Raw genomic sequence first — 71,860 nt, 5'->3', positions numbered from 1 at the left:
TGCAGATTCATGCTGGAATTGCATAGCTTTCCCAGAACATTCACAGCTATTTCAAAAGAGAAGACAAATCAAAACAGCTATTTCTCTAATTTACAAAAGTTAACTTACATACCTAATTTCCCAGAATGTTTCTATAGGTGCGTCAGGATTCCACAAGTCAATGCTGTCTAACTGGTGAAGAACTAGCAAGGCCTAAATTCAAAACAAAGTAGAGTTGCACTTTGGCAGAAATTTACAAAGTATATCAGCACAGGCACAGAAACAGACACAATCACCTATGAATTACACTGTTTTAAAACAAGAAGAGATATAAAAAGCATTTTATCTAAAAGTATTGTTAGTCCATGTCAGAAGTATTTCACTTAATCTTTGTTACATATTTATAAGCCAAACCTATAGGTTTTACCTTGTATTTCCATACAAAGCCATAGGAGACACACAGACACAATGTTTCTAAATTAAAGAGTTTGGCTTAAATATTTACTTAATGTCCAGCTGCAAAAAAAAATTATGCAACCAATTCTACAGATATAAACTTCTAGTGGCAACAATTTCTTTGCCAAGTCAGGACAGGCAAGTACTTTGCTCTTCGCAACCATTCCCTGGCACAAGCAAAAACTTAGCTAAGAGGAGGTTCTGACCACATCCAAGAGCATACTGGTGAACTATGACCAAAGCTTTAAACTCTGCTTTTGATTTAGTCAGATTAACTACAAACATTTCAAAAATCAACTCCTCAAATTAGCTGATAAAAAGGAAACTGGTCAAAGGCTACAAAGAAACACAAAACTATTGATTAGAAGTTGTTTATTCTTAATTATATCAACCAACTACAGCAAACAAAAATCTCTCCTCTGATGTCACCTATTACTTGGGGGTGTCTGATACACAGGCAGACAAATCTCCACTTGGTGAAAATACACACATTAAAGACAGAAATGTGAAAGCCTTAGCTACTTTTCTGACAAATTAAAAACTTTGGTGCAAAGGAATTGTTGGAATACTGTTAAAAATGACATCTGAAAAACAAACAACCCATAGTGTGGTCCAACAATATTTAAGTAGTTATTTCAAATTGCTTCCTAGCTTAAACAAATACTCCAGAGCTTATTTGCTAACCTACTAGTCAAAAACAGACACAAGAGGCCAATTCTCAGCTAGTTAAGCCAATAATTAGGTAGACTGGGGATCAAGACCAGTAAAGAATCAAGACTGAACAGTACACCAAAATTAAATAACATAATGGCCAAAACTTTCCAATCACTGAGTTCCCATAAATGACCATAAGGCTGTTACTACCCAACATAAACTTCCACAGAGACTTTCACACTGAAAAGGATTATTCTTATACAAGAAATATTCTTGAATTCGACCATTTAACAATCAAGAAATACATATTTCATATTGATAATTAGTAGTATATTAACACTATTTGCAGCAATTCTTGTTGAGGCAAGGTTTAACCAAAAAGCCTTATTTCACCTACTAAAAATCAAATATTTATTTAAAGCTTTAATCGTATATAAATTTTTTCAGTCTACCTATGAAAACCCAAAACATGAAAGCTGTCAATGAAGCACATATGCTACAATGCACTTTTCAGAAGGGGAATCTAAAGAAGGCAGGATAGTAACAGGCACCATGGACTGAAAAAACAAAACTCTTCCTGTTGCACTATGCACAAAGAGAAGCTGAAGCCTGCTTTCGCTGGATATGAAGTGCCTGGGAGACCCACCGCAGCAAAAAATGTTACAACTGAACTGGTGAAGTCACAAAATCAGCACCTTTGCATGGAAAGGCCAAAAATCAGAAGTAACTTGGTGATTTGTTAGCTGCTTCAAGTGAAAGCTGGCAGGAAGAAGGTTTCAGTAGCCTTAAATATCCTATCCATCCCTCCCAAACACACAACCTCCTCTGATTCACAACAGAACAGAAGACCAGCCACTGCCTTAGGCATTTTTCTCACAGTCATTTAGAAAACACACAAGAGAAAGGGCAAGCTTAATGGTGCTCTCAGCAGAGATGGAACAGAGGAACTGTCAAGCTGCATTTGATCACCACCAGGGATGAACAAACCATATAAAGGGACACAGGGCTGTCACAAGAGGCAGAATGAGTTGCTTTTTAAAATTTTCTTAGAGGCCTCTCCTGTAAAACCTGCAGTGCAGGAGGCATTTAGAAAAAGATCAATAGAGATCAAACTCTAAAACACAGAACTTCACGGCTAATACTTCAGAGCTTCTACAACACCCTTGATTTGTCTGTGTACTAATCATTTGGTATAGAGAACATTTACCCCTTACCTCCATGGCTTCTTGTGCTATATCTGGCATGCTGGACTGCGGAACAAGTTGTACAAGACCTGTAATTAATTCAGCCGTGCTACCTTGTGTCTCAGGACCTTGCTTTCTTGGGTTCTACACAGCAAAAAGAAAAACAAGTTTAAATTGCAAAACTTTTTAATGACTGACCATGTTACTGACCTCTACAGCAGATTCCCATAATTAAACTAAGTAGATTTCTGGATCTTTGAGTACATGCTTTTTTTTTTTTTTTTTTCCCCCACAACTATGATACCCTGTGCATATCACATCTTTGACAGAATTGAAATATTTTTAAATTAAACATTAAATAGACCTGAAAAAATGGAAGATCTAAGACCACATCTGTCTTTCTACTCACTGAAATGATGACTGATTTCTCCCCCAACACTTAATTTAGTTTTCTTCTTCTATTCCCCTCTCCTCCCTTCAGTGTTAGAGAGCTTTATGCTCCAATGCATTGTGTTGCCCTGGTTCTGTAAAATTTCTTAGTTTCTTTTTGGTTTTGTCTTTTCCTTTGAAAGCACAGAAGCATTATGACCAGAGAAAAGACTGAGTAGGGTAGTATCCTAGATGCCAGGTTTATGGGTTTGATTTTTATTCATTTAGTAGCTTCAGAACTAAATTTTACTATTAATGAATACTTTGATATACTTACACACAGCAAAAGCTTTGGATCAGCATGGATCAGTTTTACCAAAGATAACAGCAAGAACTTGTAGCTTCTGGTTTCCATATCAGTAGGTTTTTCTTTAAATTTAAGGCTTGTCATTTTCTCCTTAAATGTAAGACTCTGATGGAAGGAAAAATCACAGACATTGTCAGTAAGGTAGTCTACATAGCAGTTGTAATTAAACATCTAAGTGTATTGTTTTTATAATCTGTAATTCATGAAAAAGTTTAAAAGTATATAAAATTTACTCAAGTATAGTCACATAGCCTTCTACTTAAAAATCCCCTTTTATATACGCATATGCTATCACTTATTGTATCTTTAAAGTTTGCTTAAGAGTTGTTTTAGTGAGCTGCACGTGTACGTAAGAAGTTTTTGCATAAGAAACTGTGGCAAAAGAAAAATGGATAGAACTACCAAAAAGAATTTACAGGAATTTTTCTCCGGTCAGAGAAAGAAATAAATGTATCCAAGTAAGCTTGAATACATGAGAGGGTAGGGAACTTTTTTCCAAAGGGAAAAATAGTCTCTTTATTTTCTGCCATAATCACAGTCCAGATGATAGCATTTTCATCTTTAAGACCTCTGAAAAACAAACCTTTCAGTTTTCACAAGGAACACAGTCCATCGTTTAAATAAAAAAAAAAAACACTAGTTCCATCTGAAAAAAAAAAAATAAAAAATCAGTAAGCTACTTCTGTACCAGCCAACTTCCTTATATGAAATGGAGGACATTTTAAGGTATGCATTGACGGTTCACATAATGTGTTCTGGTTTGACTCCAATGTGAATTATATCATATTCTACCCCTGCTGTTCACACAACAGAATCCAGGTAGCAATATGACCAACACATTCAACAAACGCTTATATACAGTACTGGCTGCGAAACAAGTGTATATGGATACCACTAGTTGTAAGGATTTAAAAAATAGAGTTTATGCTTCAATGCTACAGCCCTTCAAAGTGAACACCTTGTTGTATGGCAATCAACAGCAGTTTCTTCATCTCAACAAAAGCAATCTGGATGCATGGTAAAGTCTACGAAAAATAATATAAATATATATACCTGCGTGTGTGTATATATATACACACATACGCATATATGGTGAACTCAAGTTAATTGGCCCCCACTATGTCCAAAGACAAAATATTTTCATCTTTCTCCAATAAGTTTACAGAATTTATATTTTCATTAATTTTAACCTTTTATCAGCAGGGATTAAATTAGTATTTTTGCTTACAGCTACCAAAATAGTTAAGAGACAGTAAGTTTGGACGAAAAACTGCCACTGTGATATTCAACACAAGACAGAATACAACGCTCTTTAGAAAGTCAGCTTTTTAAACTATTTTGTCTAGTTTATTATTTGCTGACATCTCAAAGAATAAAACAAATTTGTTTTTCATTTTCACTAAACTTTGAAGTTTTGAAAAAGAAAAAACCAGTTTGAAATCATCCTCAAGGTAACTGAAGAGATATGGTGTTGTATAATTAAGTTCTACAAGAAATTAGAACCTCATGCTATCTTGTTAAATAGTTATTGTGAAAATAAACAGAATAAAGTCTACCACATAAAAAGCATCCTATCAAGAAATTGATACCACACTGGTAGAGGTAACTAATTCTGTGCTAAACCTTTAGTTTGTTACAGTTAAGGCAACTGGGAGAAGAGGCACATGGCCAAAGAAGCTGATTTGTTTCTGTGAAGAGATTTATTTACTTCACACAATCGAAACTAAAGACTATCAAGAAACAAAGATGGGGACATGACTGCTCTCTGCAAGGGATATCAAGGGGATAAACACCAGTCTGAAGCTAACAGACAACACTGGCACAAGAACAAATGGGGATAAGTTAGACATAAATAAGTTTAGGCTGGAAATTAGAAAACATCAGAGTGGGAAGATTCTGGAAGAGCACCGTGATGGGAAAAGTAGGGGGCAGAAAGAAATTAATAAAACCGAAAAAAAGCCTTTCCTTCTAGGAAGGAGCTCAACTGGTTGTGAAAGGGTTTGCCTTGCAATTGCCAAAAGCAGAAGAGGTCTCCTCCAGCCCTACATTCTCATGTAAAACATGCTACCTTCTGTATCCCAGGTGAAGGGAGGTGACTGCAGTGGTAACTATGCACAGAAAAGTCAGAGCAAGGAAAGGCTTTTCTGCGGTAGTTACAATGGGTCATACTTACAGCAACAGAGGCCCACTGCCATGCAAAACAGTGACTGGTTGGCATCTGACCATGTCAGCGACAGCAGCCAGTAAGAACAGAAAATAAGAAGCAGAAGACAAAGCACCACCAATCAATGTCAGAGTTGCCATTACAATACCCCTGCTATTTTCTCAACAGATGAATATATACATGTAAAAAGCAAGTTCAACATGTCGTAGCTTTCAACTAAAGGTATTTTGATTATTTGCTTTCATTTGAGAAGCCAAATAGGAATATTTTCATGTATCATTTTAGGCCTTCTATAAACAACCAACCATGTTCACTTGACACGTCAGAAGTCCTAAATGGAAAGTTCAGAAGCAAGGCAACACAGCTACATGTGAACTTACTACAAAAATTTGGACGAACTATAAATTTGAATGTACTTAAGACTTTTTCCAAGACAACCAAGAATACTGACTTTATTTCATCATGCTTATAAAATCTTTTACTTTGTTGCTGTCACCAAGACCAAACAGTCAACTTGCTCAACAAAAAGCAAGCAAGACAAATGAAGAGAAGTGATATTCATGCCAATCATGGTAAAAGCATTGCCGTTTTCAGAAATTATCTTCACATACAGAATGCTTTGGGGTTTCAGATTAAACAAGAATGGACATATTACCTAGCTATTCACACAGCAAGAAAGCTTACAAGGAACAGTTAGCCACAGAGGACAGTTACAGAAGAAATACTTCTATGTTACCAGTTCAAAAGCAGCATGAAAACTGAGAAACATACATCGCTAACTGAGTAGAAACAGTTAGTCAATATACCGAAACCTGCAAGGTTTACAGAGCATGTATGGCGGCTCTCTGTTGCTTTTTGAATTGCAATGTTCTTCCCCCCTCTAGTTTCCAGTCTAAAGTTAATGACTAAAAAAGCTGGAATGGGATGGAGACACAGGAAAAACAACAGGTTTGTGTTTTAACAGCTTCTTTAGAAGTCTTACCGGAGTCATGCGAATTGCTGGATGTGCCCCACAGCCTTGAATAGCTTTGTGAAGCGTCTCACTGAACATGCTGCGGAGCTCCATGGAGTGGCAGTACACAGCATCAATCTTGGGCCACCAGTCCAACGCAGACTAAAACAAAAACACAGAAATGCTCAAATGTTAAACTGGTAATATCAGTTAAGACTATGATTGATGTTAGTCCTCTAAGAGTTACAAAAGCCACGGGATAACTAACCTTTACAGATTAGTATTTTACACAGTATTACACAGTATTTTGCATTCTTGTAATAAAACTCATAATATTTAAGAGAATTGTAATAAAAGCAATACTTTCAACTTAGCTGCTTACTGTATTACTCTTCTTTCTGCAACAGCACTAACTCTGAAACTATAAATGCAGGAAACCACAGTAGAATGCCAGTAAGTAATAATACAAAACAAAATGAAAAATTGGTATTTTAAGTGCTTGATAATATCTGAAAAGCTGTATTACTCCACCACATCTACAGCAGCATTTTCGCCCCCCCATATGTTAAAGTGCCAAATACTTTTTTTGGTTAGTTTTGTGGGTTTTTTTTTAAATATAGAGTTTTCATTGTGGTGTTGGGATAAGTGAAACAGAAAATGTTGTGTAAATTAAGTAAGGCTGGTTGCTCAAAGTCATATTTTAGTGACTTAAACAGTAACAAATTGAAGATGAACCACTGCACAAACTTCCCAAATATTTTTGGCACTCAGCGCTTACTACAATTTTACACTATTTGAATTCATACTGGATCAAATCCCTGAGCAAAACCATGAGGCCATCTTCCCCGAAGTTCCTATGTCAATATACTAGAAGCAGCAGAAGGTAGTGTAACTATGCGTGACCTAGAAGTGTTTTTCATGTATTAATAAAGCAGCACCTATTATAAAACCAGACAACCTAAGATTCATTTGTCATCTAATATAAGAGGCTATTAAAACATACATGTACTGAAGTTTTATACTGGAATACAAGCTCTCAAACTGGGAATCCAACTGCACAGCATGAATAAAATTTGTATGTCCCTCCTTACTAGCAAGCAACTCTTGCTGCATGGATACAGGCAACCAAACATGGTCTGCTATTCAAATTGTATTTAGTAAAACTGATCTGAATAGAAGCCACCACAGATTGCTGGGCTGATTAAATACTTTCAGAACTTACATTTGTGATTATTCGGTGGAGTGAATTTACCAGCACATAATGAAATGTTGATGGGGAATTCTGCGCCAAGCAGATCTAAAAAAAAAATACATAAAAGCCACTTAGGAACATCTTTGTCTTTGCCACCTTTGTTATCACACTGAATAATATACTGGAGCCTTTCTAAGAAATTGACAAAGCTGTCAAATCTAAACAAGAGAAAAACCTAATCAGCTAAGGAAAGGTTTCTGAAAACATGCAGGGACTTATTATTAAGGGATATGTATACAGTTGAACTTATTTATGAGCTCCCAGCTGCTGTCAGCGTAACTTCTATAACTGACAGGTCACACTTACCAGTAAGTAGTGTTCTCACCTTAAAGTGTTGGTTATTATGAGGGTTTATGCGGAAGCAGGAAACTAAGCAGTCAATCATAAGGTCTACATCTGCATTTTGATTGCCTCTTGAAAAAGGTTTGCTTGGATTAAACAGCAAATTCTATATATTTAAAAAAAAATAAATATATAAGTCAGACACCAAGATTATTCTTGTCTACTTTTAATACAAAACTTTCCACTGAAAAGTACTGCAGTATTCAATTAAGGAGAAATTAAAAGTTTATTTCAGTATTTTCAAACTTGGATTTCTTCAATGCAAATAGGAAGCAAATTCTTACCTTAAGATCTACTACCATGGACTGCACTAGTAGGAAAATGACAGAATTATCTTCCCAGTTGATGTAGGTAGATGCTTTGCACAGTTTAACACAAGCAATAGCAGCACTTTCAGTCAGCTGTCTGCTCCCACTGTGGCCTGCAAGTGCTTTCCTGAGATTGTCCAGAAACAGTTTCTGCAGAATTCAAACCAGGAATAGTTATAACCAGAGCTTTGGTAACCTGTGGTCAGGGGTTTTAGACCCTTAAATACTAAGAACAAACAACACTGCATTTTCTGATCAAAAATCACGGGTATTGGGATTGCAAAAAAACAACTTGATGCAGCATTTTGGAGAAACATTATGTTTATTAAAGATATTCATTTTGAATGATCTAGGGTAATCAGACCAGCAAAGATAGATGGTTGTTTATTCTCAACCAGAATGTTTGCAGCCACATCATCAAGTTCAACACCTGCTACAGGTACTGCAATTATGGAACACACAATACACACACTGCAGAAACCTAGAACAGCACAATCAGGCCAGCTATGCTAAGCTTGCTACTGGTGGAGGCAGGGGAAATAATTAACACTGGGAATCAAATCTCCAAGGAGATTTAAAAGTTTAGAAATACCATTGTTTGGGACATGCTATCTGTATGAATTATTGACAGCGAAAGAATGTATGTTAGGTGAGAATTTTAGAAGGGTGCATAAATTTACAGATGGAACTGTAATGTGCTTTTTAGGCAGGAAAGACAAAATAAAATACACCTGAAATACAGAATAAGCAAAACTAATAAGCATCCTCTAGAAATCAGAACCAGAATTCACATACTTTTCTTCTCTTACCTTGTTCATTTTAGTCTCCTCTACCACATCCTTTGCTATATCTTGGATTATCTCTGGACACAGGACCAGGAGTATGATTTGCAGTGGCCAAACTGCTGCTTTACGTTTTGTGCTTTCAGCAAAGCCATCCACTAAGTCAAACAACTTCTCTGCACAATCTGCATAAAATATAAACTGAAGTTCAGTATCAATTTTAATTATGAAAAGGTAAAGAACAGGTATAAAAGAGCAGAGGAATGGCTTCACCTACACAGAAGACAAGTTCTGTTTTGCAAATTACTGGCCCAGTACTGGGGATAAAATGATCTCAACCCAGTTAAAGATATGGTTTACCTGAAAATACACCTTTTCCTCTCTTTTTGACTAAAGACAAATATGTTCTCCAAGTTTTTTGCTTGTATCAAGTATATATTAAAGTATATATTAAAGTATAAATGAAGTATATATTAAAGAGTTTCCATCTTTTGGGTTTTATTTCTTTGTGTTGTGAACCACAAAATGAATCTCTTTAAAAGGAGTCAGTAGAGAAAAGCAAGTGATACACCCTTGCTTCCTTGATAAAGGTTGACAGAAATTTGTTTCTTATTTGCAGGCTGCAAAGATGCAAAGAGGGCACAAAATGCAAGTGACCGTGGGGTTGTCTGAGAAACCAACTTTTGAATACTATGTCATTTATTATGCCTTACCAGCCATATCAGTCTGCGGTGTTTGATACAGCTTTGTGAATTCATCAGGGTAGTTTTCCACCCAGTTCCAAAATGCCTGCAGATAATGCAAAACATCTTAACATTTCAGAGCTTACCATACTTTTTCCTGAACTATGTACTTAAATAAAGAGAGATTTTACCCTTCTATCACTCGATTTCTTGCAAAACATATGCGTCAAAGGGATGCACCAACTTGTATTTTATAGTAAATTGCTGAATTGCAACTATTCCTAAATTAGAGAAAGTCTTCAAATAAGCAATTAAACAGAAAATAAATATTAAAATACTTACCTTTTCAAGACTGTTGATAACAGCCAACTGAGCTACTTTCTTAAGGGCTTTAAACTTGAATACAGTCTCTGTAAAAGTAAAACATTTCTGCATTTAGAAAAGAAACAGTTCTGAAAAGTAACACAGATTATAAAAGACACTTGAAGTGCAAAGCAAATTAAAAATCAATGTCTTTATGCTACTTAAGTATTTCTAAATATTTTGGTAGATATATGACTTTGGAGTAAAACACAGAATTAGAGATATACATATCAATACTGTTGCGCCATCTCTAACTAGCTATATTCAGATAAAAACATTTCAAAACACAGGCTCAAACCATACCTTGCAAAAGTCGTTTTAGTTTTGAACAATCCACACTGATGTACTGTAAAAGTTCAATATCATGAACATCAGCATTATCTTCTGAACAAACAGTCAGTTCCTGTAATCTAAAAATACGCAAAGTAAAGTAACTTCTCCAGATTATGTCAGATAGGTATGAACACATACCTATGGTTCTATACATTTGAATAGCTGGGGAATATTATATGATCTCACATAATACAAATCTCCTCAAACAAACTCTTCCAGGTTTAGAGATGAAAGAAGGATCTTGCATGATTAGGAGTTTATACTACAGTCTTATTCCATCCTCACGCTGAACATGGATCTAGAAATAGCAGTGATGACTCTCACAAGATACCAATACCATCTGGTGATAGTCTGTTTATGCCCAACTTCTGCCTAAATTCTTCTGTTACCTACCATACTGTAGCAGTAATCTTGTCATCTCTTCAACTAAATGTTAAATTCATGGAATCATGACACCTTGAGACTACTGCTTCTTACAAATCTCACCCCAGCAAATTTCCAAAGAGGAAAGCAGTGACTGATAGTACTCAATACCACTGAAGGGAGCTACAACCACACTTTGTAAGCTAAAGAAGGTCCATGTTTTTCTGGCCTAAGCTAACAGGATGAAGTTTAATCACACCAGTTAAAACACAATGGTGTCTTTTTACATTTAAGATGTAATGTTAGATGTTAGATGATTTACCAAACATCTCATCAGATACTAAGCCACTAATAACTAAATCATATGTTCTCACAAACTAAAGATTGCCATGTCTCATTCCAAAGCTACAGATGCTTTTTAGATGTGGAATGCAATTTCTAGGACTACACACAAAAGCAGTTCTTCATTTCTTCAACACCAGGGATACTTAACAGCGCTCGATGGGAATGGGAAGGTCCCCACTGCTGTGCTTTTTGTGCCAAAAATCCCCCAGCTGCTGTACAAGGCCTAGAAATATGCCTAAACAGGAAGCACAGGTCAGAAGACCAGCAATGCTAACTGTCGGCAAGCTGACCCCTGTGGAGATCAGCAACAATTGGTCAAATATTTAACTATTTATGTACAAGCCATTTTGAAGTGAAAAACAGGTTAAGGAAAAAGCAGTATGTTCCAGCTCAAATGGATGGTAAGAAGGGCTTTGGAGCTTGAGAAGTAAACCATGCTACAGACATGCAAATAAGTATAGATGCATGGACTAGATTCAAAGACTGTCAAAAAACTTCAACTAAAAAATACTTCCTATAAAAGGAGCAAAAAAATTGTTTCCATTTCCATAAGCAACAAAACATAATCAACCTATTGAGTAAAACCACATCCTCCATGCTAGCTGCCAAGTCTATGTTCTTGAAACAGAAGTTATTAAACGGTCTGTAAAAGCTTTTAAAATACTCAAAATTTTGAATTATTAAACAATTTCAGACTGATTTCTAAAATGCAAATAGTTTCCAAACTGTTGGAATGGAACAGTTTTTACATTATAAGCAATACATAAATCTTTGTTTCAAATAAATTGGCATGCTCATTGCTATGCAACCACATAAGGCTGACCAAGCTACACTTGTAATAAATCAAGGATGGTGTTAGCTGGAAAAACGTGTGATAAGAAAGAGCTAAGGTACTTCACGAACTTTCAAAAAACATCAAAGTATTGCAGTAATAAAAAGCTTAATATACAACTCTAGTGGATTGGCAAATGCTGAAAAATCAGAAGGATCTGGAACAAGGCAAAAGGAGTAAAGAATAGATGGAAGCTTTGGGCCTGTCTCTCTTCTCACTTCAAACAGCAGAAAAGACAGTTATTTTTACAGTAAATGTGCTGTGAAACTCAAGTCAGTCAGAAGACAAACCCGTCTTTTCCAACAACTAACAAACAGTCCAGCTGTTTTGTCCCCTTCAGGCATAAGACAGATTTAACACAAAAGCCTTCAAGCAGGAAAAATTAGGAAAGAAAACAGCCTTGGAGCTCCAACAGAGCTGCTGACAATCAGAAATGTTGCATTCTGAATTCATAACTATATGGACACAACCCATTAACTTAGCATCCTTTTTTTTTTTTTCCCCAAAACACCTTGCACCCAGAACAACTCATTCAGCCAAGTTATCATTATTTTCACTCTACAACTGCATTTGCCTTGTACTTATGAAAGCAGACTAAAAAGACAATAAATGCAGCTCACAGAAAGCAAGCTGGCGGTAACCTGGAATGGATATGAAACAGGTTTTTTGTAACCTGAAACTCAAGTAAAATGTTGAAAGGTAGAGGGAGTTTCACTTCAGAACTACCTTGGTTAAGTATCATTTAAACACTAAACTTTGCTGAAATGCAAAAGACTACAACTCACGATAGGTGTTCTAGACACCAGTATGTAGTAGATTAGCTAATACACCAAGTCAGGCTACTGAAAAACACCTACCTGGTGGAAATGCGGCTGAACACAGCATTAAAGTTATTGCAGCTAAGAGAAAAAAGAACCCCAGAGGCAGAATTACGTAGTTCAGCTGCATGCTGGTTCCCTTCACGGTAAGTGTGGATGAAGTGGCAGATTTCTGGCAGCAACTGTTTTACCAGCATAGTCTCGTCTAGTCGCATGGTATCCTTTGGTTGCTAAAAATAAACATTCAGTATTTCATGAAATTGTTTTGTACATTTAGAGGCAAAAAAATGGAGATTCTGCCACTACTAGGCACAAGACCTGAATCTAAACTTCTAATTCTGCCTGCAGGCTATCACTGACCATAGTGTAAGTAGTCTACACAGAAAAAAGGCTTCCTTCCATTTGAACAATTAACCCGTATCATTCAAACCACCTTCAATTTTCATTTGTCTCCAAAATATGCAGGACACCAAGCTGATCAATGTCAGCAAGTATCAAGCAAAATACCAAACTAGTTTTTGAAGTAAAATACATTTCTGTTTTTACGAATGCACCCTGTTGATTTGTGTAAAGCATCAGCAGTAGAACATTAACTATGTCAGCTTTGAATGGAAGCTCAAAGGGCAAAGACCCACCCTTACTTCTCCTAGTTAGTATTCTAACCGCTGTATTTTGACAGCAAATATTTTATATTAAAAAATTAACCAAAAAAGTAGTGCTTCTCCCTTGCTCTTGCCTGGGGTTGCTCTATGTAAGTCCAAAATGGTTTAACTTTCCTGCAAAAGAAAAATCTAATTTTTGCCAGTTTGCACAGTATGAGACATAAGGAAACTATTTACAAAAGAATTCAAAGTGAAACTTTGCTCTACTAAGAGCAAGTTTTAACAGAAGGGTCAGCATTAAAGCTTTCTAAAATTCTACCAATGAATTTACCATAGGGAATTGAGAAGTTTCAGAGACTCCCACTTAGTTGACCTGAGTCCTGTTGCCATGAGAACTTGATGAAACATTGAGCAAGAACAGCGAGCAAGAAATACATCTGAAGATATCGCAGAACACAACACTCTTTGTATAGAACTTTGGCTCAGTCTTATTAAACATATACTGGCTCAACTTGCTCTCATTTGAATTGACAAAGCAAGAAGTATTCAGCACAATTTTAGGCTGCTCAAATATCATCTATCAGGAAAAACACATTAACATTTCAAGCAATACGCATATAAACAACATTTTAAAATAATTAATTTCTGACATTAAAACAGTTGTTTTGACTCACTGCATCAAAGACACAAAAAGTGCTGAAAAGAAGTGTTTACCTCAGCTTAAAAGCTGAAAATTTTTCTGGAAAATGTATTTACTTGGATCTTTTTTGATTTTAGAAGAATCCACAATTATTCGAGACTGTTTCAGTACTGTAATATAAGATACACTGCTTGACAAATCTAACCATAATAAAGTCATTACCTTATAAAGAAAGAACATTCAAAAGCTGTTGCAGGGAAACAACAAAGAGCTTAGATAATTTCACAACATTCATCCAGGAATATAGCTTTAAAAAAAAAATATTCCTTTCTTGTTGAAGGAATAAACTATTGCGAATTTTGCTCACAGTGAAGTTTGGCTTTGCAATTACACTGTTCAGCGCAGTAAGTTGAACAACCTTTTACATCCCAAAGGTAACAGCAAACTGCCTTGCAGCATAGCTCTGGTTGGAAACATCAGGACTGGACTCCCAGTGGAAGTTTGGACATGGTTAACTAATGTAATCTAGGAAACACCTGCAAAAGTAATCTTTAGAATGGTGATAGCAACGTTTCTGGTGTATATATAAGTACATGGAAAAATTGCTTCAATAAATGAAAGTTTTAAGAAATTTGAAGAAAAATCAACACTGGATGCAGGAAACCTGGTAGCATAAAACTGAAATACTTGTACTTAATTATCTGCTACTTTTAACATGATTTACTATCCCATTACTTCTTCTGTTTAAATTGTGGGATGAAAATGTTTTGATGCATCTATTCAAAAAATACTGAGCAGAACATACCACAGGCATTCAGAGTTTATAAAAATCTAGTGAAGCTTCATGACATCTAATTCTTCATTTGGGTTTGTGTCTGCCCTTACTCTACTTCACACACATCTCTGAGTTTATTTGTGCAGTTTTCTGCAATTCTTTTTAACAAGTTATTAGAAGAAGAATAACTTCATAAATTAGTTGAGTAGTGGGAAGGGCAAATTCAAATTTACTTGAATCTATTTAGCTGAAAAAAGATCACTAATTTTAGGCAAGAAAAAAGCACCACCAAATGCTTAATTTATCAATTATATCAACTACTTGCATTTATAGGAATTTTTAATAATTTTTAAATAGCATTAATCCTACTTTGTTCTAAATTAGATGAGTTTTAAGTTTAGCACCAGTAACAACAGCATACACAAGCATTTGATTCCAACTTAGCAATTGCTTATGCAAGCCTACTCACCCCTGCCAGACATTTTTCCAGTGTATCCAAGATAATCAGCTGAGATAGATATAAATTCTTTTCAGCAGTTTCTCCAAATATTCTCTAGAAGTAGAAAGGACATGGATTCATCTGAGACACAGAAATTTGACTTGTAATGCATTAACGCAGCAAAGTGGTACAATAGGTTATTGCTCCTTTACTGCTCTGGTTTTGAGCTTAGAAAGCAAGCCAGCAAAAATAGATTAAAATAGGAATGAAAACCTTATCACTGAAGAAATATCTTTGTCCAGTCTGCAATGTTAAATCTAATAAGGAACAAACAGTTACCGTAAAGTAAGACTGGAGGTACACTGCAGCCCCTTATCTTCATCAGGCCTGCGATTTATACAGAAATGAAGGTTATATCTTTTCAGAAACTATTTTGGTATCAATTACTGCTGACTTTTCCAATTATGTATTTCATTGCCAACATCTTAATAGAACTGATGTTACAACAAATCTGTATCGACAAGCTTATCAGAGTGCTGCAAAATTTAGCACAGACCACAGGAAGAAACACATGAGACCCTCCAAAAAGATGCCACACTTTAGACACAGGATGAAGGCAGAATTCCATCAGGTGTTTAAGCTAGCACCCAATTTTACTACCAACAATAGTTACTAATTCCAGCAATATTAAGACAGCAAAATAAAGCAGAAAAGATTTAGCCAAAAAAATATTGGTACTATTGCCTACACATGTAGAAGCCACCCAAAGGAAGCTGTATTTTAAACCACAGGAGAGGTTAGCTCAACTAAGTCTAAGTTTCAGCAGAGTGCAAACCCTCAAGACTTTCTTCTAAACTAAGACTATTATGGCAGTCTACCGGTCTGTTTTGTTTCAGCTGTAGAAGTCTTTCAAAAATATTGCGGATTCATACAATAGCTCAGTCCATCAAGCACAAAAAAAGTTGTCTTACTCCTCAGAGCAAAGCAAATGTTGCCTATTTTAATTGACACATAGCTAGGTCTCTCCTTTCAAAACCTACGTATCACATACAGAAATTTCTTTTGACTGTATAGGTCAATAATCTTACACATTAACACATTCCTTCATGCCTATGGAGTTTAATTAAAATAAATTATCTTTCAAAAGGGACTACAGGTAGCTTTAGGCAGCCTGAAATCCCTAGCAGTAGGGCAACCTATTTTCTGCCTTTATCAAACTACAAATTTGTAGTGTTTTAGAAGATGCATATCTCCATGCAAGTGACATCCAAAAGAGCTCACTGAAAACTATCCTACTAAAGCCATATAAAAAAAGTACTGCTAGAGTTTGGCCAGTTCTGTTGCCTGTTTGTGGAGATTCCACATGATCACAGCTTCAAAACTCAATGAACTAAACTTTTCTCATGAGAAATCCAAAACCAGACCTTTCATTAAAAAAATAAATCTCAAACTGCATCCTCCTCCTCATAAGGGATTCCTAAACTTTCCATTTACCCAACTTGATGGTAATAGTTATTCTTCTAGAGTTGACACTATGGACCATCCACACTCATTGCTTTTCTTTTCTAGGTTTCTCTTCTCTTTGGTTCCCCTGAGGTCTATTTTAAATGACAATTTTAGTGATGCTGATGAGTCAAGTATTTTGATGGATTTCAGTAATCATTTTATGGTTCCCTTGGAGGCAGAAAACCAGTATGCAGAAGGAAACCATCTACTGAGACACCTGGCTCTGAAGATTTCTCTTTGGGAATTCATATAAAAATCACCTTGAATCTCATCCCTTCACACCAGTCTACTGCCCGCAAGAATCAACATTAAGTGGTTTATTGAGAGGCTGTGATCCGTTAACAACAAACAGAAGAGATGTGTATCACACCCACACATTTTTCATTCATTTTTCTTACACACTAGTAAGGTATCCCTTTGGAGATAGGAGCCTACAGAGGCAGCATTAGGCAGGAGACTCTTCTCAAAGATTTTTCTTAAAAGGTTCTGACAGAAATTAATTTAGTTATTATATTTTTATATATATATAGACATACACAAATGCTAAAACATCCAAACAGCCTGGAAAATTCAGACAGCCTAAGTTTTTAATCCTTTTCCTTTCTTTTTCCTTTCTTCCTTTTCCAAAAGGATTCCTGGCAGGTCATGCTCTGGCAGGACAGATGGGAGCGGGGAGGCGGGGGGGCGGAGCGGAAACTTCCTAGTGCTGCTGCTCAGCAGCTCCTCTGCCCTGCTGCATACCCCCTCTGAAGACTTTGCTAGCACCTCTTCCCTAGATAACTGAAGCACCTTTCCACGCAATGGCAAGCATCCTCCACCACCACCCAATGAGCAGTGCATACTACTGGTCATGCTCAGAGCCCCAGTGCAGTATTATTAGGTACCTACACATACCCACGCCTTGTACGTGTTCCCAGTCACAGACCATTCCTGCGACCAACAGAAAATTCCCCTTCATCACCACCTTCCTTTAGATTTCTCTGACACAACTATCTCACTGCCTTTTATACATAACATAGCTCAGTGCTGGTGAACTTTAGCACATAAGGATGAAAAGAAAAAAATTAACTGTAAAAGGCAAGACTAAATTTCAAGTGACTCTCTGTGGATAACAAGCAACAACCATTTCAAAAAATCATGCAACAATCCAAAATTAAAAAAGCTTACCATGTTATTAACATTTTTTAAGATATTGGTGAGACCACTGATGACCAGGGAAAACTTGTACTTGGAAATGTTTATGAGACATTCCTTATTGTGCTCCGTACTGACTTTGGTGTGGGTATTCTGCTGGCCAGCCTTTATGGGAAGCTACAAGAAGAGGTAAGTATTACACACTGTTTTATACTGAAATTTACATCTTTACAGATGGGTTAAAAATTTCTGAGACACCAGAAACAACCCTGAAAAACATTCTACAAGAGACAACTACAAACACATTATTATTTCATTTTCTCTACATTCATCTTTCTATTAGCTATCTATAGAACAAAATACTGAAGTTCAACTATTTCTTTTTCTGAAACAAAACTAAACCTCTATTTTGTGATAAATTTTCTACAAACCAAGTGTCAAAGCAATCAAAAGAAGCAGAAAAACGTAAGAGAGAATTCTCAGAAGAAGAGTTTCTTAATTTCAAAAATTGGCTCGTTAAACACCAAAAATCTTCACAAGGCTAATACCTGCAAGAAAAAACCTGCCTCTTGAAACCCGAGAGGAGGTAATATCACAGCAGTTCACAAAACAGGTGAGTCGGAAGGCGATTAACAGTGGTTCGAGTGTCCTCTGCTCCTTCACAGGACAGAGCTGGCTAAGAGGTACAACTGAGTCCCAGGAGGAGCCACCACCACCAGCCTCCGCAGGGCCCACAGACTGGGATGAGCTGGGGTCCCCATACAAACACACCCCACTGCTAGGCAGGCAATGAAGTCTCAGCCTCAAACACACTTCAAGCACTGGCAAGCCGAACACAACTTGTGAGCCCCACATTACCCACCCTTGCCCAACACCCAGTGGTAAAAACTAGACTTGAAATGCATCTTTGCCAGGAAAGATAAGATTCAGAGTGACTGCACAAAACTGAGATGTTTCTCCTGCCATGTGAACACTAGGCACTTTGTTTCATGCTGTACCCAAATTCTTCAAGGGTCACAACCGAGTCACTTCCCAAGCACGCAGTCACTTCCCCTGCATGCTCCTCACAGGGCTGGCCCGTTACGAAAATGTAAGGAACGATTCTTCAGAAAAAAATCATTTTACTGAGGATTTCTGTTTTTAAAAAGCAAACAAGGGAACAAGAAAGGAATCAGTATTATCACTTCTTTTTGTAATCCACATGTGCCACTTGTATTTTAAAGCATGACATAGGAATTCACTAGCCAGAGAAACTTCAATTGCTACTACAAGTTTTAACCAATTTTGACTAGAATTATTAATAAGCGTGTATTCTGAAAGACGCTGACAGTTCAAAGTAAATGCCACAAAGTAGTATTTTTGCATTTGCTGGGCGGGGGGGGGCGGGGCAGGGAGTTTAAGATGGGTTAAAAGAAGGATTCCAAGGAAGTACACTCAGCTTTACAGATGCAAGATGCTTAAAGAGCCACCTTCCAGGCTGGGGGCCTCTGCAGACTTGGCAAGGGTACTTCACATACCGTCAGTAGTCACGAACATCTCTGTCAACCATTTAACATTACTAACTTTGCTGATAAAATTTAAAGGCCCATATTTAAATGCTATTAAATGCCCAATTTAAATATGCTAGATGAATTGTATTAAAGAACCCCAAACTTGGAACATTTTTTTTTTCCCATCAGTTTCAACTGCATCATTAAATGCAGTCTACTTAACATCTTCCATTTGTGGAGAAACGGACCTCTTCAATATAACCATCTCGTTTTCATGCCCAAGTGTAATTTCTTCTCCATATAAACTGCAGTTTGGCTTGGGGTTTAGTACAAAGTCTTTTGGTACTGCAGACTAGGATCAAACTGGCTGGGTTTTTTTCCTAAGAGAATGGTTGACTTAAAAAAAATGACTGAACTTCCGTCCTTGATCACAGAATCATTTAGGTTGGAAATGACCTTTGAGTCCATCAAGCCCAACCGCCAGCACTGCCAAGCCCATCACTAACCCACATCCCTAAGCATTGCACCTACGCATTTTTTACACCTGCCAGGATGCTGTTGGCCACCCTGGCACCCTGCTGGCTCACATTGCCCAGCACCCCCAGGCCCTTTTCCACCAGGCACTTTCCAGCTGCTCTTCCCCAACCCTGTAGTGCTGCATGGGGTTGGTGTGACCCACGGGCAGGACCCAGCACCGAGCCTTGTGGACCCTCACACAGCTGGCCTTGGCCCATTAGATCACACAAAAGACCCCACAGCAACAGAAAGGCCCAGGAGGAATGCCTGCTTGCCATTCAGACAGCGGCTCAGGGATCTCTGGCACCAAGCCTTGAACCCAGGGAACCACGCCAAGGGCCTACCCCTCCGTGGGAAGGGCTGATGCTTTTTGCCTGCACAATCTCCTATAGCAACAAGTTCCATAGGGCTATCAAGGTAATTGCCACTTCATTTTGTAATTCTCTTGCAAGTGTTCAGACTGTAATGCTTTAAAACAGTGTGATGCATTTCAATGTGCTCATTTTAAAACTGGAAAAAGCAGAACAAACAGCATTTATGACTCAAGCTTTGTTTTCATCATTGGATGTTATTTTTACAATACATTTTCAGAAGTCATTAGTGGAAGATACATACATTTAATTAAAAATTTCACCATTACTAGTACTTTTTATTTGAATTTTCAAGTCTCTGTGCTGGCAACAGCAGAAAAGCTGAATACAACTGAGTGATAAAACACTTCAGAAGTGCCTCTCAAAGAAACTGTGTCACAGATCTAGTTCTGTATGCTTCCATGCTATAGAAACATTGTATTATATACTTTTAGAGCTTCCTGCCACAACAGCCATTGCAACAAGGTCACCTAGAAGTAAAACTGCTTTCTATACTACCATTCAAAATAGGAAACTATATAAAAAAGGACGTATTAGCACTGATGCTTTGAGTTTTTTTATTTCTCTGCTATTTCCTTTGTGCACTCTGACATGCTGGAGTACTGTAAGTCCCCTAACAGAATGCAGTGCCAGCGCTGAGTGACCAAAAAGAAACTAACTTCTATACAAACATCCATCGATCTAAACATTACAAGAAAAATAGTAGAAAAAAGTTGACATTTTACTTTCATTGCCTTTGATTTTATTTTAGAAAAAAAGAAAGACTGACACAAATGGTTTCCTGTATAGCTTTTATTTGAATTGAAAACAGAAATCAAAGCACAAAGCTTAAATATAACTGGAGCTTCAAACTACGAACACATGCACCATTTTGAACTCATCCCAGCTTAGCAAAGGGATAGTCCACTACTTGAATTCAGCTGTTTTCACTAGTGAAATAGGAAGCAATAGCCAACAACCTTATAATGACACTGCACACATGCAACCCACTCTGAGGCATGCTGCCATACACCCTCTCTCCCTCTAATCTAGTTTGACTATGCCTCACACAAAGCTATCAAATAAGCTACAGAAGACAAGGAACAATGGCATTTTGGTCTACAATTTGCCTTATTTTATGCAGCAGACAAAGACAAAATAGGTAGATGAAATTGGAACCCTTCCAGTGATCAAATCTTAAATCTTCTAAGATCAATTTTAAAATGACACTGCTGCAAAAGACAACGAAAAGCCATTAAGTAGCTGAGCCTGACAGTTGCAATAATATATTACAAGACCCGGTGTAGCCTGAACTCAGGACACAAGTCATCTTGTGTATCAGGTATTGCTGAAACAACTAGAAAAGCAAATATATAAGATGAAGCATCAAAAGTATCTACGAGCTTACACCAGCCATGCAAGCTCCCTAGCTGTTAGAACACATCTTTCAACCACATAGACAGTTTAATCCAAACTTTGTTTCCAGAAGTGCATTTCTGACTGAAAAGTAGGAAGCCCTGCTTGGCCCATGTGCAGCTTCTCCCAAATCTGCTACTGCTACAATACCAAAACTGAGCCACTCTCACAAGGTTTACTAAATGCAAAGAGGTAACAAAGCACTACCTGTAGGAGAAAGAGCAACACAGAACATAAGAGATTATTTTCTTTACATTTCCAAAAGGCATATAGTAAGAAGTAAACCTTAGAAATAAGAGATCTGCACCACGTACCTACAAGACAAGACTGTTAAAATTAATCCAGTTGAACTAGTAGCTATTAAAATATTGATTTTTAAAAAGTATTTATTACCTCAAAGATGCAAAATCCCTTCAACTTGCCTAAGTAAAATTAAATTATTCCATCTTCATGGAAAACGCAAATTAAATCACTAATCACAAATACTGTTAAAAAACTATATCATTTAAGAAAAAAACATGATTAGGCCAACTCACAGATACACAGGATCATAGCACATGGTCAGCTGCTAGCATCTTAGAAAATAATACTAGAACAGCACTTCAAAAGCTTTTTCTACACACAAGCTTGGCATCTGAAAAATTACTGCCCCTAAGCATTAATACGGCATATGTTGTTAACCATTCTACAACAGTGTCTGGCAGCCACAAGTTGTCTGGTCAATTTGCTGTCTACAGTGATATCCAGGAGGCCTGTAATCCTGCTGAAGAAAGAAAAGGCAAAGGTTTTCCTATGCCTAATCACGCCTACCTATCTGTTTCTGGAGATAAAAATGTTTCAGTTTCTTCAGACTTGTGAGACAATAACTTTGCCAATTTAAAAAAAAAAGGGGGGAGGGGTGCAAGTAATTGGCTATTCAGAGGAAAAAAAGAAAAAATATTTAATGTACTTTCTTAACAAGTTCTTTGCAGTCGAATTTGGCTTTGAAACTTTAAAGTAAGTGCTAGTACAGAATTATAAAGCTGTTTGAATAAGTGGAAAGCATTGCAGTATCTGATAGCACACAAGACTCATCTCTTTGGAAGTGGCCTCAGTTTAGAGACCGATGTACTTTTATCCAGAAAGCCTTCTTTGATCATAGATGTTAGCAAGAAGAATGGGTGCTTTCCATGTCTGTAGAAGAGATCAGCACCTGTTTCAGGTATCCTCTAGTCTGATGCAGTAAGGTATGATCTTTTGCTAAATGTACATGGACAACACTAATAGGCTTGAATGTCTGTAAGCTATTCCACTCAGTCCTGACAAAGGCTAACATTAAATCACAGATTTTATTTTGTCACCTGTAATTAATGAACACAAAGTTTAATAATCTCTCTTTAGTAAAAAACAGTATTTAATCTTCTTTTCAGCAGTTATGGAGCAAACAAGCGCTTCATCACTTCAAAGTCACTATTTCAACTTTTTTGTGCAAGATATAACATTGCAGAACATTAAAAATTCAGAATCTGACAGATAAACCTAGTCTGCCATAGGATTCAGAATGACAGCTGTTGAAATCACTATCCTGACAAACCTCTTGATGCAGACAGAAGTCACCACCCAACCATGCACAGGTACCCTGCAATTCAGCACTTTCAAGATTCAGCTTCACAGTGGTGGCAGACTGCAGAACCCTCACTGCCTCCTCTACCTCATGAAAAGCACATTTGGAGAGGGGAAGGTGGAAGACAGATCCCCGGGGATACACCTCAGGGAAGGAAATTCTCCGTTTGTCTATAATGGGCTCATCATTTTCAGTAAGTGTCTTGAAATGTCGGAGTGCATCTGAGCCTTGTGCCTTTGATTCAGGTTCAGGAGAAAGTAACAAACGTAACATCTAGGAAAAAAAAATCCCTAGTGCCATCCCTAACAGCATAGAAATCTACCTCACTTTCCCCTTTCAAACAGTTTCTTGGAACTTCTTCAGCAGACTGCAACACAGAGACTGGTGAGACAGAAAATACACACAGCACTCCTCTATCCTCAGCACCAGTACTGTCAGAACCAGATACAAATCTCTTTTAAAAAGTCAACAGGCATCTTCCAACTATAAACATGCACTGCATCACCTTCTACAGAGGCATTATTTAGTAAAAGAATCTCGCAACTAGGCCTTCAGAAGAATATGGAACTCGGAAAATATTTTACACAGATTGCTCTAAAACAGTATTTTCAAAAGGTTAACTAAAAGTTGATGCTGTGAACAAATGAATATTTACCCATACTGTTAACACAAACTGTTGTGTTAAGTAAGGACAAAACATCTGACACTTTTCAGCAGCTCATTAATGGACTCAGGTAACATCTGTTGCATGTGGGCCATTCCTTCACCTGTTCTTTAGGACACCATCTGTGTGTAGTACAGCACTTCGTTTGGAAATACATTACGCACACAGTTTTAGAAAGATATGATCAAAGCTGCTTCAGGTTTACATTAGCAAAAGATGAAACAGCACACTTGTGCTTAAGAGCAGTGTTATAGCTTGTTTCGGATCTTAGCTCCTGTGGAGATCTGTTTCAGACAGAGCAGCTGTGGAAAAAAGTTACATCTTCTGCACAGACCAGCCTTACCTTACAGCAAGATATCATTTCACTTGGGGAGCACAGTCAGCAGAACTCATGGGAAATACTTTAAAACACATCTTATTACTACTACCGATTTCTTAACACGCGAAGATGAAAAACAGTTCTGAAGAACACAAAGCTGGTACTTGCAAGGCAGTGCTTTTTCACATCTCTGATTCTATACAGATTTTAAATGCTGCAGAGAGAATCACCAGGAGGAAGGAATATTCGCTTTAATATCTTTTAATGAAAGTAAGAATAGAACATCGCTACGGGCTTTCAGTTTTTACAAAAGCTTTCTTAACTGAAGGCAGTAATACCTCATAAACTACAAATGAGGAGCCTAAACCATAATCGACATAATAAAGGGCCTCTTTCCTTAAAGCATATCATAATCACTTAAGTTGCCACAAGTTTATACAGGACTAATACCTTTTACTATACCTGATAGTTTTAAAACAGTCTAGATTTAAATGGTTTAGGCCATAAGGCTTCTCAGAATGTGCTTAGAACTATTTCACTACTGTATCAGCCTTCCCATGATTTCAGCCTGTAACACATTTAAAAATACTGTAGAAGTACAGTACATAGAACTGTAAGTAAACATTTCCATAGGAAAAGAGATAATTTTATTTTATTGATGAATATTTATATTCATCAATAAAATGGGGGGGGTATATATATAAACAAATATAAAATGTGGTTTATATGAAACCACAGAGAACTTTACTAAAACACAGTCTAGCTTCTTTGTGCTACTGCAGCCTAACTCTATTCTGCTCACTGAAAGTTTTGAAAAATATAGTAACTAGTCCTACATACAAAATCAAAGAGATTTCATATGTGCTGTATGACAAATGTGATCTAGCCTCACATGTACCATCACCAGTTTCTTTCTGCACCAGCTGAAACCTTCAGGCACCCTTCAAGGGTAGCTCAAAGAAGAGTGCATTGCAGCAATTGTAATCTCAGAAGTGAGCGCAGCTGGGCAAGACCAGCAGTATATTTGAAAAATGTATTCAGTGAGCCAGTCAATGGTTAATTCATAAAACTATGCTTGCCAGTCATTTTAGGCCCACAGAATTGTACACACAAAAGCAGATTTTAGTTAAAGCAGCATTTATAACAATAAACAAGAGCAGACAAGAACAGACTGGTTTGCACTGATTTTTCTTGTTTTCAATACAGATTAGCATTCCCTTAGTTTGTTGTTTCATCTGTCTTAAAATGAATTCAACTGCTTAGCAAACGAATGAAAAGCATGTCTACATCTATAAATTTTCGTGAGATGATTACATTTTCCTCCTTTGTGAAGGAAGGAACGTTGAAAAATTGTCTTCTCCCACACAGAAAAAAAACAAAACTAAACAACCCACAACCAACAAGAGCTCGCCTTCCCTATTCAAACATACTGATGATACAGTGAGTGGTGGCTCCCTCAGTGCTGAATCAAAAGGTCCTGCACTTAGAAGGGCAGCCATAATACGCAAAAACTCAAAAATGCATTCTCACCATTAAAATAACATGCACATATTCAGTATATTTTTAATGAAGTATGAACCTGATGCTCAAATGAGCAGTCTAAAAAGTAACAAGTAGATAATTTAATAACCACATGACTAGCCAATAATGACACAGATGTAAGGAGTTAGAAGAAGCACGTAAACATCACCATTGACTGACAACATATTTAGTAGTATTGATAGCGTCACGATAACCTAGCATTTTGGTGTTCAGGTAAGAATAGTCACCACTCCACTGCGAAGATCACTGTCAGACTGGGCAAGGCAGAGGAAATGAAGTATCAAAAGCAAACAAAATTAAGAACCCTGAGCTGAAATTAACAAATGAGAAAACTTCTCACAAAAAAAGTAAGAGATTAACATCTCATCCTTAACTGCTTCACTCAATAATACAATATTTAAATTTTTTAAAAATTGCACTGGAAACCAATCAAAATCTTGTGAATAGCACCTATCACACAGGCCACACCATGACTACAACAGGCAATACTGCATTTGATGTACTCTATCCCTGCAACTCCAGTATTTTAGCATCTCAAAAATCAGAACAGCCTTCTTCCTATCAAGAGAGGATTCCTCCCATACACCTATCTGTAATTATCCCCAAAAAGGTATAGAAAAATAGTTCTGTTTAAGAAGCTGAGGTTCTTAACTCCTAGCAGATGTTGGCAAGCCCAGTTCCACAATATACATAACAAAGCAAACGACAAAGCCTAGGGCCTTTTAACACCAATAACAAAGAAGCATTTTCTTGCATTATTGGGAGCATAATCAGTACCATGCTTTTTAAGCTTATGGAAAAAATGATCTATGACTCAAGATAAGGGGGGAATAAGTTAACTATGCAAATATGCCTAAAATGTATTGGAAAAATCTGCATCATTTTCATGTCAAACGACAAAGTTTGATATTTTCCTTTTTTTAAAGAAACTTCACTTACAGCAGCTTTAATATAAATGTAAAAAGGAACAGCTTATTTCTATTCAACCAGGCCACAGTCTTTCTGCAGGTTGTTAAAAGCCAAGCATCACCAAGAGGGACATATGATTACAAGGCAGGTGAACAAAATTCCATCTACGGAACCAGCTTAGTGTTTCTGATAGCTGTTACACCAAACAGGGTCTCAGAGAGCTGTCTCTTGTGTGACACAAAGGCTGTACTCACAGTCTAGCAAAATGAGACAACACAGAAACTGATCATTCAGCCTAAATTGAGCTCACACGCGTCAGGAAAGCATCTTGGGAGTGAAAATGCAAAGCCTAAGCACTAAGCTTAGCCCCACTGAGAAAGTCATGCCACCTAATCCCTGTAAGCAGTTTCTGCATGCGGATCACAGAAATACAAAATCTAAGGCCAACAAATCCCTCTTCCTTCCATTCAGAAAATTTTTCTCCAAACTACTAGTGCTGACTTTTGTAAAGAGAAGTAAATATCTGTCACTGTACCAACACTGGCTGGAAAACCCTCTTCATCCCATGCAACTATGCTCCCAGCGATGGGGATGAAATCTCCCTCTGACACCCACAGTTAGGCTATGGGGAACAAGGTAGAATCGCCCCATCAGTTCCACGCAGTCCTCCTTAACCCCACTCGTGAGGCTTTACCTCCCTTCTGGCGAGCAAGACGGTGCAAAGCGAGGAAGTAAATTCCACAGGAATGTCTACAAAAAGGAAACACACTTTTGGAAGAGGTGGGAAAGCAGCGGCGAGGCAGAACCGGGCATCTCACCGCCCCGCTCGCTGCACCGAGCCGAGGACTCCGCCACTGCCCCGGCGCAGGCTGGCACCGGGGAGGCCTCCCCCCAGCGCGGCGGGACCCCGCTGCAGAGCGCCGGGAAGCAGCAGGTTGGCCGGCGGGGGATACCAGGCCGGCGGCAGCGCCCGGCCCCACCCAGCCACCCCGCCCGGCACAAAGGACGCAGCCAGCCGCCGCCCCCCGGCCGGGGCCGAGCGGGGACCCGCCGCCGAGCCGGGCGCTGAGGGGAACCCGGCGCCCTCGTTTTCCCCCCCCGGCCCGACAGGGAAGCCGGCGGCGGGGGGAAGGCGGGAGGCAGCGTTCCCCCCACCCCCCGCCGCCCCGGGAAGCGGGGCAGCCTCCCTCGCCGCTCACCCCCTCCCCGCCCGCGCCTCAGCCCCCGGCCCGCCTCAGCCCCTCACCCCGGCGGCAGCCCGCACCGGCCCTCCCTTGCCGCTCCGCCGGCCGCGGCCCAGCGCGGCGGGGGCAGCCGCGCCGCCGCCCCTCCTCACGGCCGCCCCCGCTACCTGCTCATCGAAGCGGTTCACCACGGCCTGCACCCACTCCACCGGTTTGTGGGCCGCCATCTCCCCCCCGCCTGCCCGGCCAGGGAGGGGGGCGGATCCCCGCAGGGAGGGCGGCAGGCGAGGCGCCGGGCGAGGGGAGGGTCTCCGTATCCCTGCCGCGCTCCGGGCCCTCAGCCGCCCGCAGCCATCAGCGCCCAGGGCCCGCCATGACACCACACCGGAAGCGGGAGCGCAAGGCCGCCCCCTCCCGCCGAGCAGCAGCGCCGCCGCGGCCGCCGCACCAGGGGCAGCGCCACACACAGGCGGCGGCGGCGGCGGCCGGGCCGCGCTGCGCATGTGCGACCGGCCCCGCCCCTCACGCCTGCGCCCTCAGGGCCGCCGGGCCCCCCCGGTGGTCTACCCTGCTCCGCCGGGGCCGGCGGCGGGGCTGGCGGTTCTTCCGGGTAGCCAGGCCTTGGCCGGGGCGCGGTGGGCTCTTGACAGACATCATCTACAGTCTTGATACTGTACACACACCGGAATGTATAGCTGTATTTGACCTTTCAAATAAATTAAAAAAAAAATTTTATAAATCTGTTTCAGTTGAATGGCTTCTGTTACGCCTCAAGGCCTCGCTGCGGAAGCCTGGCCACAACTAAAAATACATAAGGTAGCGCACACAAATTCGCCCCCTCCTAGTCACGCAGTACCCGGCAGATTGTTTACTCTTTTGTGACTCAGAAAAGTAGGATATGCGGATAACAAGACAAATAAACATCCACTTCCAGTTTCCTTCTTGGGAATGCTAGTTTGTTTTCCTTCTGGGTAGATGCAAGCACAAATTAATGTGTTTTCATGCTGAAGTCAAGTTAAAATTCAGGCAATATAAATAAAGGCACAATGTGAGGTAAGACCTCTAGAACATAGGATTTAAAGTTGTCAAATGCACGGTGAAGAACTGGAGAATAAAATGGACTTTCTTTCTGTTACTCAGCTCAGCAGGGACCTTGATTTGACTTGGAGACTTGCCATAATCGTAGTGCATACTAATTATTACAAGCAATATCAACATGAAACGTATTTTGGGGTAACTTTCCCTGTAAATAACGAACAATGAAATTCCTGTAACTCAGATTTACAGTATGAACAGTTCCATTGCCTTCTAGCAACAAATTCAGGAACTTGGTTTGTAGCGAATACTCGAGGAGGCAGATGTTTTATGAAAAGATGAAAATCGATTGCAAATATTTTACCTAAGGAAAAAAAAACAATTAATTGGTTGAAGAATAAATAGTAGGTTTCTGTCTGTACAACTTGTGGCACTATCTTTCAGGAAATGCAAAAAGCATTCTGATTTATACAAATGGTGAAGTCTAATATTGGACTGTTAAGTGCACTGAATTTTGTATTATTCATTTGCTCTGTACAATAAATTAGCTCTGGTGTAAAGGCTATTGATTCCTTTGCATTAGAGTGCATTATAATGGTCAGCATTAATACATTTCAAAAAAAAATTTTAAAACATGTTGTCTAACATTCTAGAAAACACTTCTCATGCACTGGTTATATATACTCTTTTTGAAATCCGAATCCAAATCCACCACATGATGTGTGTATACATTTGCTTAATTATCAAAATCTTCACCAAATTGGGTGGCAAATGAAGCTGGTCCCTGGAACCTTTTCTAATCATATTTGTATGTCTGAGCACAAAGAAAGGCTCCACCACCAATAAGCACATCAGCAAAAGAGCAGGCTGCATCTCCGCACCACTTCGTAAACATTTATTACTTTTCCCCAGCATGCCCCCTGAACAGACTTTGAACTCTGGAAATTAGGATGAGACTAGGGGTCTGTTCTCCAAAACTTCCAGCTCCTACAGGTTTTCTTTCCCGTACAGGGTGTCTGGGAGCAGGACCAACACGGAGTCCCCTGAGATCACAGTCTGGGTTGCTCTACTACGCACCCAGAAACTGGACTGAGAGGAAAGGCTTTGTCACAGAGAGTATAAAAGCAGAAACGAACACAAAACACCCAATGGATTCAGTGGAGCAAAGATTTTACCTCAAATTGTTTATTAACTTATGATTAAAAAAACCTGTGAAGGCTAGGTCTCATCCCTTCTCATATGCAGTAACTCCTCCAAGCAGTCCCTTGGCTGGTGGGAAGCAAGTGGAGCAGCATTTGGCAGAGGGGCAGTGACAAACAGTTGGAAATTACAACACCTGAGGCCAGCTCAGCTCTGTCTGGAAGGGCTCTGGCTGTTTGAAACGTCGGCCTTAAAACCAGTCTGAGCTGTACGGAGTGAGGCCTTGCTCAGGCCACAGAGGTACGCTCTCTGCCAGCGGGTCTGGGCAGCAGGTGGGATCACTGCCCACCCACCCCCACCCCCTGTCACACCTGCCATGGGGAGGGACTGCTTCAACACCCCCTCCTCCCCGTGCAGGCAAAGTCAACCAGCTTCGTGTCACCCTCACCTTCCTCACGGGCTTGAACTAAGTTGGCTCGTTTTGCCCATGGGAGATAGGGCATGCCTCGGAACAGTTACCCATTTCCCCCAGCAAGCCTATAGCTGTGCTTACAGCCTCTGCAGCGCAGCAGGGCAAGCAGAGCACTCCCTCCACCGACGTGCCTTTCCAGTTCCCAGCAGACAGCAGTTCTGGGATTGCTGGAGGCAGAACCGCTTCTACTGGGCCCTTCCTCCATGAATTTGCCAAATCTCCCCTTTCAACTGTTTATATATTTGACCCCTCGGTATCCTATAGCACTCAGGCAGGAAAAATATCCACTTAAGGCAATACAGCCATGGTCTTCATAGGGATCTCTACATTCTGCCTAGATCTAAGCAATAATAATTCACGTAGGAGCAGGAATGGGCTTCAGCTTACTGATATGCTTATGAAAAACATGCCTCAACAAGCCAGAAAGAAATCGGGGGTGGTAAGATTAGCTGAGAGAGAACCCTCTTGGGAACTCCTGACTTAGGTAGAAAGAGACAGGCTATTTCTTCCCTTCAGAATTTACTAAACAAAACAGTGCTTCTTCCTGTTTCTCATGGTGTTTTTCCCAAAGCAAATCTGTTCCCTAAAGGCAAACACGAGTTGCTATAGTATTCCTACATTTTAGACAGGGGGGAAGCTTTAGAGGTTGAATGGTGATGTTGGAAATTCTCTTAATGTTTCCTCCAAACTCTCTGGGAAATTCCAGCCGGTATTTGGTCAAGATTGTTCTTTCCCAGCATTCTCTGCTTCCTTTTAATTGTCTCCTTCCTAGGTTCAGTACGAGGTGCCCTGAGACCCACTATCCTAGAAGTGATCTGCTGTCCTAGAAAAACCCACAGTATCTCTAATTTCTGTCCTAGACCATGTCTGTTGGATTCATGAAAACACACATAATTTTGTCCTCCAACAGGCAGACACATGATGGTTTATAACTGCTAGTTAGATACTTTTTGAAGATAAATCATTCCAAATTCCCTAGCTCCAGATAACTTCTGAGTTGTGGTACAATTTCTTTAGCAGCACTTGACAATCTTGTTCTTCTTGGTCATTTTGGTGGAATTTTTAAAGACACTTTAGCAAGAGCTTCTTAGTACACTTCCCTAAGCTTACATGTAAACTAAAGTAAGAAATTACAGCCTAAGGCATTCAGAAAGTCTTGTCAGGCTTTAGCATGAATGCCAATGGTTTTTCATCACTAAAAATTTCCTATTGTGGCTGTCAGAAGTGGTACTAGTGGTGGGAGTCACACATAAGAGGGAAGTCCCTACTGTGTCTCTACTCCCTCTTAGCATAGGTTTAGAACTACTAAAAAGCGAACAGCCAAGCCACTAGAAGTATGCGTTGGAAATATATCTTTGTGGGAACAATTCCCCTCATGAAATTTCCAGACACTGATGTTTCAAATCATGCCAAAAAATGCCACTTCAATCTCTTGGAGGTATTCTGGCACTTCTGCTTTTTGCCTGAATAAGAGGATGGGGAACCAGAGGAGCAAGTTGAGGCACAAGGAGAAAATGACCTGGCCAGATCTGTAGTAAAATCCCCACTAATTCTCAACTTACTTGCTTTGTCCTGTACTCCAGAGTAAAGGTGTTGATCGTGTGTCATCAGATAGCATTGTTTAACTTCCAGAAAAATTCTCTTTAAAGCTAGAAGCCCTTAAGCATTTCCTTTCTTTCTGCTGTGTTTTACCCTTTAAGATTCAGTTAATTCCTAGGTATCACCCACAATTTAATCCAGAGGCCTGGACTTCTTTTTATTATGCCTGAAGTAGCTCTTAGAGGTGACACTTCTCTTGGCCTTTTGCCAGAGAATATGGATTTTTTTTCACCTCCCACATCTTTAGCTTCTGCTTTTCTCTACTTTGTATTTTCAACTCAAGTTATTTATTCATTAACCTATCCTTTTTTCCCCTCCTACTCACTGAAGCCTCTGTTTCATACTTTAATTTCTTCTCCTCATTCCTCCTGTCCCACTTTCTCATTTTCACCAGCATCTGTCAAACACTCCAGCAGTGGCTCAAATACGGTAAGTGATACTTCTTAATTTTTATTTATCAGCTTTGGTCCAGAAACCTACCATCACTTATGGAGGCATTCCTCTGTAAGGCACATGTTTGATTTCAACTCCTGATGGATAGGGTATCATTCTAGAGGAACTGTGCCAAAACTGGAATCAGTGTCAAAAATATTTTCCTACCATTCTTAAATGAAGCTAGACAAACAAACTTAAGTGAATGAGGAAGGAAGAGAGGAAGGAAAGGATCTGCCAAGTGTTTGGTAAGAGGTGACTTAATATTTCTAAGCTACAAACTCCTAAAACATGGGTTTTAATCTAAGAGCTGGCAGGCTCCCAATGAAAGCTGTGCAGCCTCACTGGCAGGGCTACAGCTCTTTCTCCATTGCGATGCTCGATTGTTTCACCCCTTTTATACGGCCTCCAAGAGGACATTGCTCCGACAGATTTGTCCATTAGAGGGCATTAGAAGCCACTAAAATCCCTGAAGTTTGACCTAACGAGCGCAGAGGAAAATAGTCCGAATTTCTTTTTGTTTCATAAACGAGTGATGGTTTCGCATTCTTTCCATGGCATGTATCTTAATGACTTATCTGACATGTCCTGGGTAGGTTTCAAAATGCGAAGAAACTTTTTCTGAAAGATTAAGTCATGGATTTTCTTTTGTATTCTGTTTCCCAATTCCTCCCTGACTGCAACAGAGTCTGTTAAATATGAGCAGAGCAAGCAAATGATCTGACTAGATTAATAGTAATCACAGAATGATGGATTATGCTTTATGGAAATTAGAGATTCTATACAAAATATTCACACTGGAACTTTTATCCCGGAAAGTCTAATCAACAAAGGTTAATTAAAATTGTAGCACATCATTTCACACAATCAGTTTCTAAATGCAAATATTTCTGTTCCAGTAGGAATTTAATTTGGATACAAAACACCAGGAGTTTAATCCCTGATACCTGTTCTGATACAAAGAAATACTTCATTATCAAGATGTCATAAGAGCTGAGGTATTCTAAAGAAACTTAATGGAACAGAATATGTTCTGAAACTGAGGCTTATGCCACTGGAAATGGATAAGGACATATTAAGTTAGTGCCTGCCATTTTGCCTTGGAGGTATAAACAAACTTTTTGCCAAATCCTAATTGAAGTTTGTTTTATCACAGTCACTCCCAGTTATGTGTTTATGTTCTAAAAACTTCACACAAATGAGATCATTTTGTGTCTACTTCTTTTCTTCCCCTAGCAAGCAATGCCTTTCCCAGATATTAGTCATTTAACAGAGGTTAATATTACTTAAATATTATAAAGCAATATTTTAATTGTTCTGGGTGACTAATCAGCTCAGCCTAGATTATCACATTGCCTCAAAGGATAATTCAAGGTTATAATTTCCTCTCCCTGAAATTCTGTTCCCTTACTCATTAATCATGCAACAGGGGTCAAAAAGAGGAGAGAATTCACAGGAGAGGAAGACCAGATAGACCTTGTGACTTTAGTACTGACTGATATTTTCTGGCTTCTTTTCTGGGTCATCTCATAGAAAGGGCAGGAGTTTTAGTCACAGAAAGAAAGCTGAAGGTCTGGAGTGTCATCGGAATGAGACCAAGAGAGACAAAAACGAGTTAAGAGCAGCAGGGCAGTCATGAACCTCCTGTGCTCTCTCACTGTAAGGTGTTTTCATTAGATTCAGTCTTCCAGGTGAAGTGATTGTACTTTACTTCCTAAGGGCACTGAAACACTTCAGTATTGTTTTTCTCCTTTATTACAAATCAAGAATATCGCAGCTGTGGGCAGATTAACTCCCCATTAACTCCCTATAGTGGATGCTACTATAAATAACACAGACTTTTACCTCCTTCTCTTGGTTGTGCTGTGATTGTTTTTTATGCTTTTAATCTTTATCTGTACCTCATATTGCTGTGTGCTACTGCAATGTGGGACAGCTGCCTCTAGCCAAAGCTTTGGGTGGCTATAGCATATGGTCATCTGTGTGTAATGCCCAAGGATATTTGTTATCTTTCTTGTTACTGTATCTATGGCCTGGGACCTTTTAGCTGCTTAGGCGAACTACTCCCCAGGGAAAGCAGCCTTGGTTTTCCAGTCTGTGAATTTCTGTTTGGGGCCCTGACTCTGTTTCATTAGGAAACATTAAATGATACGTGTTCCTTCTTACCGGTTTTGTTTTTTTCCAGCAGTCTTTTGCCTTTGCTGTTGATCGCTCCCCTGTTGTTCATGAGTATCTCTAAGGACATCTTACGCTCCCTTCCCATTTAGAGCTGAATTCTTTGAATTCTGCAGCAATGCACTAGGTCTTATTACCCGAATGCAGATTGTAAGATATGGTAGGCCTCACATAAGGCGTTTTTCTGACCATTGCTCTTGCCAGAGCATGCAGCACCCTTCCAGCCCTTCCAGAAACTGGATATTCCTTCATGTGTAGTAAATTCACTCACTGACTCATGCAAGGCATGTTCCTATTCTCATGCATTATGTGTGTATCCATGTAAGATCATCCCTCTTAAATCTGTCAGCATTATTGTCTGATTGCTTTTAAGCAAAATCTGTTACACTTGCACGCCTCGCTCACTTGGTTGCAAAGCCAGCTAACCTGCTAAGGGTACATCCTGCCGCAGCACGGCCCACCTGGGAACATGTAAGCTCTTCCTCCCTGTTTTGTGCTGGACGATACACGTTCACTCTCTTTTCAACTTGCTTACAGTCTCCATCAACTCTGCATTCTGCAGGGAGTAAACTGCACAGAGTTTCTGCTGTAAGCAATGCTCCTTCTGGGTAGTGCTTTATCCTTATTTTACCAGGCAAGATTCTTTGTGAAATAATACTATATTTGCTGGAGTGCTTGCCTTCATAAAGCTTGCTAATGCCTCAAGATCAGCTGTGTCAAAGGCCACTCACACCCAAACAAACCTACCCAACAAGTCACAGACAAGTCACAACAAGCCCACCACTCAGATGAACTGTGAAATTAAAACCACCCTCAACTTCCATAACAAAAGATAAAAGTCTGGGCCCAATACTTTTTTTCTCCTGACACTATATAAAATCCTGTGTAATTCCCACTAACTTCAGTGAAATTACTCCTCAGTTAGATCAGCTCATTTTAGATTATAATCACATAGTCTCAGAGCCAGGATTTCGATTCAATAACATCAGCACATTGATAAAGTATGTCTTTTGTTGCAATGTCCAACGTCTAAGCTCTGCTGACACAATAACATTCATACCGCACTCCTGCTCAATTCATTAATGACAAAATGGCTGGTATCAGAAAAATATAATTTACTTCCACAGATATGAGTCAAAGGTTTAGCAAAGATCTACATAAATTCTCAGTTAATGTATCTGTACTGTTATTTTAACTTATTCTAAACCAGATACTTGTGCAGCATGCAGAAACGCCCCTGGACCAGCCCATTCACCAAAGATTGCCTTTTTTTCCTCCTCTCTCTTCTGAAATAATCAGGTATATTAGAGGGACTGAAAGAGGGAAAGATAAGTGCCTCATAGAAAGATAAGTCTTCAAGAACTGGGAGAATCTCAAGACTGGAATTTCTTAAGCATCCTTTTTGCAAGCCTTATGTTAGCCTGTATGAATTTATGAGTATGTTCTTTGTTACTGAACAATTTTTACCAACTGCTGCTCTATTTCCTTCCAATGAGTCACGCTATTAGTTTATGCTGCCCTACTTAATTTCAACTGCTACTTAAGCCCACACAAGCTTTTCTAAAACAAAATTTTAACAAAGCTTATTTGAGATAGGCATTGATGGGTTTGAACGGATGGTACATGGCACCGCCCTCCGGATACAATACATGCTGGTTTGCTGGGCTTCCAAATAATGCTGAACAGCATGGAGTCCTCAGTTGCTGTGTTTTAGAACTGCTGTTAAATAGAGCTGAAAATTGAGAATGAAGCTTACTTACCTAGGACAGAAAAGTAACTACTACTATTTGAAAATCTGTAAGAAGAAATGTAGGAAGGTAAATTTTAACCCCACGGAAATTAATTAGACTTGAAGGTCATCCTTCACCTGAGTGATTGATAGATTAGATAGATAGATAGATAGATAGATAGATAGATAGATAGATAGATAGATAGATAGATAGATAGATAAATGAGTATTTGCTAAATTAAAAGATACTTGCTAAGCAACCAGGGTTCTATTTTTGCTACTGTCTCTGAAGCATTGCTATACTTGGCACTGCACAATGCTTTTATCAATGGCAAATTGTGACCTGACTGGCACTAATGTCAAGACCTCAGTCTAAAGTAATAATCAGCTGCGTGCCTGCTACCTCATAGTAAAGTTTTACATAAGCTCTAGGAAGTAACACAGATGCCTACGGTATCACCTTCTACCATCTTTCCTTTGCTATAGAAAAAGCCACAAAGAAAAAGAGTACTAGGAAGGATCTGTTGGACATGTCAAGGAGTGTTTCTTGTTTCTGAGAACAGTAAGCACTGAATTATTTTTAATCCTTAAAGCAACAGCATACCCAGTGCTGTGCTGCCTCTTGTCAGGTGAACGTGTCATGTGTCATGATTACATTTGCACTTTCCTGGTGAACTTTCAGCTGAAATCCAAACATAGGTCCAGTCTTTTTTTTAATTATTATTATCTGTGCACATGGGCAGTGAAAATGTTGGATAATCAAACTTCTAGCCACTAGTAGCTATTGTTGCCCTAAACTTGAACCTGACCCTTTAAGGATCTGGGCACTCATTAACCCATTTTGCATTTTTGTAATCTTTTTTTCATTATCAGTGTAATCTTGCAGAACTGCAGGTCCACATACTTCCTCCATATCATCATGTGTCTTAATAGCAGCAGTGTAACAAAGACATCACCTCTGCCTTACTTGCTGTCCTAACAGGGATTAAGAAACAGGAAGAAAGCATTCCAAAGCTGCAAAGGGCAGGGAAAAATGCCAAGCTCTTTTGAGAGTATGTAGTATGACAGGAAAAGCCAGCTCCAAAAGAAAGGAGAGAGAAGGCAAGAGGGAAAAATACTTCCTAGCTCAGTAAGAAAGAAGAAAAAGAAAAGGTTACACCTGTGCAGCACATGAGCTTCCCCCAGCTTAATCCTATAATGGAGTTGCACTTAAAATACTTTGCTATGTTAGACTGGCAGAATTGAAGTGGTCAATTCATCTTCTCCTTCCATATACAGAAATAGTTACACTGCTATAAAAGTCTGTTTATATTCTGAAAAGCAAAAATGTTATGCAGTCCTGTGCACTTTTACAGCTGTGTAGCTGTAGCTTTATCAGAACTTTCACTGGCACATTGATCTAAGTTCAAAAAAAATATTACACCCTTTCTTGACGCAGTCATGGTAGTACAACCTTCAAATATAGACCAAAAGGGCACTGATTGAGCTGTCTTGTGAGATAGAAGGTTTTATCACACTAGCATGGAAGAGATTCTAATTGCAGTTTAAAGATTAGAAGCTGCACAGACATAAATTGAGCATGAGTAAGTTGGCCCAGCCTCCACGTGGTGGCTTTATCACCCTTACACTGAAGTTGTGTAACACAGCTTGGTACTTACTATACAGCATGCTGTTTGCATTGCAGTAGCTTGTAAGGACTCCCACTGAAACCTAGATCCCTTTATATTAGGTGCTGTACAAATACAGATTAAAAAGAAATCCCTTCCTTGCAACCTTAAAAGATGAAACAGGCAAAAGTCAAGAGGGCAAAGAGAAGCACAGAAAGCTGGTATGAGTGACTTGGTAGTCATGCAGCAAGTCAGTAACACAGTCATGAGTACGTCAGACTCCAGGCTCCCAGATCAGTGCCTTTCCTGCTGGAAAACTCTCCCTTCACCAGGTCCTCAGAGAACATCTGGATTGTCTCTAGAAGAATGTAGGCTTGAAGCTTAGCAGCATAAGGATAAACACTGAGTAGTAGCTTCTGATTTGGACACTATAGCAACAAAAAGTGAGTTTAGCCATTTTTTTATTTACTACTGTAGCAATGGAAGGTACTATATCAATAAGATCTACCCTCATATTGTCATATTACTTGACAACACTGCCTCGTGTACTCCTACAAACTCTGTTATCAGCCTTCTAATTGCACTATAAACCATGTTTGGTGTCACAGGATGTTTATATATATGATGTTGCATCGATGCCTGACAAGACACTATCACATGATGCCATCGCATTATGTTCTGCATCAATTCTGTCACACCAGCTGCGGGACAAACTGATCACCTGAAGCCCTGGTTTCTGTTTCCAGTGAAGCAGCAGCATATGACCCTTGTCCTCTCCTCTTGCACCTCTGCAAGGGCAGTGAACTGATTGGTTTTCTTTAAAATTCCCATATATTTACATCAGGGGAGAGACAGGACAGCCTTGTGATTAAAACACTGGTTCTTAGTAGGATGGAGCTGGTGCTTTGTCATTTCTTGAGTGACGCCGGGCACATCACATAACACAGGTTTTGCCTGACTAACCAGGTACCCATGCAGTCAACAGAAAAGTCTCTGCTGAGAAAGGAAGACCTGGGGAGATGATGGTTGCTGCCCTGACAGGCCACCTCCCAGAAGAGCCACCGCCAATCCTCCCTGTCCCCACCAAGCAGGAGGGCCAGGAGCCAACCTAGCTTTCAGAAACTTGGGCATTAGCAAAGAAGAGAGAGGAAACAGAGTTCCTTTCCATCTACATTACCCTGATCAACAATATGAAGCACTGATGCTTACAGCTGCTGCCACGAAGGGCTTTTTTGCAGGAACATTACTGATGTTTGCTGCCTTCATGGGAGAGTCACAGTCTCACAAGTGCTTTTTGCTATAGCAGCATGCCTTGCAAGCAGATTCTGGCCTAAAGTGAAGCATCCACTAAGGAGATCTACTGAGAGTATCCAGAACGCATATAACATAGCACCCTGCGTGCGAAGCTCCTGCCATCAGCCTCAATAAGGATAAAAGGACAGTCCCTAGGTTGAAGTACTGGATTCTGGCTCTGGAGGAGTTTTAGTTCATCTATAGACTATTCCATACGAACTTGGGTGGATCCTTGATCTTCAGTCTGAATTTATTTATTCATCTATAAAACAAAGCTAATAATAACCAGTAGTCAAAACCACTGTGAGCCTTAAATCTTTAATGTAATAATTTTCTGTTTGCAGGAGTACAAAGCGTTATTACCGTCATAGCACAGGATGTCTGACTGAAAAGCAGAATTTATAGCCAAATTCTTCAATGCATATTTTTAATGTACAGTGTGTTACTGAGTTAGGATATGTACTTCCTGTTCATGTGTGGATATAGGTTTGAATTTCAGGCCTTACAAGCATACTCTTTCTTTCCTGTGTCTTTATTTAACAGCAGCTTTTTCCTGTTCAAAACTTCAGTGACCAAACCATTCACAGAGCCAAAGAGGCAGCATGCAGCTGCTGTGAGACAAAATGTTCAGCCGCAATTACGTTTGCTCTGCAGCCGATCAATCTGTCTGAAGGTCTGAGCACGTACATCTCATTCCCCCTGTTTATGGTCATCAAAATGACATCTGACAAAAGGTAAATTATACTCCCCCAGAATCCTTCTTTGCTTTAGTGGGGAACCTATTGCTGTTATCAAGGTTTATTTATTACACATTTTCTGTGCAATCTGTGCCTTCAAGAGAGATATGATGAGTGTATAGCTGAAAATCTCATCAGTCTTTTTTAGGGAAACATATAAACAGTACAAAATAGACCCTAGTTAAACTTGAAGTCGTATCTGTGTACACACTGCCCACTACACTGCTTGCGCAAGATAGTTATTATGTACCAACTTGCGTATTTTCAGTACTAATGGCAACATTCAGCTTTTACTTTTCACGCTACAGAGGCTTCTGGAATAATGGAGCACATAATTACATCCAGCCACTCTTCAGTACTCAAATTACAAAAGCGGATTTCTGTGCCAGGCCTTCAGGAAGTAAGACATGGAAAGAATCTCACAAATAATTACATTAATGCAGAGGGCAGGTCCTTCCCTTAAAAGCTATCAGATTCATTGGAGTGACCCTGTCTGGCTGATCACAGAGCCAGACATGACGCTTCAGTGGAGGAAAAAGTACTGCAGGAGGCAAACTACAACGTCATAGTTTTGGTGCTTCTTTATCCAGGTCTGTTTAGAAATAGATACAATGAAACAAAGCCTGCAGTGTGGAGGCAGTGACACAGGATAAAGGTGTCTGCATTGCTTATACCTTTAATTTAGAGGAATGGGCTGCGCTCACACGAGGTACTTTTACATGACTACAGCCCTGCCTGTGAGTCTGCACTGTTTTAGCTATGTCTGCTTCCCAGATTGTTTTACTTACAATCACGGAAAGCTGTCTGCAGACTAGCACTCAGATTTGCACAGGCCTAGCTAAGCTGTCAAACGGCATTGCTCAACTGCCATATTACAGAAATTCGGACAAAGCAAACAGAGATCTTGTAGGGAAGCCAGAACTGAAGATGACATTGCTGAAAGGTGCAACATGGCTAGCTTTTCTTAAAACTATATTACTGTGTGTCTCTAGATGTGGTTGTTACCACATATTGACCTTTTTCTAGCTCTTTAGGTAGCCTGCAGAGTGCAATGTTTGAAAGACAGGATAAAACATACAGTGAGAAGGAAGCTTTGCTAACCCATTCCTATGAAAGGAACTAGATAAACCTTTCCTAAACGTTTTCTAAACACTATTTCTAGCTCTGGTTACTAATGGATCTTTGCTCATTTGCTTGAAATCTTTGCTGCTTATGTCTCCTTCCTTCCTTTTTGTCATCAGCTGTTCCATTTCTCCAGCTTTTAAATGTTACCCCAGTTCTTTAGTGTACCTTCCCTTACGGTTTTCTCTTCAGACTGCAAAGACACTGAGAGATTGTGCTGCTGGACATTCCTGCTACTGTGAGAATGAGTAAAAATCTCTTGCAAAAAAGTTACAATGAGATACCAGGGTCATGTTTGGTAATAAACTCTCCCAAATCATTGCCAGTTTTTAACTTGGTTTTCTAATCTTGCCCAATTCCTACTCCCCTAACCTGTTTTTTCTTCTTCTCCTGACATGCTTTGGCTCAGGATTATAAATGTCTACAAGAAATGTGAGTTCTGACTCAGTAATACAACCGAGAATACTCACTTTTACTCCAACGTCACTAGTTACTTTTACTAACTCCACCTGTATTTTATTCTGAATATGCCTGCCTGGAGAAATTCTGCCTTCTGAGCTTCATTTGTGTTTATGGGGATTTTCCTAAAAGCAATGAGAGGTATACATGTTTCCTAATAAAGAAATTTGGTCTTAGGGCATTACTTTTGTTTGCCTTAAGATCTGACTTTACACTATTATTTATTCACGTTCATATTCTAATATTGACATTAAAACTTCTTTACACCAGTCTTACTCTGTATACACTGGGCAAACATAGGCACACATTCCCAGTGTAACATAAAAAGGCTGCATTATGAATAAGCGAGTTCCCATTTTCTCCCCTCCCTCTTACACCTATTTCCAACATTTTTACAACCCATCAAAAATGGGTGCTAGAAGAGATCTTAAGAAATTATCTCGTCCAACCTCCAGCTTCAAAGAACCTCCATTTCTCTCAAATTCTTCACCTTCTCTGTAGCCCTCTGCATATGTTCCCTGTAGCAACAGGCGTGGATGCAAGCCACCTAAATATTTTCAGGCTCAGTTCCACATCAGCTCATGCCCATCTCTGATCTGTAAGCAAATACTCTTTATCTATAAGCAACCTGCTCTTTCCCAACTTGGCCACAGCAGGAATGCAGCCCCGTCTGTTTCCAGGCAGAAGCTGTCAGATACAACCGTGTAATTACCCAACATGCTAACTTTTTCTGTTCTTGTTATTTTATTGATCTGCTTTACAGAATGTAGGTAGTCTATCCCTTTAATTTTTGCTATTAAACTCAGCTTGCTTTTCTATCAATTGAATTTACAGACAATTTATTGAAATTTACAATGACACCCTTCATGCAATTGATTTTCCCTGTTTGCATATTCCTGCTAGTCCAATGTCAAAACACAGATTTCATTACAAGCAAAAAATACTCTTCATCCTGTAAACTCGTTGAGCTGTTTATTACTAACTGCATCCTAGGTTAACATAAATAACTATGTTTCTGCCTTGGGTTAGATAATTTTTTTAAAAAAAGTTATTTCATATTTACACAAAAGTGTATGGGTCTGGAACGATTCAGCATATTCTCTGCTATCCTGCTGTCTGTTACACTCAGAGCTGGCCAGGACATAGCCCTTGTTCTGACTTGTTATGTGACTGCTTCGACATTCCTCTGGTCTCACATCTGCTTCCCAATCCCAGCCCTTTTTGACTAAGGGGTGGTCACACTGGGCAGAAAAGAGTACACATCTCCTTAGCACTTGCAGAGGCAGCACTTTTGCTTTGAAAGGTGCAGCTTGTTACCTGCTGGGATGTTCAGCTCTTCTAGCTTGTCTGTACCAAATACTCTGGGGTGCTTTCCCTTCAGGATAGTGCATGCTGCTGAGCACCCAGGACAAGAACAGGCTCTGCCTCATAGTCGACCCCAAGCGCAAGCAAGTGCTGAAGTGAGGGTTGCAGAGACATACTCTGCTTCCTCATCACCTTGCCTTGCCTGCCTGCCCAGGGCCTCTTCCCCAGTTTCTCCTCTTCGGCAGGCTCTGGGTGAAATATGTAACTGCACTGTACTTATCAGGAACAGGGAACAAAAAGCAGGACAGAAGAATAAGCTGTCCAAGAAAGCTGTTCTAAATCAGGCAGACAGGGCTGGTTGTAGACCAGAACATCAGCTGGATAGATCCTCTTCCTCGGTATCAAAGTGAAATGAGTCTTCTCACAAGGTGGATCTGTCTCATCTGACAGCACTGCAGTGCTGAGAGCTGTTTGATCAGCCCTGCCAGTCAGACCTTGGTGTCCTGAAGATGAAAGTCAAATTAGGAATCTGGCATCTTGGGGAAGGAAGGGGAGCAAGTTTGCAAAACGAACAAAAACCAGAGGGGACTGAAGTATAGCTCTTGGCAGCCAAAAAATGCCTAAGCCACATCTGCCTGGGAGTCTGCAGCTGTGCTGGCAAAGGGCACAAGAGGCATCATCTCTCAAACAGCTTTTGGGCTGCCTGCCTGTGCTGCTTTGTGGTGGGAGGAAGATGGCAGGAGAGAAGAGGCCTATGCTGAAGCTTTGAATTTCTTTTATGTGCTTTCAACAGGAAGGAGGCCAGCACTGGACCTGTGCTCAAACCCTACCAAGCACTGGCAGGAATTTGCGTTGAGGAGTGTCTCTGCATTGAGTCAAATGGCACATACTGACTGCTGAAGGACATTGTCCCTGTCCTCACCCTGCATGAATACCAGTATGTCACCAGGCCTGATTTTCTATTGTTTAACACCTCTGCCTCAGTTTATATCATTCCCTCATGTTACATTTTCCTTGGATGTAGGAGGCTTCTGCATCTACAGGGTAGAAAAGAAACTGATCCACAAAATGATTCAGTATTCAATTGCAGTATTTTGTAGTTCTCACAAGACTTAGCATCTCTGGCTCAGAGAACAATATTACCATTTCTGAAATGAGTTAATTGTATTTAGGTTTGGTTTAAAACTGGGCTTAATGACTTATCCAAATTCACGTAGGAAGCAGGTAGCAAAGTCAGGAAGAGAAGCTAGTGCTTCTGATTCTGCATCCCATGCTTTGGCCACGAGGCCACCTTATGCTCTCTGATTTTAATGACCTGATGAGAACTTCCTTAACCCTGGTTATAATGAGAGACTTGATGTTTTGCACTGTTGTAAATAATCAGATATAATTATAGACCAGAGTGAGGTAACTGAAGCCAAAAGAATACAAAACAGCTCAGTAACATTTTTCACTGCACAGTGGGAAAGTGTCATTTCAAATCACATGGAAACACTGCAGACTGAGGGTCTGTGCCCGCTAGGCATCATGCTCCTCCTGCAAGGAGCCTGAACGCCTTCAAACAAATTGAAGTTTTTGGCAGCTGAGTTCAGAGAAAACAGGCTGAAGAGAAACACATAAAACTAGCATGTTTTAGAAAGGATTTTAAAAAGAAGAAATTGAATAGGTGTGTGGTAGCAGTCGGTGACATTTGAGATTATGCATTAGGGTGTGGGTAATGTGAACTCAAGCAAGGGTAACTTGCTTTTTCTGTAATACAGGGACCCTTTTCTACTATCCTTGTTTAGAGCAGTTCAAGTTCAAAACTCAGCATGACCTTCAGCCATCTGAGATAACAGCTCTTGTAGCTTCAGCAGGTAAATTTAGCACAGCTCTTTCTGAAAGCAGCTCCCTTACAAGGCACCCATGGCTAACTTACAAAGAAGGAATGGTTTTGAACCTAAAAGGAATAAACCCAAGCCTCTGTCTCCCTTATTCCAGTGCAGCTACTCACCATGACAGCGCTGAATTCACCACACACACTAAGCCATGTGCTCTATTTATTATACCCAAAGATGTGGTCCAAGAAGTTATAAAATCCCAAAGAGACCAAAAGAATGCAGAGGAAAAGTTACTGTAGTCTCTCTCCGATAGTCCATCTGGGCAACTTTTCCACAGCATACTCTTTGAGCAGACCTTTACAGATTAATCCCTTAGGTACCAGACATGCATCAGTTTATGACCATCTACAGAAAACTAATTCTAATTTTTCACAATAAACAATGGTGAATAAGCTACAGAGCAATGGGGGAGAAGGGGACAGAGAAATGACAGCTCAGAATTCCAATAAGGGAGGCAGTCTCATCTAGTGCATGAGGTGCCTGTGGGAAAATCAGATGACTGTGCTCCTGGCTGCTCCATGATGACCCTGAGAAAGTGGCCTCATCTCCCTGCTTCCCCTCGCAATCATTGCTTGTCTTGTCTATTTAGACTGTAAATTCTTGAGGGCCATAAGTCCCACACTAAGCAGCTAAACTGTGCCAATATTACTCTAGTCACCAGGCAAATAACATGCACATGAAATGAAGTAACAGCTGAAACTGTCCCAGTCACAGCAGCATTTCACAGCAAGGAATACGCTGTAACGAGAGTGTCAGGGAGAGACTGAGAGGGGCAAACACTGCTTACGGTTTTAACAAAAATATTTACAATATATGAAACTGCAAAGCCTGTACACAAGGTCTCACACACTCTTAAGAGTTTCTTGCAGGGCTGGGTTGTTGCTTTATTTGTATGTCAAGTTTTTTAATCCTTCAACTTGTGGGGCTGTCACTTGGACCACCTCCATCTCTGTTGAACTTTAGTGCTATTTGATCACTGCTTGGAAAGTCCATTAACCCACTATTTTGGCCTAAAGATTTTCAAAGAGAAAAAGGATTTTTTTGCCCAATTCCCATAGTAATTCAGTAAGCACTGAGCACACAACTCTCAGTGCTTTTGAAAATATCTTTTTGTTGGAGTCCGACCTTTGTACTTTTGTTACATTCTCTCACAAGTCAATAATCCATCGTTCTTTACATTTTTTCCTCTTAAGGACAATTACCACTGAGGCCTGCACATGCTGAGCACAAGGCACCTTACTCTCACAGCCATGTAAGAGCACATTAGAGTCCTGGCTCCGGTACTCTGCCAAGGACAGAGATGAGACCCGGCAGTGACAATCACTGCAAGAAAGGTGAAACGGAAAGTCATGTGGAATAGACAGCAATTCCCTCAGTGTAGGTCTGTACCTATAGGGTAACCCTTCTGTCAAGATAGCAGCTGGCAGATGCAGTTCCCAGCAACATCTGTCAGGGCTACACCTACCCAGCTTCTCAAGGGAAAAGGTTCAGGCTTTTACTGCTTCCCCAGGCCCCTGGAATCACTAGTCAGTTGATGCTGAGTTTTCCAGTGTGCACTGTGGCAATAACGGCAGCTAATCTGTTTCGGGACTCTGAGAGCACTTTCTTCTCTAACTTCTCTGCTGGTCATAATTCTTTTCACTGCAATCCCCTTTTCAACCTTCTTTGCCCTCTTTCTTTCTTTCATTCTGCTTTTCCATTTCACCTTCTCTTTTGCTTCCACAAACTCATGCTGAACTTTCTCCATCCCAAGGATGCTGCTCAAAACAAACAGGAGCTTGTGAATTATTAAGTATAGACTATAAATAGTGTAATTTTTAATGAAAGCCAGACCAGCAAGAAGCATGCGCTGTTGCACAGTTCAGCTGCCTTGGTCTTAGTGTGACTGCCCTTAACTGTCCTCTTACCTATCATTTGTCAGGAATGCTTTATAGAACGACACCTGTGAAGAGGGGGAATGTAATTTGTGGGCCTGAAAAAGTAATTGGGCTTTTCTGGTACTTTGCTATGTAGTTTACACTTACTGTGCTGATATAACTTCCAGAAGTCTGCCTGTACAACCCAAACAACCACAACTAACAGAAACCAATAGCTTTGGTAGTTTCTGAAAAGAATAAGCTTGTTGGGGTGTCTTCCACAAGGTGAATGGGAATTTGCACAATAAGCAGAACTTGGATAGAAACTGTGGTCTAAATTCACTGCTGATCTGTACTAGCATTCATAAACCAGAATGAAGAGCCTTTCAGTGGTGGAAGCCTTCCAGCAGGAAGCCATAGCAATGGAAATGAAGCGCAGCAAGCACACTGCTGAGAGTCTTGCAAATAGCTAGAAGACAGGAAATGCATGACACAAACACCTAGGCTCATTTTACAAACCCCAGATAATATTACAAAAGGATACAAAGAGAAAACAGCACCAAACCCAATTTCTATAAAAGCAGCATAGTCCCACATTTGGGATATGCACTAATTTCAGATTGCTTTCCTAGTCCAGTCTAAAGACTGACTGAGTCAAAAAGTTTTCAACAAAGCTGATTAAGAAACATACAATCACAGATCAGTTTAGAAAAATCAGAGAATAAAAAAGAAATTTAATGGGTATAATTAGATTCACCATGTTAGAATACAAGAATGTGAAATAAGCAGATCCTGGTGCTTCAGCAGCCTGGGGAAAAGCTCTGTAACCTGGATCTTGGAAAGCATTTCCAAGACAGGCAGACAACAAAAGTCCTTTCATTTTTAAAAGCTTATTGCAGTGTGTAAAGTCTTGATGCAGAAAGATGGCACTGAGTTTATTAGCTTCCCAGCTGAACAGCACTGTGCAGACTTGGCAGCTGCATCCAGAAAGGAATATAATGGAAAACACATAAATCAGCCTTGAGTCATTTCTGCAGCCTTGCAGGCCCTTGCAGTGTGTGACTGTGTGGGGTATGCAGCCTGGTGCCACCCTTGACTCCACAGCTATGCCTCACCAGTGAAGAACAGTAAAAATAATCTGAAAAATCATTCAGCCTGGTTTGCTTACAAGGAAAATAAACATGACAAGGGTGCTGAGAAAGGGAAGTGTGGATTCTTTATATCCTCAAGTTTTAACTGAATCTTAGAAAGATACATTTTACCAACCAGAATGGTTGAGCTGGTAGCTTGCAGACAGAGCCCAGCATTCCACCTCTGCTACTCTGGCTTCAGATGCAAAACAACAGCCCTTCCAGCCAGGCACAAAAAGAGAAGGTGCTAGTAATGTCTCCAGGGCAGCCTGTGACACCAAGCAATTTCTAATAAGCTTGCAAACATGGACTGGGAAGCTCAAAGATTGGCATTTGGATTCCAGTTTGGTAAAGGCTGAACAACAGTGTAACTGCTGGAAATCCTCGCTGTTTGAAGGTGAGTTAAAATAAATTGAATTACAGTCCTCTGTTATACAAAGACCAGACTAAAGGAGACATCATCTCTTCTGGCCCTCAGATCTATTTCACTAATGGGCAGAAAGCATGGTGAGGAAGAAACTTTGACCAACTAATGGAGCCATACTTACAAAAATACAGAGACCTAGAGAAATAATAAATTGCCAAATACTTTGCTTCTTAAGAAAAAAAAAAAAAAACACACACCAAAAAAAAAACCACTAGCAAGAAAGCCAGCAGCGTGGTAACACTCCTGCAAAGCTGTGTAACTTGACTGCTATCTTTCCCTGGCTGTAACAGCCTCCCTTCCAAGGTAAGCAAACAACCCAACCTTATTCTGGCTGTATGTGAGGCTCAAACCCTCAGGAGAAATCTTACAAAGTGAGTCATCTCAGCTATGAGATGGCCAGGTTCAAACATTCACAACTTGTGAGTTACTCCAATGCAGCATTGCACAATGCTCACTGGCTACAAATCTGCCTTGTTTTAAGAAATTGTTGAGGGATTAAGTGAAGATAGATGTTTAGGGCTTTTCCATCTGTAAGCAGCAGAGGACTGATAGAGCAGGAACAGGATTATGTTGCTAAAAAGTACCGTGTCAAATTAGTGATATGGTGTGCTATGAGAGTTTATACAAACCAGTGTTAATCCACGCTAGTGTTTGGACCACCAAAAATATTCAAAACTTCTTCCTGCTCCTTTCTTTGACATTGTCTCACTACGTGACTTAAAAAATGCTTTGCTGGCCTTGCTTACATAAGGGTAATTTCTAGATGTTGCTACAGCTGAATAGCTAATCCATACAGCTATTTCAGCGTATCTAACAGCTAGGCCACTACTTTGGAATGAAATTGTAGTTATTATCTGCAGTTAATTATCCTGCTATGTGCTTTTTTGAAGTCCAAAGAGACAGCAAAGAAGAGTCACTTCTTCTAGAAGAGGGTCCAGAACTTAGATACGCAAAAAGAGAAAGAAAGAGGAAAAGGAAGGGAAGGAGATAGGGAAATACACAGACATTAACACAAAACCACACAGAGAATGAGGTGGCCTCAGGGTCTCTTTCTCCAAGTTGTTTATAGAGAACTCCGTTAACTTCAACAGTAAATTCAAAACTTTATCACAAACCAGATCTTGCCGGATTTAGATGCTGAACTACAAATGTTTAGAAAGAAATGTCAAAGAGTAGGAAACTCCCAAGAGTTTTTCAGCCCCTGGTTAGGGACAATGAAATCAAGTGCACACATCACTATCCTACACACATTCCACAGTGAGGTCATATAAGCTTTCACATATTTTTTGGTTTACGTGATGCCTTGTAGTCCCATGGTCAAACAGACATAAAGGATGTCACAACCTGGCTTAGACAATAATGGAGACAACCTCTAACTCACTGCGGCAGGCATGTTAACTGCTGCTGTTTGGGCATTTAAGCAACACAGGAACATTCCTTATCCCATTTGGGGACTCCAGTGTTTATCAACACAACCTCATCAGCACATCCCCACAACAGCAGCTACAAAACATCTTTTGATTGCAATATTGGGGGTGCCAGTATGGTTCTTCTCTGTACTGTGAACCCCCATGTTTAGAGGGAGCCAGGTCACTACAGTTAGTCCCTAGTAGTTAGGGTTGGACTCATCTGTTAGCATAGCTGGGCCTGGAAGGTGTTGCTAAAGCGGGCAGCAGCTGCAGACCCTGCCGGGACGGCACCGCAGCCCCGGGCTCGCTACCGCGCTGCCCTGCACCGTTTTCCCCAGAAACAGAAGGAATGGGTTGTATTTCAGGCATGTCCCGGAGGTTTTATTTTACGGCGAAGTCTGGCTTCTTATCAGACCGCGTGTTTTGGCCATGTCTAGGATCATAACGCTGGATACAGGGCGGACGGGGCCAAGCTCCACGGGGCGGGCAGAGCCAAGGCGCTGCGGGCAGCCGGGAGATGCCCGGCAAAGGGCGAGGCGCGGCCGAGCGCCAGAGCGCGGCAGCCCGGCGAGGAGCCGCCCGAGCCCCACAGGGGACGCGCCGGCAGCGCGGCCGAGATACAGAGACGAGCGGGGGCGCGGGGGCGCGGGGGCGCGGCGGGGCGGGGCGCGGCGGGGGGGCGGCGCGGGCTGGGCCGGGGCGGAGCGAGGGAGGGCGCGTCCCCGCCCGCCCCGCGCGCTACACCCCGCGCCGCTGCCGCCATTTTGTCCCAGTCCCTGCGCCTCCGGTGAGCGGCGGTGTCTCTCGCTCCCCTGCAGTCCCGAGCCGGTCCGAAGGGCGGCCCCGTAGATGGCCAGCTTTCCTCCGAGTGTTAACGAGAAGCGCATCGGTGAGCGGCGGGCGCGGCCGGGGGAGCGGGGCTGGCTCGGGACGGGCGAGGGCGCGGGTGGGGTTAACGCCCCCCTTTCGGCCTGGCGGGAGCCCCCCGCCCGGCCCGGCTCGGCCCGGTGGGCGGCAGCGGCCGGGGCCGCACGGCGGCAGCGCTGAGCTCAGCGGACGCCAGCGCCTTCCCCTCGCCCTCCCGCTCGCCGGTCTGAAGGGGCGCAGCGGCCGCCGCGCCTCGGCCTCGCTGGGTGTGAGCGGGGTGCTGCCGGGTACGCGGCCCGTATTACAGTAACCCACATGCCCCGTTCAAAGAGGCTTCCTTTGGCGGCAGCCGCCGCCTCCCGCTGACGGGCAGAACCCCGTTAAATAGCGTGTGGTGACTTTGTTGCGCTGGTGGAAGCGCAGGGCCTGCCTGCAGGGCGGCCCCGCTCCCCTCCGCGCCGCTAGCGCAGGGGCGGTGCATGGCGCCGGTGAGCTCGGCCCGCCGCCCGCCTGGCAGCGAGCAAGCGGCGTGCGTGGAACGCGGGGGGAACGGCCACTGACCCGATCCCGCAGTGCTGGCTCATTTCCTGTTTCCTATGGCTGTTGCTTGATTTATTTTTTCTGAAGGAAGGCAAGATACTACAGTGTGCAAGTCTACTCGCGTTTTTCTTTAAAGGTTAAAAAAAAAATCATTAGTGAGCGTCTTATTTGCTAAACACTGAAGTATTAAGTTGGAGTGTAGTTCTCCAGCCCTTACAGCTATAGTTACAACTGAAGTAATAGCTGGATTCAGTAAATATTTACTTTCAGTTCTGCTTCTGATCTTAATATGCGGAACTACTTACATGATGACCAAGACATTTCAAAACCTGGCCCTTTCCCTTTAGTGATTTTTTGCAGCTGAGGCTTAGTCTTTTGGTTGTACGGTGACAGTAAGACCCCTTCCCCAATTACTTTAAATGTCATGAAATAAAACAAAATAATTAATGTATTGTCTGGTTCCCATGTGACCTTTTAAAATATACTAGCTTTCTTTTTAAAACAGAATTTCCTCTTTGTTTTCTTTTTAGCACGATCACGCACTGTAGGAGAACTCTTAGCCCCGACTTCTCCTTTTGACAAGAAGTGTGGACGTGAGAACTGGACTGTTGCATTTGCTCCCGATGGATCTTACTTTGCTTGGTCACAAGGGCATCGCATAGTGAAGCTGGTCCCCTGGTCTCAGTGCCTTAATAACTTGTAAGACAAACCCATATGGCTTTTAATTCACCTGAAAAAGTTAAGAATTTCAAAATAGGATGTAGCTTTTAATAGACCAAAATGCATGTATTGGCTATTTAGGCTTGGACATCTTTGGGAAAAGCTAGTTCTTTAAAGTAATGGTTATTGTTTTATCTTCCTCTGTGGCCAGCAAGAGAAGCAACTGTATTGCAACCTCACAAAGGCTGTGGAGCAGTGATTTATTAATTGATTCAGATGCCCTAAAATAAGAGGAAGTTAGAATGAAAAGGAAGTTTAAAGACTTGGGCAGATCAGGACTTCTAAATTTTCTGTCAGAAAGCTATTTGATTTTACCTTTTAGGAATTTACTTAAAAGGCAAACCTCCTTCCTTATCCTTACTAGAATGCAAGTTAAGTTCCACAAGATACATTTTATTTTCACTTGCAGGTTGCTTTTTGATGAAGTTAGTAACTAGCAGCTGCAGTTTTGTAGCTGGTTACGTTTCCTCTCCCAGAAAATCCTGCTTCCCCTTTTTTATTTTCTCTTTGTGGTTCTGGGTTTATTGGTTTTCGTATGCTGGCCTGCGTCTCTCTTCCCAGTATTTATGGCATAACAGTGGGTTGCAGGGAACTTCATGCTCATTTAGCAGAAAGTCTTAGAAATTTGTGTAAATAATTTTTCAGTAAATGCTTTAAAAATGTTGTTTTTCACAGTGGGTTAATATATTGTTCTCTACAGAGGTAAAAATGTTTACAAATGTGTTAGTATTAATATTGTATAAGACAGTTTCCAGGTGTTAGTAATTTTTGACAGATATAAGAAAAAGCTGCTTTTGTAATTTGAAAGTAAAAAGTGCATCGTTATGGGCCTCCAAAATGTATGTTGTGGCATCTCACAGATTTTCTGACATTTTCATTGACATTTCATGACAATACAGATAAAGACCTTTTTTTTCTATTTGTTTTTCAAGATATTTATGCTATTTTTTTGTAATTTTTGTTTGTTTTGCAGCTTGTTGCATGGCACAAAGAATGTTGCAAATTCTATCAGTACAAGACTTCCAAGGCAGAATAGTGACAGCAGTCAGAAAAATAAGCCTTGTGAGCATATAATAGACTGTGGTGATATTGTCTGGAGTCTTGCTTTTGGGTCTTCGGTGCCTGAGAAGCAGAGCCGCTGCGTGAATATAGAATGGCACCGTTTCAAATTTGGGCAAGACCAGCTTCTGCTTGCAACAGGCTTGAACAATGGACGCATCAAGATATGGGATGTATATACAGGTAGAGTATGTGACAGGAATTGTCACTTTTCGCAGTAGCAACATCATTAATACACAGAATGAATTGCCTACAGAATTTTAATTGGGAACTGAACCTTGAATACAAATTAAGTAATCTAAAAAAAACAATGAACTGCTGCAACCAGAAATGTTTAATACTGCCAGGAAGGAACAGACTCAGGTTGTGTTTTGAGATATAAGTGATGGAGGACAAAGCCTTGTTGCTGCAAAATGGTTAACCATGTTATTGGCTGTGTATATTGGTTGCTTACTCTGAAGGATTGTAGTTTTAAAATACTTCCAAAGGAAACTTTCAAAACATGAAGTTGCTCTCTGATCTTCGGTAAGAGGAAAGACAGTGTTGATGAGGACTCTTTTTTTTTTTTTTTTAAAGTGATTGTTCAAATGATAAGAAAATGAATCTGAAATTAGGGAATAGCAATTTAGCTGGTGGCACAGCTGCTAGGTTGGAAGAGAACTTCTCAGCTTTAAAAAATTTAACTAATTACTATTGAGTAATCTGTCATTATCTTGTGAATTTAAGCTTACAACAGAGATGTCTATCGAAAGACAAGTCTTGCCTTATTTCAGAGGCATATGGTTTTAGTGTATAGATTTACGAGCTTTTTAGAAAATTGCCTCTATACAGAAGAGTCTAAGAGGATACATGTGCTTCTTGCTGGAGGGAGCAGTTCTACAAAGAAAATTTGGCTTTGTGCTGTAATTTGTATTCTGTATTTGTATCCAATAAAGCATTTGATCTGAATAAAAGTAAGTTCTTTGTTTTCAATTGTGGTGTTTTCATGTAACAGGAAAACTCCTCCTTAACCTGATGGACCATACAGAAGTTGTTAGAGATTTAACCTTTGCCCCAGATGGCAGCCTGATTTTAGTGTCTGCGTCCAGAGATAAAACACTGAGAGTGTGGGACCTGAAAGATGATGGTATGCATTTTATCTGCTGTAATACATAGGAGAAATATCTGCATACTCCACTCTTTTATTGCTATAAACTCAGGTCAGGATTTCTTAGAAAATTAGTTTTTTTCTATTAGCCGCTCACTCTGTATGCTCTCTTGATGTTCTTTATCTATATGTGCCCTAAAGGTATAAGCTGGTATTGGGTTAAGTTAAAAGAGTGCGTGAAGTAACCTTTTTGAATACGGACATAGGATTTGGAGGCTGCATGACAGAGTTTTTATTTCAGTGCAGAATGACTCTGCAAGATGTTGTTTGGAAAAATAGCGTAAAATTTTATAAAGGAAGAACTAATTTTGAAAAGCTTTTCAATTTGAATTTGTAATATTTAATAAATTCTTACAGGAATGTCTTTCTTTCTTAGGAAACATGATGAAAGTGTTGAGAGGACATCAGAACTGGGTATATGGTTGTGCATTCTCTCCAGACTCTTCTATTCTCTGTTCTGTTGGAGCTAGTAAAGCAGTATGTGTCAGAGTTTCTTGTTCATTAAATCTACTGAATTGTGTGCATAATCATTTTAAATCTAAGTAACATTAAGCTTGTGCTCGGTGTCATGAACTTCTAATGTTTTACGATGATGTAAAAGTGCATGAAATTAAACTAGCAAATGGTGCATTGAGATATTGATGAATTGAACTTGCACTGCTTTTAGTTGAAGAAACTGTAAGCATTCTTTGAAATAGTTCTATACATCTGCACGTGTTCATAGTATAAAACCAAAGAAGACGAAAGGTTCCAGTTTTAAAAGATGCTTAGAGTGATGCATAAAACTATATTGTTATTGATTTTTATCCTTTCTATTTCCTGCTCAATGAAAAGGCACATCTGTGCCAGTCATGGTATCTTCTGCTGAACCAAAACGTTTCTACATGTTTTCCAATACAAATGGCACTCGTGTCTAAAAGATCTAGAACGAAGAACAGCATACTGGTTTTGTTTTCATCTGTATTCTAATGCGCTGCTAGAGAACTGAAAGCAGTGCAGGTAAAGCACATAGGCCATAAGCTGCTTTTCTTGGCACTGAAGAGTTAGGATAAAACAGAAAGGAGAATTCAGTCTAGTTACAGAGGCTTTGGTAGGTAGTTTAATGAAGCCTAATGATGCTGAGTAAAAAGAAAAATTGAATCATTGGATACTACTTTATATGGATGACTGTTCAAATGCATTTTGTACTTTAAATTATCAGTGCAGATTTGATAGAGAATAGTTGAGGTCTGGGTTTTGTTTTTTCTTTAAATAGAGCAGATGTGGATGTATACATTGATATCTTTAGGCTGTGTGTTTTCCATAAGCTTCTTGCTTTCCCTGTCACAGGTGGTGGCAGCAATATTGGTGTGATTGAGGTTAAGCTGGCACCACTCACACAGGAGCACAATGGTGTTAGCTGGGCAGAAAGAGTGGCATCTCTGGCTACCAGGCTGGGGGCGAACTTTACCGTAGGACGAAGTAACCTTGCATTCGACTGCAAGGTGTACTGTACGTACGCAGGTGCTGGTTGATGTCCACTTTCTGCTTTCTTTCTTTCTTTTTTATTTTTTTTATTTTTTTAAATAATTTTCACAGTAGTGAAACACACTGACTCCTAAAACTTAGTTTCCAGTTCTATGGAACCTTGGGGTCTTCTGGAGAAATTGGTCAATAAGTTTATAACTGATTGTAAAATGGTTCAGTTTTAGGAAGTATGTGAGGCACTAAGACTGTGTTTGCTTTGGTCAAACATATAAATTTATCCAAGATGTCAGTATTTAATCTGTGCAGTAAAACTGAGTCAAGGAAAAATCAGGGACCCTAATGAGCTCTTTTAGGGATATAACATGTTATGCTAAAGACTTATATATTCTGTAAATTTATGCTGCAGTACAGAGATCGTTCCCATTAAATAATTCTGCACAGTCTTTATTTTGATTAATGTACAACTGCATGTAAAAATCTCAGAATACTATCATCTTTTATCAATTTTTATAATACAATATGCAATTAGTTGGGTAAATTGTAATATTAATGTCATTTTTTACTGTTGACTTGATTTAAAATGCATAAATTCTTTCTAATAATGTGGTTAGACTTCCCTGTTATTTTGCCAAAGACATAACTTTTGGCTGTGAAAATTCTTTTTGCTTGCAGTATCTGTTTCTCTTCCTAGGCTGACGTTGGTGATCCAAGCCAATTGTAAACAAGTGATCTTAAAGGGATGCCACTGGAGTAACAATATGTTAACCTTACATTTTCTGTCTGTATATTTCTTAAAATTTTGGTAGTTACTGAAAAGAGGGGACTGTAGAGTTTAACCCTATTTATTTCTGCATATTTTAATAAAATAGTTTTGTAATACATGAATTTCAGTAAGCTACATGGTTAAATTGTGTTGCCTTTATCTTACGTTTTGGCTTTATTTTGTTAATAACATTTAACAAACTTGAGTTAGAACTTGCATGTCTGCTTTAATTATTTTAAAAAACTTGATTTTAATCCGAGTATGACACTGAGCATATTTCTTAATTGTAGTAATTCATAATGCCTGATTTTAATATAATCTTAAATAAGACTAGCAGCTATACTTTAAAAAAAAAAAAAAGGTAAATGCTTCATTGTATCTCTGAGCAGAGCTATAATATCAGCTTATTTAATTGCAGATTTTTCTCTGGGATATGGATAAGTACTCCATGATACGGAAACTTGAAGGACATCACAATGATGTTGTAGCTTGTGAGTTTTCTCCTGATGGAGCTTTACTGGCTACTGCATCTTATGATACTCGAGTCTATGTCTGGGATCCACATATTGGAGTTATTCTTATGGAATTTGGGTAAGTAAAGTAGTCAGATCTGGAAGCTTTCTCCTAGAGTGAAGATGACTACTGAAAATTAGTGGGTTTGTGTATTTAACTGCTAATTAGACTTGGGAAAAATCTTAGCAGTGGCTGGTGGAAATCCTAAAGTGGCGGAGCAGTGGAGATTATTCTTCTATCTGAGAAAGCATTTAAAGCACCTATACTTTCATGTGTACTAATTTAAGCATCTTCAGCAAAGCTGGCTGGTACTATGAAAGATACAATACTTCATTCTCCACTCCTGATTTCATAGTTAAATGTTCAATCCATTTTTAATTCCTCAGCTTTGCTAGCCATGGCTGAGGCAAACACTTCCACAGTTCTTAAACATGCTGTTAGTTAAGTGTGTCTCTATCTCCAGGCATCTGTTTCCCCCTCCTACTCCAATATTTGCTGGAGGTGCAAATGACCGATGGGTCAGATCAGTATCTTTTAGTCACGATGGACTACATATTGCAAGTCTTGCTGATGATAAGTAAGTATGAGGAAAGGTTTGTTAGACTCCTCTAATTCTTCCCATATGACATGAACTTTTAAATATAAAGTCAACTCTTTTTTTTTTTTTTTTTTTTTTTTTTTACTGAGAAATTACTTCTAATGGTCTGGTATGTTAATGTTCATTCTGAATGTAGAAATAATGTTTAGAGAGTAGGGGATGGGAATAACTTAAGTGTGTAACAGCTGAAAAGAGAAAAAGAGGGGCTATAAACAGTGAAAAATGTAAATGGAGTTAATAGCACAGGTAAGACTTTTGTATAGTATTAGATTCCAAAGTAAAAAGAAAAGTATTCTGTGATCTTGTATTCAGCTTCTGCTAACACTGCAAATAATGAAGAACTGTAAGAATGCATGAAACTATATACAGGAGGGTTTTAGTTTTTTTTAATTAAAACGAGCATTGTTGGGACTTCCTAACATATATGACACTTATAGAGATTTAGACAATCTCTCTCTTTAGTTCACGTTATTGCTTTCTGCTGTTGAAGGCAATCTTTTATTCTAATTAGCAGATTTAAAATGGTTGAAGTAGTACAGATCAAGGTCTGTATCGTAACGAAGAAGTTATAGCATTTCAGGCAAAATCTGAAACACCTTGTATGCATATTAAAATGCTTATAAAAATTGCCTGAGTTCTGCTTTCAAACTAGTTTCTTGTGCAGTGTCAGAGTCTATTGCAGGCAGAATTAAATGCCTGCTCTGACAACTTCCTATTTTGTTTTCCCTTTTCAGAATGGTAAGATTCTGGAGAATTGATGAAGAATACCCTGTACAAGTTGCACCTCTGAACAATGGGCTCTGCTGCACTTTTTCTACTGATGGCAGTGTTCTAGCTGCAGGGCAAGTATATGTATACATATATATATATATATATATTTCTTCTTCCTAAAAATATTCAGGTAACACAAAAGGTTGGAGACGGTGGCTAAGTGGTGTAAGAATCTTCAATTGTGACTTGCAACTTGATGCTTCTGACTTGGTTTTACTTCTGGTACTATTTGTTTAAAAATGCCTGGAAGAACAGTAAAATCAAGAAGCTGATAAACTCATTTCTTATCTTTGAGAATAAATAAAAGACAGGCCCACAAATGTGCGATCTGGAAGAAGACTATTAGATAATCAAGGGCAGTTACTGTTTCAGATGATATATTCAATAGCTGTTGGAAGATCTGCTCAGGCCTGTCACAAGATAATCAGCAAGTTGCTTACTGTGCTGCTATGTCTTACAAGAAGAACTGGCATCTAGTGTAAACGAGTCTGGAACAACTAGAACTAAGAAACAGGAAGTCCGGAGCACATTCTCCCTAACTAGCCATGTATGTGAGAATTTGTACTAAGTTGAAATCATTCAGGTGGGATAATTCTGGTGGGGTTGGGTTTTTTTCTGTTTTTGTGCAGGACACAGGATGGCAGCGTGTACTTCTGGGCAACTCCAAGACAAGTTTCCAGTCTCCAGCATCTATGTCGCATGGCAATTCGAAGAGTGATGCCCACCAGCCAAGTCAAGAGCTTGCCAATACCATCAAAAGTGGTGGAGTTCCTTTGTTACCAGATTTGAATTAAAAAAAAAAAACAAACACAACAAACTGGCAGGTGGCCCAGCTGCTGAAACTGGCTGAACACTTTAAAGAATCCTCAAACTTCACAGCCTTTAAGCTTAAAACTCTACAGGTTTTCAAGAGCTATTTAAAGTGATAACCTAAATACTATTTTGTCAAAATGCCTGACAGGTAAATTTTTAATATTTATAGAAAACTCAGTAGAAGTACTCCTGGTGTTCTCAATTTTCTAAAACAACTGTGAAAACATGTACATATATAGACATAAGCTGCTACATGTTATCAATATACCTTTAAAAATTGCTTTTATGATTTTTAATGTGTATCATGTATATATTGCTTTGGTAGAGCCATCAGATGCATCTGTGCTGTAAAGTGGAAGGATAGCTATTATTCTGGGACACTGAGTTAGAAAAAAATATTGACTTACATACAGAGCAGTTAAGCTTCCTTATGTACATTGGTGGGGGTTCAGGAAACTGATCCACAGAGAAGAATTCATGCTAGTTTATTTCATGAGGAGGTACAGCTTGGCTTTTTAGAGCAATGTATGGTGAAGGGAAGTAGGTTAAGATAAGGGTTGGAGTATATCTAATGTAAACCCAGGAATGGTGCCTGTGTGTCAGCTAAAGAAGGCCTTAAGTTCAATAGCAGCAAACCAGGTTAATTTTCAGTATTGGGCAGTGTTAAAGAAGTATTTCCTTACATTTCTAAAAAAATCTAACTACTGTATTATTGCCTGATACTTTGTAATGAGTGAAACTTGCAGACTCGGTTTATTATTCTTCAACCCTGTAATATCTCTTCAGGGGTGATTATTGGTTAATGGCCAAAGATAAGCAAAATACTTGGTTTTGCCTTCTGTTATTTATCTGTACCTGCAGATATAAAGAATGTATGCATTGCATAAAATGCCTGATTATATATATTTTTTGTTGAACTTTTTTTATTAAAAACTTGTATAAAAGTTTCCTGATACTGCATCTGGTGACTGATTTGTCAGTGCTACCTGTCTGCAGCAGTTTTAGTGGGAATCTGCTCCTGCAGGAGACTGTGTAATTCTCCTTTTCTGGACTACAGTACGCTAATCATGGTGAGGCTTACTGTGGGGAGCTACAGCAAGATCTTCAAACCTTTTATATGAGCAAAGGTCAAAATCATACGTGGTCTAAGTGTTCCCTTGTTCCTGCACAGTGCAGAAGGTAGGGAATGGCGTGCTACAAAATTGCCAGCTACACCAGTTCTTGCATGGGTGACAGTTACCAGAAGGGCTGTGGGTCCTCTCGGAGCAGAAGCTTTTGTGTAGGGCAGGGAAGTAACCCCTGTAAGTGGGAAGCAGTGGGTACTTCCTGAGGGGCTGATTTCACCCTCATGATGATGGGTGGGAGCCAGAGCAACAGGAAGCCTCACGGCTGGGCAAAAGCACTGTTCTCCCCTCCCTCACTCCAACAAAGGGCAGAACAGCTTCCGAGCTCCTGTGCTCTTCCCACCCCGGCAGTCCCTGCCTAGAGAGAGCGGGGTCTTGCAGCAGCCTCAGCACTGGTGGAGTGGTGAAGAACTCGGGAGGAGAGGTGACACTGGAAGTAAGGACTGCCAAGAACTGTTATTCCTTAATTTACTGCCTCTATGTGCTCCAAAACCATCAGACTCAAGTTACCGTACCAAACAAGCTGGCTATGCAGAGAAGGCATCCTTTTGATGATGCGCTTTTTGCACAAATCTGTTAAAGCAAATATGTTTGGTTTTTCTCTATTATATTGTTTATTTGGGTAAGAGGACAAGGTCAGTCTGGACAAGGCCAGATGCTGAATCATCACAGCCCAATCAAGTCCAGTACAGTTAAAATTGTTTAGTGACCATGATACATGGCTTTGCAACCTTTGGTAACACTTTGTGTTTGCGTGAGCTTCCCACGTGGCAAATCAGACTGAAGTTAGTAGGAAAGGGAGATGTGCAACTCTTGCTTATCTGTAAAAAAAAGAAAGGAGGTTCCATCCAGCCCCATTTGATCAAGTAATGTGTCTTTTTATGTGGACAATGCTAAATGCCTTCCTGACTTCCACTAACCTAGCTACTATATAAATTAAGCATAATTAAATTCTTTCATTCTCAGGCATACTATTACATTTTAAGAGCCTAGAATGCCTCGGAATTGCAAAGGCACTTTTCTACCTCACCAATCTGGTCTCACTGGGAAATGTATTTTCTGAGCATGTCCTTGTTGTCTTGGATGAAATACAAAAAGTCTATGACAAGGCAGTAAGAACTACCGAGCACAGCATGGCAATACAAACATCTATAAATACAGATAAATACTGTAAATATCCCTGCTGCTCTGTGTCTGTATTGCTACACCACTGTCAAGTGGCAACATTTGCATGTCAAATTCAGTGAAAGAGAAGTAACGTGGTATTTCAGTCTATTTTTGATGCAACTTACTTTATTTGTACATATACAAAAGAGAGAGAACTGCCAATAGCAAGCAAGCAATCTGCTCTTCTAGAAAGCTCAGCCCAGACATCCAGGCCTACTTTCCAGGAAGATTTCCCCAAACACTGATTCCAAACACCATAAATCAACTTTCCACTTTCTAAGGATTACTACAGAACAAAGCCAAGGGGACAGAACTTCCTCAGGAATTAAAACTCAGCTTGCAAGGAAATAAATAGAAAGTGTATGTGTTACCGTGTTACTTAATGACTCACTCATTTGGTGCAGTATTTTTCACAAAAATATTGCACCTAATTGAAGCAAGTATTTTCCTCTTTTTGGTTGTTCAAAATACATGTATGATTAAGTCAAGGCTTCTCATACTTTATGCAGTTGAAGGAAGAACTGGTGGGTTCTGTGCCACTCAGAACAGCTCATCTCGTCTTGAATGCAGATATGAGTGAAGAACAGCAATCAGGCATGAAGTTTTCTGCGAGGGAGCTTACTAATTTAAAAACTTGCTCCCTCTAAATGCAGTCACTCGCATCAGCTCGAGCACTGTGCTGCATTCTGCACATGCTGCTGGGAAGTTTGTCCCAAGGCAGCAGTAGCCCTCCCCGTCAAAGACTCCAAACCAAAGAGCAGGTAGTTACCAATATCACTGTATCAGCAAAGATTAATCACAGTATCAGCTGTGATTTTAAATTAGGTATTGAACAGCTCTGCCTGATGAAGGAAATTATTCTACAACCTTGGCATAACTTGAAGAAAATTTGCCAGGGCCGTTAGCATTGAGAATACATTCAAGAGTGAAGGGAAGTGGTTTGTAAAATGAAGTGTGCTTTGCTGTTGTTACCATGCTGTGAACAGTCTGGCCTAGTCAAAATCAGCTCATAAATCGAAAAAATGAACTGAGCAAAGTAGCACCTTTGTGTTGTTGGTGTGCTGCTTAGCTGGTGCTGAGCAGAACTGATTTTAGATCTGTCTACAGCCATCTAGAAATACATTCTGCATGGTGAGTATTTCTGTGGTGGGTGTAATTAATGTCTATAAGAGGATTTTGCAATCTACTGAAGCGTGCTCTGGGTATTAAAGTCAACAAAGTTGACAGGAACTGAGTTGAGGGAGCCGGAAGCAAAGCTGGCCATGCAATACGCTGACACGCTGCTTGCGTTATCCAGCTATTGCAAGCACAGCCTCACCATGCAGGCAGCAAAGACAATTAACAGGAAAAAGGGACGATGCAACAGCTTGCAAAATTTCCTGACAGAAGCAGAAATATAAAGCAAGGGAAAACAGAAAGACACAAATACATAATTGAGAATCACTGAGTCAGAAGCTCTTTTTAAAAAGAAAGCATGTTAACGACACAAAAGCAATACACAGAGGTAATCAAAATAGAAGGAAGTGGAAATTTCTAATTCACCGAAGAGGAATTTGGTCATTTACTCTGTAGCTGGGCACTGGTATTGGAAGGGTTGAGTGGGTTTTGGGGTTTTATTGTTATTTTTTAATCCTATGCAGCAATATAGAACTGATGTTTCTATTGGGGGCAGGATGCTGTACTAAATGGTTTATTTACTGACCTGCTCCATTCCTCTGTGCCTGAGCACAGTACAGCCTCAGTATCACCATGATACTTGACTCTGTTTCCTAGGACACCTACACCTCAAGCCCTGAGTTGGCAGACTCGGGTGTCCTTGAGCTGAAGGGAAAGCCCAGATCCGTTGCCAAACACAAATTTGGCTCCTATGCGCTTGCTTATACTGCAGAAGTGCCTCTGAAGCACAGGCAAGAATGATAGCTCTGTCACAACTAGGCACTACATAGAGTTGTAGGAAAATTAAGAAAAGGTGATCAGGAGTCCAAGGTGATCCAGAATAAACTTCTTTTCATAAGTGTTGCCAACTTTGAGAAATTTTTGTTTTGTTTTGGAAGACTTTGCTTTTCAAGCTCTATGGTCTCTGGACTCTTCCCCTGCCCTCTGTTTGTATCACACCTAAAACACTTGAGTCTTGGTCTACAAGCAGAAATTCTTGTGGCTGCCACAGTACAAACAAGAAAATAATGGAAATATTGTAAACCTGTTTGATTTCTCTATAAACAAAGTGACCCACTGGTAGACGTTGGCCTGCTACTGACTCTGCTTTACATCTACCTGTCCTTCTTTGTCTACAGCATACAGTTAATGCTCTTCATTTTGCCGTGCTTGTCAGCACAACGTTCAAGGCTGAGCTTTTAAGATGTGGTTTGTGCTACTAGACAGATGCTTACAGAGCTTTCTCAAAAGGCATGGAAATATTAAAAGCATGTGTGAGCTGGAAACATGTTTGCTTAAGCACCTCCATGAACTGAGCTAAAAGCTAGGGTTGCCAATTGCCTATTTCTGCAAGATCACAGTTCCAGTCCTGGAGTTAGCAAGTATGACTTAAATGTGGAGTCTTACAGCAGAGGCTTATTAAAGGGTCCCCTCAGGTTGTGTTTACCAAAAGCAGTGATTTATAGAAGTGGAGGAAGAAAATAACATCCCTGCTTCCCCACCTTCACCAACTCTGAACACTATGTCCCAGCTGTTCCAAAAGGAAACCACTTCCACGACGTCTCAGCCTGCTTCTCCTATCTCTGCCCGCATGTTATTTGTTCTAACCTTTCACCCAGGACATAAATTATAATTTCAGACTAAGTACACAAGCTTACCTCATTAGTGAGGGGTTTTATAATAATTTAAAATATTTACAAGCCTTTGCCTGCTATAATGGGATACCACAAAGTGAGGCTCACAACTGATTCATTCCAACATCCTCCAGGAGTTTCCAGTTCTGACCATCGTACAAACCTGAGCCCATCAATAAAACCAGGCATGCAGCTTCTCCCAGAGACACAGGAATAACTTCTCAAAGCAGAGTACCTTCTCTGTAGGGCAACCAGGGAGATGGACACTGCTTCCCAAGAAGCTTAGCTGGGACTTCAGTCCTTGATTCAGATATGCCTAAATGTTAGAGATGGCTATGTCTGCACTTTGCAGCTGTAGGAAGGAGGAGGGGTACCCCTGAGGATTTTTCTAGACTATCATTACATGACTAACTCAAGATATTCCTGAGGCTCCTTCTAGTGTATCAGGGAAGACACACCTTATTAGCTGAGATTAACTGAAATAGAACCTGTGTGGCATTGTGACTTGAGGACATTAAACCTGGTTGAGAAGTGTCACGGCAGTTACAAAGCTACCCGTGTTCCTTGTAGCACCACAAGACTCAAGGGCCTTTGGGTAATAACTAATTATACTTCGCAGAGAGATGGCTAGTGGTCTTCTGGGAATCTGACAGCAGAAGTCTTATTATTAATCAGTGCATATTTCTCCTCCCTTCCATTTGCTCATAGCAGCACCTTCTGACCGACTGGGATGCCTGAACAGCACAAACATTGAGGACTGAAGCTGTGCTGTAACTTTGATATTAACATTTCCAGAAGCACAAGAAACCCACAAATGACTTACAGGTGGAGGAGCTGTGGCAGGCAGGCAAGCAAGCCAGCAGGCAGCGTGGTCTATGGACTCACTGGGTACCAGCGTACAGTCAGCAGGGAAGCAGAAGCATTACCCAAGGAGAAGCAGCACTCGTCTAGGACACAAAACGGGGTATTCTCTTCCCCAAAGGAGTTTGTGAGGGAGGAAATGGAGGTGTAGGGAAGGAGTTTCCTCAAAAGAACAGAACTTGGGCTCAACTGTAATTAAACGTATGCTAGGCTGATCTGAATTCCCTCCTGGCTGTTCTTAAATAACAGCTGTCAAGCACAAGGAAAAAAAGGCAAAAGAGAGAAAAAAAAAAAACCACCCTGGGGAAAAAAAAGAAAAAGGCAACCTGAGCTAACAATAAAGCCCCTGTCCCACCTTCCAGGAAGGGACTAGTGCTGCGCTGGGTGCTCTCTGCTTTGGGGGTGAGCCCTGGCCAGTGTAGTGAGGATTGGAGCAGACTGGGCAGACAGGTGCTCTTACAGCACAGCCCTTAACTAGCCGCTGTGACCCCGAGGAACTATGGAGAGAAAGCAAGAAGGAGCATTTCAGAGACAATGTACTCCTCTCGTTTCCAAAGTGAATCCTATATTCTGCTGCCCTGGAAAAGTCTCTGCTTTAACTGCTGAAGTCTCTTTCACACAGGCACTAAAATTATTAGGTTGGATTCTCATGGTGTAAATACCATGGAGCTAAGCAGATTTTCATCTGAAAATCCAGCTCTACATAGCTTCCTGCTAGCTCCATCCCCGCGAGGCCATCGTGTCTGGCCTTCAGATGAAGGGCAGAGTGAAGGACTGTCTAAAGATGCAGGGACAGTTTGCAGACTGGTCCCCAGTGACTGCCTGCCTTGGCAGCTCAGGGGACAGACCAGCCTCTGCCTAAAAAGCTGGCCTGTGGTGGCTCTCTGAAATTCTGCATCAGGGAGAAGCTAGTCCTGGAGAAAACTGGAGCTTCAGTAAGAAGGAAGTTATTTCTCTGGAAATGCCCTGAAAGCAGTATTTTCCACATTCATATATGACATTTTAGTTGAAACACTTCAGGAGAGACTGTATAACACTATTTTGGGTAGTGTATTTGGGTGATTTATTTTTTTAATACTGAATGAGGTCTTCCATTGTAACAGTTTAGAAATAGGATAGATGAATCCCATGACCTCTTTGCCTTATATATGATAATATTCTTAAAAAGGACAGAGGTTATGTAAGATCCCATGGGAAATCTGGTAAAGGTGTCAGACAGAAACTGTTTCTTCAATTATTTCAGATTAGAACCACCTGAGTAAGGCAAATGGTATTTATGTGTGATGCTGGCTTCTGCACAAGGATAATTTTGTTTTATAAAAATTTCCACACAGCACACAAATCCAGCTGCAATAAGCTATTTCAGATCAGCTTTAATTATTGACGTACTAGAACAAAAAGAAAGCCAGTGTAAACTTCAGATAAGTAATCAGTAACTTTGTTTAAGTCGTTATAACAACATTAGTTATCAGCAAGGTTATGCCTTGTATAACTAGTTGAATTCCACACAGAAGTTCCGGGGCAGGTATTTTTTATTTCTAACATGAGATTAGACTTTTATTCCAAGGAGAAAAATATTTACTTACAGGCTCTTATACTGGACTTGCTAGACTGGGGTTACGTGACAGTAATCATAATCCCATCTCTCTCTGACCTCACTTCTCAGTCTACACAAACTACACAAACATTAAAGACAGCTCAGTTTGCCTTCTGCACACTAGATGAAGAACTTTTCCTCACGTAATTGAAGAGTACTTCACACTGCTTCAGGTGTCTAAGTGACAATACAACTCTAGCTTATGTCTGTGCAGTTAGGGACGGCTTTCCACTCGCATTTAAACCAACTACAGTTCCTGCCTGCATGGTTCTCTGTGTACATGCAAAGAAGATAATACAGAAAAACCTGCAGGTGAAGTCGTCTCATTTCAGGCCTTTTTATGTGCATATCTGCTTTTTCTTGATGTTTCTAAACTCAACACAGAACAGCAGCTACTTTCTAATGATAGCTAAGGAAGGTAGAAGCACAAGACTGTGTAGTTATGAGACTGCTGGGATATTTTTGCCATGTAATGCACAGAATTGAAGGCAAAAATGAGTCCTAAGCATACTTCCCCCTTCCACTGCCATCCAGCAACATAGGGTTTCATGAGATAGTCCGATACAGAGTATTTAATTCAATAAATATTTGCATTCTCCTGTAAAGCCTGTGAAGTCTCACTGAACTGCTGCTGAGTGTCTTGCTGGGGAAGATGAATTGTAATGGAAAGACACTGAGCAGGCATGGATCTAGGGGATAAAAGTAATTCTGAATGCAAAACTGCACTAAGCACAAATACAGATTTAGTTTAGAAGTTGGGCTAACATCTTCCCCAAGCTGTACCTGAAGTCAGAATTTTCCAGTGAAAGCTACCATCCTATGTAATTTAAAGATGTTATTAAAATGCTATGCGCATCTCCCTCTACAGGCACATGTAAACATCCAAGTCAATAGTTCAGCTACAAAAATTACAACCTTCCTGTCATTACAGGACTTTGAAACTCCTTATTCATTTAGGTTTGAAAAATAGTGACACATGTATGAAAGTCTTTGCTATCATGTAGACGTAATTTTAATGCTTTCAGGAGCTCATACAAAGCCATGGAGTATTGTACGGAAGGAAGGAATTGTGGTGAGACCCTGACCGTAAAAGTTAGCAGATCCTTGGTTTACTAAATCTCCAAGAATTTTCATGTAAGAAAGGGAACCAGAAGACATCTATGTCCTCAGGGCTAATGTCAGGTTCTGTCATTCATGACCATCTGTGAAGACCTAAATGCCAATGGCTTACTTTATCCTTGCATTTGGAAAGAAAAGTGCCTCATTGCTGTATTTAGGATTTTCCTATTCAAAAGGGAGTTTTGGCTTAGGGCAAAAGTTGACATTGACAGTAAGTTCCTCCAACTTGCCACAACCCATTTGAATCTTGGCATGAGGAGTGCAGTATCTTTCTGAACTTCAGCTCTCCATTCACTTAACGCCCCTGCTTGTACATCAGCCTACATCTTCCTGCATTTGCCCCAAATTAGAAAGCACCAGCTGCTGAAGTCAGCCCACCAAAGGTGTAAGTCAATAGTGAGTAACATTCTGAGAGATGCTTTGTCTATGCTGTAAATGCAGATATGGAACAGGTCTTGATTGTTGTTACTCTGGGACAACTGTTTCACATTTGATCTCTAGGACAGAAAAGCAGATCTGCTCTCAGGCTAAGACACGACATACCTACTGTCAAGTTACGAAAACTGAACTCTTAAAAAAGAACAAAAAAAAAGGTTTGTTGCTATAACACATGAACTGAAATTTCTGTAAAGGAATGCATTTTTGTGCATTACAAATTACTTAAACCCATTAAAACCTGCAGTAACTAATATTTCAAAGCTGTGATGGTTTCAAAATCTCAACTGAATTGGGAAAGAACAGCTCTGTTTACATTCAGGGCTGGGACTACTCAAAATGAATGGTTATAAGACTGCCAGGATTCAAACCCACTTTCTAAAAAAGTACCTAAAATAAATGTATTTTTCAGTCTGTCCTCTGAACTGCCAAAGCTGTAAGCATAATTTTCAGTCTGGCAAAAATTTCAGAGACTTGGTAAAATGCATACATAATTTATTTTTTTAAAAAAAGTTTACAAAGGCTTGGATGACAGTGAGGCACCAATGGTATGAGTTTAGTTGCTACATAGGAGCTGTGTAATACTGAAGAAGTTAAGAGTGCAGGAGAGCTGAGGCAAAAAGTAGTGTTGTACTGCTGGTCCTCAGAAAGTTCTGAAATTGCAAAGTACAAGGGGAGAGTTATGGATGAACTGTTACTTTGGAAAGAAGCTCTCACTGAGGGCTGCACTGACAAAGAGCAGACCTGGCCTGAGTCCCACCAAAATGAATAGTATTAATCATGCAAGTGTGCTCTATGGATCCCATTCATTATCATGAACAAATATGTATTATACTGCTATAAATTATGATACACTGTGCAGAACTATCCTCCCATGGTAGGTACAAACTAGTGTTTTCAAGGAGGCATATTAAAAATGATAATCAAAGGCAGGACTTAAGGAGTATTTAAAGCTGGAGAGGAAAGCTGTCACTGTATTTCTGAAGGACAGACATAGGAAGCTTTTCATTACTTTCCACACCTTTAAAATATGAACTGCCATTTATCTGTGCTTTCTCCAATCTATCATCTTTCCAAATCTTGTACACTCTGCAGAAAAACATGGCAGTTTTGGCATGCCAGCTGGTCTCTACCTTGACTTCACCCTTAATCTCTTGAAAGCATAAGGGCAGAAATAGCTGCTCTGATGGATATGATTCAATGTAAAAGTGTCACTTCCTAAGACTGCATTTTTGTTACTCAAATCAGAAGTTCACTACAGATTAGGTTAACTGGAGAAATAGCCATGCAATCCAACAGAAGCTTCGAGTTCCTTTTTATTTTGTCAATAAATGCCAGCGTTTAAGAGGTAGATGGCTAAATAGTAATTCAGCAACTAGATGAGAAAAACATCCTTTAAAGGTGAAATATAAAAGAAAATTGTATATATATGGAGTCATTGACTGTTCTTACTAGAATAAGTGATTCTTTTCCTGCTTCTTTTTATGGCTTTTTTGTTACTATTCCAGTTCTGTTAGGCCACAGAAATCCCATTGTGCTATGTATACATGGCAAACCAAAAAGCTCATCAGATCAGTGACCTGGGGAAATACATTTCTTTTTTAAACATACCAGTATAACTAAACCACTAAGATTTTACTGATGCTACCTCCTTCCCTGTTACCTCCTGCTCCAAAAGACAAGCACTTCTTTGGGAAGGCTACCTTAATCTGCTTTCAAATGATATTACATCAATTGCAAAAAAGCATCTTGTACCAGAATAAATACCAGGATGGAAAAATTAAATTGAAATTAATATATCAGTGTATGCTATTAGCAGTGTAAATTCACATCTTCATATGCACCTGCACAGGAGCAATTAGAGTATGTTTTGATGGTACTATTAATTATTGACTAGCTCCTTGTGGTCACAGCAAAAGAAACACGTCCAGAGGAAATATTTAAAAGAGGAATATTGCTTCATCTTAATTGCATCAGGGGAAAGAAAAAAAAATTAAAAAATTCCAAGGTCCACTGCAGATAACAGTAGTGAGAAGACAGCCTGGGAAGAACTTTGGCCCTGATGTGGCATGTCACAAGACTGAAGTATCTGTTTGCTGCTGTCCCAATCCAGGGAGCTGTTCTGGTTTTTGCTAGGCCATTGGCATTTCTAAAATAAGGATCCCTCCAGGAACAGGAGCAGCTGAGAAACTACCCCATGCCTACAGACCTCAGCAACATGTCTGTAAAACAAGAAATCCTAGAAGGGCTATAGGCCACCCGGCATCAAAGGGAGTTTCTAATGTGCCGAGTGATGTTCTTGACATGGATTCCAAAGGTGCTGTTCATTCAGTTCTATTAATCATGTGAAGCAGGTACAATTAACACACTTGGGAGAACAAACAAGAATTAGGTGGGTGGCAGAATTTTTCTGTTGTATATAAATCAGCATTAAAACTTGCCTGCAATTTGCTAATGCCATTTCTCTGATCTCAGTGCTATCATAGGTGAGTTTTATCTACTGCCTAGAAAACCCTCTCCTGACTATACTCCAACACAACATCATGAATAAAAATATACCTGAACAGAGCACATCATGACAGTATTCTGATCAACGAATGACCAGGTCCTAATGAGTCATAATGAAAGACTTACAATAATGAAAGGGAAGTTGGATATATTGACTGCGATATAACATGGATTGATGTGGGGATGAGTGCCTCCATCCATGTGTGTCTGTGCATAACTCAAACATGGGGGTGCCCAGCTGGCCACCAGGGTCAGCTTATTTCCTGAGCCTGGGAAAAGCTCTGTACTTGTGCTGTAATTGTCATGATAATCTTGTTTCTGGAGAGGCAGCAACCATGTGGGCATTTACTGTGATGTCCCAGGGGAAGGTACAAAGACCACTTGGCTTCACAAGGTTTATTTACTGTGTCCACTGGCTCATGAGACATTAAGGAAGCTGGAAGTGGACTGACCTGCTTACAGGTTTGTGTTCAGTGAAGAGCTGCCAGGATGGCATTCAGCCAAGACAAGTGTTGCATCTTCTGATGTGACCCTCTTGTGATAAAGGCTTGAGCCACTAAATAAGCCAGAAAATGACCTGTAAGTCATTTATGAATAACAGAAGAAAGAACAAATATCAAACATAAATACAGTTATTTAAAGTCAGTCTACAGAGACTGCTACAGATTTTAATTCATTCATTACAGATGTAGTTTTGCTGCTGCTTTGATTTTCTCTGCTCTTTCAAAACACCAGTCTTGTGATTTCACACCAAGTATCAATGCTCTTAAAAGCTCCATTTCCAGAGCAAAATGGTCTGACCTGAATCTCATCTGAAAGCAAGAGAAGCAAAATTTTTTTATATTTCTAGAGAAATGTTTGAGAACATGATCTCTAGTTATTTCTGTCCCAAAATCAAGAGGTACCAAGGTACCTGGATCATGTTATTTTTAAAGCCACATGCTCTTTAAAGATAGTCTCAGCATTTTATATTGGACCTCAGACTTCAAATGAGTGCAGCTGGCAGTCTTACGTCCAGCTCTGACCCTGTGCATATATGCTGATGAGTTTTTACTTTCATATGTGATCACAGGCTGTGATCTGCTCAACTTCTTCTGAAAAGCTAGGATTGGTTTGGCTTGTTGCTGTATTAATTTTCTGGGGGAAAAAAGGCATGGGGAAAGAAGGAGAAGAAACCCCTTTAATAAACAACAAAAAAATCCAGTTAAAAATTGTTATGATCCATTTGTGAGAATTCATCTTCCCGCAGAGCAGAGCCCTTCTTGGGTCTGCAGCGCTCTCTGCTGGGTGACACACGCCATTGCTCACCAGGTGTGAATGGTCTCTCGCTGGAAAATGAGGGCGCTGCTCTCTTCCAGGGCTGTCTCCTCTCCTTGGCTCACAGTTCTGAAAAGAAAAATCGGTGAACTCTGTTGTCAAGCTTCAAGGTTCCACCTGCTCTATAACTGCAGAAATTGCTTGCAAACAAGAGAAAAGTGGCCAAAGAATATCATCCTGGTGTTAGCAAATGACTGCTATTCTCCATCTGATGTGCTTGGTGTCAGCGCCATGGGACTAGAT

At 40.2% G+C, this 71,860-nt stretch overlaps 2 protein-coding genes across 9 annotated transcripts in view; one reads left to right on the top strand and one right to left on the bottom strand.

Moving 5' to 3' along the window:
* Positions 1 to 28,034, bottom strand: part of NF1 (neurofibromin 1) — a 103,043-nt gene extending 75,009 nt beyond the window's left edge. For 4 of the 7 annotated variants that reach the window (XM_037411732.1, XM_037411773.1, XM_037411749.1 and 1 more), the window contains exons 1-16: positions 27,803 to 28,034; positions 17,676 to 17,819; positions 15,033 to 15,116; positions 12,586 to 12,776; positions 10,159 to 10,265; positions 9,835 to 9,902; positions 9,523 to 9,598; positions 8,837 to 8,994; positions 8,004 to 8,177; positions 7,703 to 7,825; positions 7,348 to 7,422; positions 6,156 to 6,287; positions 5,183 to 5,227; positions 2,980 to 3,114; positions 2,304 to 2,417; positions 113 to 192 (exon numbers count right to left, since the gene is read on the bottom strand). In XM_037411732.1, coding sequence (XP_037267629.1) covers positions 113 to 192; positions 2,304 to 2,417; positions 2,980 to 3,114; positions 5,183 to 5,227; positions 6,156 to 6,287; positions 7,348 to 7,422; positions 7,703 to 7,825; positions 8,004 to 8,177; positions 8,837 to 8,994; positions 9,523 to 9,598; positions 9,835 to 9,902; positions 10,159 to 10,265; positions 12,586 to 12,776; positions 15,033 to 15,116; positions 17,676 to 17,819; positions 27,803 to 27,862 — 1,766 coding nt within the window. In that variant the 5' untranslated portion in view covers positions 27,863 to 28,034. Of the gene's footprint in view, positions 1 to 112; positions 193 to 2,303; positions 2,418 to 2,979; positions 3,115 to 3,592; positions 3,657 to 5,182; positions 5,228 to 6,155; positions 6,288 to 7,347; positions 7,423 to 7,702; positions 7,826 to 8,003; positions 8,178 to 8,836; positions 8,995 to 9,522; positions 9,599 to 9,834; positions 9,903 to 10,158; positions 10,266 to 12,585; positions 12,777 to 15,032; positions 15,117 to 17,675; positions 17,820 to 27,802 lie in introns of those variants that run through there. The other 3 variants (XM_037411740.1, XM_037411766.1, XM_037411783.1) reach the window with 2 other exon arrangements.
* A 22,156-nt stretch (positions 28,035 to 50,190) lies between these two features.
* WSB1 (WD repeat and SOCS box containing 1) lies at positions 50,191 to 59,653 on the top strand. 2 transcript variants are annotated; one of them, XM_037411720.1, is made up of 9 exons: positions 50,191 to 50,331; positions 51,380 to 51,548; positions 52,543 to 52,811; positions 53,623 to 53,754; positions 54,152 to 54,252; positions 56,424 to 56,596; positions 56,982 to 57,095; positions 57,851 to 57,854; positions 58,517 to 59,653. In XM_037411720.1, the coding sequence occupies exons 1-9, from the start codon at positions 50,292 to 50,294 to the stop codon at positions 58,679 to 58,681; spliced, it is 1,167 nt and encodes a 388-aa protein (XP_037267617.1). In that variant the 5' UTR covers positions 50,191 to 50,291; the 3' UTR covers positions 58,682 to 59,653. The 2 variants fall into 2 exon arrangements, with proteins under 2 accessions (XP_037267617.1, XP_037267607.1); XM_037411710.1 differs by having other exon boundaries at positions 50,194 to 50,331; positions 57,851 to 57,958; positions 58,517 to 59,648.
* Positions 59,654 to 71,860: the final 12,207 nt, after the last annotated feature.

The sequence above is a fragment of the Falco rusticolus genome, chromosome 1 (genome assembly GCF_015220075.1).
Source record: "Falco rusticolus isolate bFalRus1 chromosome 1, bFalRus1.pri, whole genome shotgun sequence".
Classification (NCBI taxonomy): Eukaryota; Metazoa; Chordata; class Aves; order Falconiformes; family Falconidae; genus Falco; species Falco rusticolus.
The sequence above is the reverse complement of the archived record's forward strand: the minus strand, read 5'-3'. Positions and strand labels throughout refer to the sequence as shown.

What these genes read in the sequence shown, in the direction of transcription:
- WSB1 (XM_037411710.1), top strand. Translation starts at nt 50,292, where the DNA reads ATGGCCAGCTTTCCTCCGAGTGTTAACGAGAAGCGCATCG. An exon ending in GTGGGACCTGAAAGATGATG is followed by an intron (nt 53,755 to 54,151) that starts GTATGCATTTTA and finishes TTTCTTTCTTAG; the next exon opens with GAAACATGATGAAAGTGTTG. An exon ending in GTTATTCTTATGGAATTTGG is followed by an intron (nt 56,597 to 56,981) that starts GTAAGTAAAGTA and finishes CTCTATCTCCAG; the next exon opens with GCATCTGTTTCCCCCTCCTA.